Consider the following 56,473-nt stretch of genomic DNA (forward strand, 5'->3'; position numbering starts at 1 on the left):
GATCAATTTCTGTAATAAAGCAAAGAATATACATGAATTGCTGATTAAATGAGATTGCTGATTATGAATCTAAAAAGAAATTTCTTGCATTTCCGTCTTAAATATTGCAGTGAATAACTTGTTATAGGAGACTTGTTTATTTACTGTTATAAATTACGGCAACATTGCCAACTTAATATTTTGTCATTGTTGAATGCCGTACAGTTGTCTTTAATATCTTACATCCACTTTATTAAAACTTAGGTTGATAGATGTCATAATCTCATCTCCTTATTTTTACATCATAGAAAAAATCGTAACTGCTGTTCAATTTATTATCACAAAAAATATTGATACAACGGGAAATGTAAAAGACATACCAATAGTTACTTGTTTTTTTATATCTTACTTTAATAAAGGATATCTTACTATTATTATGTATTTATATTCTAAAAAGTACAAATTAAAAATGGTTAGTTCTTGCAATACAAAATCAATATCAAATTTAATTTCCAATGTGACCTACCTTTATTGCACGTCGAACCCTGGTACCCAACTCCACACGTACAAATAAAACCTGTTAACCTATTGTGACAGTAACCATGAATACATGGATTTGGATTACAATCTAAAAATAAACGAATGTGTCACCAATAATTGTTTCATGATAGGTACCTCTTATATTGTATAATACTATTTCTAAACGTTACTAGTACGCAACAAAGTTACGTATGTGTGAAGTTGTCGAACGTAGACGTATCAAAGTATCAGTTTGCTATGGAAAAAAAATCACAATGTCAAAACTCCAAAGGATACAAAGTTGGAAAAAACAAAAAATTCATCTGTTTTTGTTTTTATACATAATTGGCTTTCAAATATCTTCGGCTTTCAGTGTTTCTGATGAAGATTAATCTGGAAAAGCTATCAGGGTCGACGCATGACACGTGTTAGGATTTCTTTTTAAATGTTTCATTTATTATTGTATTAGGAAATATGTATGATATTCTAAAATACAGACTTCCCAAGTATTTTCAAAACACAGACAAAATTAAACGGTCAACTATATATATAAACACATGGACAAAAGTATTGCAACACCAAATTGAAATTGAAATTAAAAAAACATTCTTTATTTTTTTGTGATATAATTTGGTAAAATAGAACTAGTTAAACATCATTTAAGTATCACCTGAGTTTAATCAATAAATATCGACTCGATAAGTTTGTATCTGCGCATGCAGCTACTGTACCCGTAAACAGCAAAACAGATGTTTTTATCCTCATTGTTTTCAACACTTTAAATAACCTAGTTTTCAAAGTTATTTGATTAACACCTTGTAATGGGTCCTTGACAACTCTTAACTGCTGCAAGATGACAAATTATCAGCATAAGAGAAGCAGGGATGTCGCTTAACAACTGCACGTATTGTTGGTCATCACCATTCCACTATAAGTCGTTTTGAGAATAAAAATTAGTCAATAAACGCTGTAAAGACCTTCCGAGATAATGAAGACCCCCTATACCATTTGCTAGGGAAAATCAAGCATAATGAAGGTTGGTCAGAAGGAGACCCATTGCATACAAGACAATCCTAAAAGGAGAGTGGTGGCCATACAGGAGTCTTTTAACAAGAACTGTTCGAGATCGACTCATCGCTAATGGTTATCGTGCGATAAGACCATTTCAGAGACTTTTGCTAACGAGCAGACACACAGTTTTCCGTATCCAATGTAGTGCAGAACTCGCCAAAGTTGGAAATTAGCATCGTGGAGGAAGATCCAATGTTCAAATGGAATTCAGTTCATCTTCCTTGGCCCGATCGTAGCCGTGATTTGAACCATATCGAGCATATTTGGGACACTATTGGACGGAAAATGCGCGAAAGGACACCCCAGTTCAAACACATTATGAAATAAACAATGCCCTTCATCAGAAATGGTTGCTGCTTCCTTAGCAACAAATTAGTCGATTTATGGCAGGAATCAGAAGACGTTTAGATGCGGTTATCCATTTGAATGGAGGCTGCGCACAAAGTACTAATTCTTTGGCGTATAACGATCAACCATGATGTGAACAGTCATCTGAAGATTAATTTTGAAATGTCTGACATTGTAAAGTTCGACTACAGTAAAAGTTGTAAAATGCATTTTTTGTACAAAAAACACTTCATTTTGTTATTTAAATTGTGTTATATAAATCTTTTTTTTTTCAAACATGTTTTGTTCGTTTCAATGCCAATCTTATCATAAACTATGTTTCGATAATATTATACACATATTTTATTATATTTCATCCATAAAAAGAGGCTGATTTTTCAAGTTTTAAAAAATCAAGGTGTTGCAATACTTTTTTCCATGTGTATATATGAATATCAAACAACGGTAAGAGTGTAAACATATTTCTAAATTATTACCGAAAATTGTGGATTAAACCTAGTTTTGTAGCTAGCTTTACCTATTTCTAGTAAAATTTTTTATTGTAGTTCAGTTAAATCAAAAATAATTCGGGTTCAAATATTTTCTGTTGGTAATGTCGGTTATCAATAAACATCATGCATATTTAATAAAAGAGGGACGAAAGATACCAAAGGGACATTAAAAGTCATAAATCTAAAATAAACTGACAACGCCATGGCTAAAAATGAAAAGGACAAACAAACAAACAATAGTATACATGACACAACATAGAAAACTAAAGAATAAGATATACTTACGATCAATTGCTATAAAAATAAGTAAATTGTTAATGTAAATCGTCTGTGTTAATGTATACTCACAAATTCAGATTAAAAGGACTAAGAATGTATAGACCGATTTTGAATTATTTTATTATTTCTGGTTGAATGTATAGGTACAAAGAGTAATTATGAAGCAATATGCTATATATAGTTAATATACATTCAAAATAAGGATAAGGTGACATGGCTACTTTCCTAAATCATTGTCACTTACTTTGGCTGCATTTTGGTCCCTGGTATCCTGTTTCACATGTACAATGGAAGCGTGTTAACTTATTATGACAGTGACCATGTATACATGGATCTGGGCTACAATCTAAAAATAAAAAGAAACATGTATTCATTTTTTACAATAACCATATGATGTTTCACAGATAACTTATAAAAATAGCTTTTATAATATTTTCATAAATTGAAAATCCCAGTAGAAATCAGTATGTTGTATCAAAGTACATCTTAAAAATTGAAAAAAGGGAATCTCAAAACTTCATATGACAATTGAAAGCCTGAAAAGACAACGGGCATCAACAGCAAACAAGGATCAAAAGCAAAATCACAAAAACACATAACGCCGAGGAAAATTCAAAACGGACAGTACCTAACGAATAACAAAATTAAAAGCTGAAACACATCAACGTTGTCAATTAAAAATGCTTTAACTTTAAAATAAGAACATCAAATAACAAAAGGTCTTTAATAATTTACGCGACATTCATGAATATAAAAACAACTCATTCAGCTTGAAAGGAATACAAAGCGACGAAAAAACGTTTGTTTATGTTAACTTCAACTGTTTCTGTTTTGCACATCCTTGACTTTCAAACATCTGGTTTTCAGCTTTCCTGATAAAAAGTAAATACTCCTCATAAAGCGTTTCGAATGCATGAAATTTAGCTTGTTTCCTTTATGTATTTGTTCACTTTTTGTTTAAGTTGTTTTACACAAAGGTTAAATATCTAACTAGAGCAGTATACCATATATTAATGCAAACGTTACTTTTATACTTACGATTTATGGCTACAAAAGAAAATGAAAACGTTTTCAAGATTTGAGCAGAATAAGCATGTATTAATCCAACATTTTAAGCTATACGTCACTTTTTCCTCGAACAAGAGAACGTAGAAATGAATACAAAAGTATAAGAATCTCCGAGCTAGGTTTAGATCATTGATACGGCTGCATTTCTTATTTAACACAAAATATATTAATATGATAAACACAAAACGTGTAAAAGTATTAATTTGGTATTAATGACAATTATAAAATTAGGATGCTATAATGCTGACTGCTTATAGTTGATTCGCAGCAGTAAGTGAGCATTTAATACAAACATAATTATTCATCTTATACATTATATATGTTATGTTTTATAAAAAAGAAAAAGTGGTATGATTGCCAATGAGACAACTATCCACAAAAGACCAAAATGATACAGACATTAACAACTATAGGTCGCCGTACGGCCTTCAACAATGAGCAAAGCCCATACCGCATAGTCAGCTTTAAAAGGCCCTAATAAGACAATTTAAAACAATTCAAATGAGAAAACTAACGGTCTTATTTATGTAAAAAAAAAATGAACGAAAAACAAATGTGTAACACATAAACAAACGACAACCACTGAATTACAGGCTCCTGACTTGGGACAGGCACATACATAAATTATGTGGCGGGGTTAAACATGTTAGCGGGATCCCAGCCCTCCCCCTAACCTGGGACAGTGGTATAACAGTACAACATAAGAACGTACTATAAAAATCAGTTCAAAAAGGCTTAACTCATCAAATGTACAAAAATACAAGTGGACGTGGCTTGCATATTTTTGTTTGTATTTTCGTTACGTTATATTTTTTCCTTAGCATACATATTGTCAATAAAAACAAGATATGGTGTGGTTGCCAATGAGAAATTTTTTCACAAGATTACACATGACACAGAAATAAACTTCTATAGGTCACCGTACGGCCTTCAATAATGCAAATCCCATACCGCGTAGTCACCTATAAAAGTTTGTTTTCAACTTACATTTAAGTGTTAGAATGTCGCTATGGTAATGGTATCTTTTGCCTTTTTTTGATGATGTTTTTTAATTTATCATTTTGCATTACTATATATTATAAACACGCTCTTATCTTTTTTCTACATTATACAGATTGACCAATGTATCTTAGAAATATAATTTTTATATAATGAAAAGATATGTCTGTAAAATATTTAAATACAATGCAGTCTAACTAACCTTTTTGGCAGTTATAACCTGTATATCCAGCTTGGCAGGAACAGTTATAACCTCCATTGATCTTCGCACAGGTTCCATGGACACATGGATTTGAGCTACAATCTTTGTTAATAATTTAAATTTCTTTTGAATTTTCTTTTGATTGTTGTTATCATGTTCAATAAAAAATAAATACAAAACTGCAGAAACTACAGAAACTATCAGTAAGACAACCACGACATAAGTCGTGATGACATATGTTGTAAATCGAATGCAATTTTAATGTTTCAACTATAATCATTTGCATTATAAGTCAAAATCAATTAGATATGCATCATTGAAAGGAGGTTAAGGGGGGAATGAAATATCATCCCCACCACACAAAAGCAAAAAAACAAAAACATTGTGTTCGATTTGTGTAGAGCGAAGAGTTTGTAAACAAATTTAATAGACACACAAGAGATCTTCTGTGACGGTAAGCGAGGTAAAATTAAAAAAGAGGGACGAAAGATACCAAAGGGACAGTCAAACTCATGAATCTAAAACAAACTGACAACGCCATGGCTAAAATGAAAAAGACAAACAAACAATAGCACACATGACACAACATAGAAAACTAAAAAAAACAACACGAACCTCAACAAAAAATAGGGGTGATCTCAGGTGATCCGGAAGGGTAAGCAGATCCTGCTCCACATGTGGCACCCGTCTTGTTGCTTATGTGATACCAAATCCGGTAAATAGTCTAATTCGGTAGGTCACATTCATGAAAGCGAAGGTGATTGTAGTTACGATGCAAGGAACATATCCGATATCATTTGTGAAACTGTTATTCCATAACGGTCAACCAACTGGTGATGGCGTCCGTAAAATTTACGAAGGGATGATTTCAACTTCACCATATGGAACTCTTGGTTTAAAAGCTTCACTGTGAGCAGCAACCCTCTATCACGAAAATCATGATAGGAAATGCAAGCACGGGAATATCGTATCAATTGGGAGATATATACCCCTTATGCAGGTGCTGCTGGAATGTTGACACTTAGAAATGGAAATCATCTTTTTTGTCGTAAAGTTTTGTTTTCAACCGACCCTCATTGTCAATTTCTAGATGTTAGTCAAGTATATGAGGCCGACTTAACTGTATCTGTAGTATCCTTATCTATGTTGTTACCCCCGACACTATAAACATTAGCAATTGTCTTAAAACAGGTATAGCAAAGAAGGTATCATAAACTAAAACAAAAAACAAAGATGCTTTGAACTAAAGTCCTTCTAGATAATTAATATTGAATTATAAACAAATAAAGTATGTACGTAACAACTCATTAATCGACTAAAACAATGTATTTACTACAATTGAGTGAATCGAATGAAATCATAAAGAACCCAAACGGAATGAGACTGGATAAATCGAAAGGGTAGCCAAAGGTCGCTTGTAAGTTTGGACAAATAAATTTCGTATCGATCAACCAATACATGACGGTGACCGTAAACCCGTTCGTAAGTACTGTGTATGTAAATAGTTATTTCTACAATCTCTATTGTGACAGTCTTTTTGTGTTAGATGCATACACCAGCTAACGAAGTAAGTATAGTCAGTAAATGCATCACCATTACGTATCAATAAAGATATATATACTGCAGCAGTGTTACTTGCGCAGTCAAATTGCATTGACCGTATATTCATATCTGATATACAGTATATCGCTTTGTTTATGACGTTGATAATGCGTTTCCTTTTATATAAGGGACGACATCAAAAGATCGATGTAGGATAAAAAAAAAACTTAAATCAAATAGTTTGGGTAGGGGTTAAAATTCTGCAAGTTTTGTATATCTAAACTCGATTTTTACATACATCCCTATTGGTAAATCAATTGGGGGTGGAGGGTCCGTGAAAGCTATGTGAATTAAGTTTTTTTTTTCTCCTACACTAAACTTTTGATGTCGTCCCTAAGACGTCAATAAAACATACATGTTCGCAAAATTTAACGTCGTCCGCTGCAATTAAAAATATGATTTTACCCTAAATATTTCATTTTGGAACAGCTTAAGTATATAAAGAATAACCATACATTGTCTGGAAATATAAATGTTGTTTGTACTCGGTTATGAACAGGTAGAAATGCTCTGCACAGCTTCGCTTCTACTTGAGTTTAAGACTTGCACAAATAAATTTCATATTTCGAGACCATGGATTGTTATTCTGCATATAAAGACATTACGATAAAGCAGAAGATATGATACTTCTTAGAAATTGAAAGTTGACAGTTTGGAAATAAACATTTGTGATCAACGATTTTGTCATATTTTCTATTTTTGAAATTGTCAATCTTTGTCAATATCGTTGAAGAGATATCATCATATGTAGCTGTTAATTTTTGGTTATATCCTTAATTTGAAGGATGTTATTTGTTAGATTTATAATACTTTTGATTTTTGATTTCAAGTAGCAAAGAAATTGCAATACCATGCCTTCTTCTTTGTTTTTATGTATTGTAATCGTTTTTAAGTCCCAATTGTTAAAAACACGTATACATTGATTTATATCATATACAAAACATTAATAGAAATGAGTACTTACAGTTATGTGCTAAAAACAATGAAAAAGTATGAAAACATTATCATACATTATATATTATATAACCTAGTAGACATCTAATTTACTGGAAAAGAAGATTAATTTCCTCTGTTGCTTCGTCGACCACTGCGTAAACAGTTATTTACTCTATAAAGATTGGTACCTCTATTTTTTATTAGTAATTGTGCCATGATATAAACGTACAGATCGATAAAGTCCAGGAGCCCTTTTTACCATATACCGATTACAAGTACAAATCGTAAACATTTGTAGCATTATTTCAATAACACTTATTCACAGCGTTCCTTTTCTTCAAATGAAAACCAAAAATTGATTTTACAAATTAATCATATAAACCATTAAAAAGAAAAACCATCAAAACATACTCTTTAGCCTAAATAATAGTTTTGGACGTGTCCAAGAAAAACATTTAACTTTGTTAATCAATTATCTGAACATGACACTACACGCACATTAACTATAGTCTTAACACAAAAAAAAAAGTGATGAAATAATAAATGATTTCTTTCAATGATATACGCCAAATGTAGCATTTAATTTAGATTTAATTTATAATGCAGAGTGAATTTCCTAGTGAATATATTTTTCAGTATATACAAAATATTTTCTATCAAATAAACAAATATAAAAAAAAAGAAAATGTGGTTTGATTCCCAATGAGACAACCTTAGAGACCAATATAAACTGTGAACTATAGGTTTTCGTACGGTCATAAACAATGGAAGCGAATTCCATACCGGAGAGTCCGCTATAAAATGCCCCCGATCGTGCAAGGGCTGTATAGCCAGTCAATGTCGTTAAAAACTTCCATTTGTGATGTAAAAGAATTCAAACGTGACAACTAACGGCCTAATTCCTTTACAAAAAAACTATTATGTACATGTAACACTTAACAATTAATCGACAAACACTGAGTTACAGGGCTCCTGATGTGAAAGTACATTTACATTTTCCTTACTTCAAGTTCCCTCACAACATCAAAATCTGTCTGGTTTTTTAAACTTGATATATAATTATCACAGATTTTTAATTGATGTTTTTATTATCACAGCTCCTGTAAATATGTTTAACACAATTATGAGTATACGCGTGTTGTCATTTTACGGTAAACTATCCATTAAGTAGAGAGATAATAAGTTATATATTTGAGTGCGGATGTACCTGTTTCGGCTTTCAAACTTTTATATCTGGGCGTCACTAGTAAGTCTTGTGTGGACAAAATGCACTTCTGGCGTATAAAAAAAGTTTAAACTTGTTGACTTTTGTTAGCTATTATTCGTGTGTTTCTTTGTCAATTGTGTTCTCCTATTTATTTATATTGTAGTCTTGTAATATTATGTTGTCATTTTAATGTTATATGTCGCATGGCCATAAAAAAAGGAGGTTTGGCATGTCACAAAACCAGGTTCAACCCAGCATTTTTTCCTTAAAAAATGTCCTGTACCAAGTCAGGAATACGGCCATTGTTAAATTATAGTTCGTTTCTGTGTGTGTTACATTTTAACGCTGTGTTTCTGTTGTGTCGTTTGTTTTCTCTTATTTTTGAGTGTCAATTTACATTCCTATAAGACGTGTCACGGTATTTCTCTATCCCGAATTCATGTATTTGGTTTTGATGTTATATTTGTTATTCTCATATGATTTTTTCTAATGCTTAGTCCAGTTCTGTGTGTGTGTGTGTGTGTGTTAATTTTTAATGCTGTGTCGTTGTTCTCCTCTTATATTTAATGCGTTTTCCTCAGTTTAAGTTTGGTACCCCGATTTTGTTTTTTTGTCCATGGATTTGTGAGTTTTGAACAGTGGTATACTACTGTTGCCTTTATTTATGTCAGCAGTATACCATTTATCTAAAACTTCACTACTGATATAACAATCGTAGACGTTTGTTTACTAGCGAGAACATTAGATCATGTATCTCAAAATTCACTACAAACACGTACATAACACCAAAACTTAACCATTCAAGCTCCAAAAAGTATGACAAGCAGAAGACCACAATCAAGGATTAAAAAATATAGATGTTACAAATGTAGCGTTGAATTAATATACAGTCGCGTGATGTGGATCAACAACATAACGTTATTTTTTCCGGTGAAAAAGACTGATTATTAAAATGCCGTGTTAAAATACCTATTAAGTTTTTAAGTGTTTTTGTTACTTTTTTGTTGTGGTTGATAATTATAAAGGATAGTCATGAGCTATTATTACGTATTAGTTGTCAGAATTGTTCAACAATATATTTTACCTATATCACAAGTTTTTCCTTCGTATCCTGTCGGACATTGACACTGAAAGTCGACTGCCGGGTTGTTTACACATTTCCCTCGCACACAGGGATTTGAACCGCAATCTGAAAACATATGTTGATTATAATAAAGCAACAAAGTCTTAAAGTAAATATTGCACATGAACGATTAGTTTTTTTCATCGTATATGTATTGCAATAGTAAAGAAAATTTGAAATGTAAATGGCCATTTTATATGAACATGGTCAAACAAGTCTGTACTAAATAATATATGTCTTGTAATAGTTGTTTTTGTTTTAAAGTTTGAATGTAAATATAAAACCGTACAGCGTTTTAAACATTTCAGTCTTTTAAGGTAAAACTTGCATATTGTAAAAGCAAATGTAAATTACCGATGTCTAAATCAAAACAAATAGACCAAGAAGTGACACGTGTAGGACGCAAACAAACAAGCTTAACCTTCAACATGCTGTCTGTGACTGTCCTTTTGTCTTTGGTGATGTCTATATTTTGTTTTATATGTACTTTTAAAAATCTTCAAAATGTGTATAAAGATATAAGAACATGTCGTATATGGGATTCAATATAATGGAATGGTATGTGACTCAATATAATGCACTGTTATGCTACTGTAATACAGGTGATAGGTTTATCTAGCTTTAAAACCATGTTTATTCAACAAGTTTCTACATAAGGAAATGCATGTACCCAGTCCGGATATGACAACATGTTTGTTATCCGTTAGATGTGATTAGGTTTTTGATATTGCTGTTTTATAAATGAATATCCATTTTGAATTTCCCTTACCGTTCGATATTTGTTTTGTTTCTTTTACTTTATACTTTTTTAACTGTTATGCGAATTAAATTACTTACGGTCAATAACTGAAAGGCAAATCAAATATTGATCGTTTAAATATACAATGGTCAAACATATTTTCCTAGAACAAGCACATTGCTTATTTAACAAAGTTATAAAGACAGGTATTATAGAAGATACAGTAAAATTCATTATAATCGAAATAGTTACTCTTATCATATTACCATTATGTTGCCTACTGGAACTATTGTCAAAGTCATTATGTATGGTCTTAACGATATTTCCATTGCATGAAAAAGAGGATTATATAGTTTTTTTTGTACTTTCTGCTTGAGTTTTTTCGTTCATATTGCGGCCAGTAATAGATGTTTGTCATGAATAAGGGAGACACAGTTAAAATTGCGTCCATCAAATCATTTATCTTTAAAGATATTTGAAAAGTGAGTTTAGTTTATATTTACTTCTACCACACAATGTTCCTGTATATCCGCTATGGCAAGTACACCTGTAGGTTCTGCGATCATTTGTGCATCTCCCATGTGGACCACAAGGATTTTTACTACAGTCTGAATAAACATGATTTAAGTACCTATATGGTCGTTTAAACAATCTTCACGTCGATCACATTTGTTTCTTTTCTCACGGGAACAGTTCATTTTTGGAATAAATAACAGCATTGTATATGATGGTGCAAGCAAGGAACAAACTTTATATTTATTTTCAATGTTATGTTTAGCGTTTTTTATACATGTAGTATTCTTTGATACATGTTCATCATTGTGCCGTTATGAGTTAGTTAGAATATATATAGTTATGTATGAACTGTTTCTGTTCATGTCACCTCAGTACACGTACTGGTGTCAAACAATTTGATAAACTATATTTTGTTAGAAGTTTTTCTGCTTCGTAGCGATCTGAAGACTTAAACCGCTTTTCGACAGCTTTTAAAAATTTGTTCTTATGTTGTACAGAAACACCACTCCGAATAAAAAGTATCGAAGGTTGAGCGCTAGCAAACATATTTAAACTCACCACATTCTGTATGCACCTGTTGTGCAATAGTTGTTGTGTGTGCCTGTCTGTCATATTTATATATTTTTTAGATTGTTTTGTTATAGAATAGGCAATTAGTTCTTTCTCAAAATGTTTCATATTTGCTATATTTGGACCTGCTGTTACCAACTATATATTGTTTTTGTTCTTATTGTTGATGGCCGTATGGTGGTTTATAATTTATTAAATCCACATTATTTGAGCTTTTGGTGGATATTTATTACATTGACATTGATACCATATTTTCTTATTTTGTTTATTTATTACACATGCAAAGTACAAAGTCAATGCATTAATTGAATTAGGACCACAAAAGGAAAATTGTTATGCTCTTCAACTTTGTTTTGCAATTTAAATTTTTTTGGATTCGAGCGTTGCTGATGAGTCTTTTGTAAAAGAGACACGCGTCTAGCATAAATATAAAATTTAATCATGGTATTAAGGATGAGTTTATTTATCACATCGGGCATTAGCAAGCAATATTAGATGAGTGTAAGTGTACAAATTAAAATATATAACAAAAAATACCGAACTCCGAGGAAAATTCAAATCACAAAACTCCGTAATCAAATGGCAAATATCAAAAGCTCAAACACATATATATTAAGAACTGACTTGATTAAAGTAACGATACGATTATAAATGGAAAATAATGAATTACATAATGATGATCAAGCGAAACCAAATGTATGGTATTTTCTACAATGTCCCAAGTATCACGCGTAAAGACAATTATCGCTAGTTTGTGCATATTTCCTTTGATCTTCTTTTTGTGATAATTGTTCATATCATGCTTCTCGCTTGAGATGGAAAATTATCGCTAGAAACTAAGCAGGCACGTGGGGTTGCTAATGAAATTGACATGAAATTGACAACGTCGTCATATGTAAAATAGCGATAAACAGATAATCATTGGTCATCTCAACTCGATTGCCTTTCTCGTTTTCGCCGTCCCGGCTCAAGCGAGAAAATCAATCTCGTTGAGATGATCAACGATTATCCTTAATTATTTGTTATATCGCCCCATGACGTTTGGAGGGACAACAAATATACGATAAAAGTGTCGTCGTATAGTCTTATATTAGGCTTTGAGCGTTCCTAATAAGTATAAAATCAGGAAAAGTCCTATTGGTAATTTTCCCTTTTTGGAAGGTGATGTTCCTTCGGCACCATCTTATGGTGTTTATATTTCACACCTAGATCGCTAAGCCTGTGTTTGTTTGATTTTAACGAGCGTAATCTATAAATAAGTAGTAAATTATTAAGCCAGGAATTTCGTTACCACAAAATATGTAAAACCTTAACTAGATTCTTCCATTAATATAAAGATTTGGGTTTGAAGTTTGGTTGTAACTCAGTTTTACGGAAATTTTCTTTACCGTGCCCGGAAATTTAGAAACTATCCTGATAAACTTATCGATCCTTCATATTAACTTATTTTAAAAGGTTACCATTTCAACACTGTAATAAGTTAATTGAATATTGATTTTATTGGCATTAATATTGATTTTGTTAACAGTAAATTAAAAGCAAACTAAATATTATTATTGCTTACATATACACATTCTTGGATCTACAATCTGTCGATAACTGTTTTTTTTACATTTCACAAGGTCAAGTTTTTCTCTGACTGTTTATGACGTCTTCACACTAAATCCATTGGATGTTGGATGTGTACTAATTGATAAGTTAGTCTTAGACGCGAGACTTCTTTTATGAGTTATCAGTGGCTTTGAACTAGCTTTCAGTAACTGCGAGTACTCTCAGATATGTACGTAATGTCTGTTTGTTGTTGGGATATCCAACTACCTGGCCACGTCCACTTTGTGTAATATTTCTATTTGGACCCATCTGATGTGTCAAGCCTTTTTCAACTGATTTTTATAGTTTGTTCTTATGTTTTACATGTTAAGTGACACCACTGTCCCAGGTTAGGGGACGGGTTGGCATCCCTCTTACATGTTTAACTTTGCCACATTCTGTATGTAGTTTCCTATCACAAGTCAGTGTTTCAGTGGTTGTCGTTTGTTGATGTTTTACATATTTGTTTTTCGTTAATTTATTTTTACATGAATTAGGACGTTAGTTTTCTAGTTTTAATTGTTTTACATTTGTCGCCTTTTATAGCTTACTATGCGTTATGGGCTTTCCTCATTGCTGCAGGCCGTGCGGTAACCTATAGTTGTAAATTTATATGTCATTTGGTCTCTTGTAGAGAGTTGTCTCATTGGCAATTACAACACATCTTCTTTTTTATATTTTTAATTATAACGTGTTGTTTATATATTTTGTTTCTAAATAAATAATCGCAACTGTAGTAAGGAAAACATAAATAGTGTAGTAAACCATCACCAGTCACCAGAGGTCTTACACGAACTTTGTACTTACAGTCAACTGAAATATAAATGGTAAAACATAGCAAATAACTATTACTTTTACACATTATAGTTAAAATATATTAAGAGTATGATATTGTAAGTCAAAGTCATAATTTTAGTTTTTTTTTTAAAGACGTTGACATGTTTTCTCAATTTCAGTCAAAATTTATTTCTTTGTGAGTCTTTTAATATTTTAAGCAGGAAATACAAACAAATTAGATATAATGTAGCAGATGTACTAAATGAGTACTTATGAGTCTGTATTTCATTGCTGATGTTGTTATAGAAAATTATGACTACATTTACAGAAAGAGGCGAAATTTACCAAAGCAACATTCGGGTTATGTCTGAACTTCTGAATCTAGAATTATTGAATATTATTCTTGATGATGATATTGATGACAATCGGTAGTTTTCGGGAAACATTATTTATAATGTAACTAACCTTTCTCACAGTGGTGACCTGAGTGTCCCGGTTGACAGGTACATCTATAACCTGTGGTGGTATTCTGGCATTGTCCATTGTAACGGCATGGATTTGGGCTGCAATCTTAATAATTTTATCAACACCATAATAATGTGTTATTTACAACATTTGCTTGCTATTGTATATTTTTTTACCCTGTTATATTGTTCTTTTGACCCAGGTAAGTAATGGAAGCAATTATTTATTGATGTATATTTATTTCAAAAAATAGGTTTTATCCATCACGGTTTGTATCTATAGGAATTAAAATCGTATTCTAGTAATTGTACCGGAATGGTTTAACATGCTTAGATATAATTATATATTTTGGAATTTATACAAACACATATTTGGTCGACATTTTTCCAATGCGATGTATAATATCATTATTAAATCGAGCATTCTAAAATATAAACATATTGCCTCCTACAGTCATTACCTTTCTTTTTTTTTCGCGTTTTTAGAAATGCATTTTGTATGCTATTATGAAATGTGAACTCCCAAAAAGTAGAATGCGCATTTATTCTAAGTATATGAAAGACATGATCGTAAGAGAGCGACAAATCATAGCAAAAATACGGAAAACGACGATGAAATACTTTGAAAACTTAAGGACAAAGACTGACTTCACCAAAACCAGGATCTCCGGAAGATAAAAATATTATATTTAAGTGTGTAATGTAAAAATCGAAGAATGCTTCTTTTTTCAATTCTCGTACATGTTTGTAGAGTTTTCCTTTAAACGTGTATATCATGTTTAACATTTCCATTCAGTAGTAATTTATATGCATTACTTACGATCAACTACAAAAAAGAGAAAAATCATTAAAAGTAACCAATGAAAAATATTTTAAAGAATAAAAGACAGCAAACATTTGTACAGTGTTGTTCACTTACAATTATAGATGTTCTTTTGTACAGACTTTTCGAAAATATGAAGGAAGATTGACCTCAAATGAGCGTCACTCATGAAGCTTTTGCAGAAGAAACGGTCGTCTGGTGTATACAAATTTAGTCCTGGTATCTTTATTAAGTTTCTTTATAAAGATAACTTCATTATATTAAGTATTTGCCAAGAATGTTACTATAAATTTCAAAATAAATTGATTTTGCCATGATGTTTTAAGGATGGTTATTGAAGTAATTCAGTGATCAAAATTTACCTCTAAGGACAAATGTAAAAAAAAAGGGAAACAAAACTACGACACACACTTCTAGATAATGACAAAAGTATTACAAATATATTTCTTCCCATGTTTATTTTTTAACATTTTGCTTTATACCTTGACTTTTTTATATTTTAGATAAATATGGGTTTTTTTTAACATAGTTTCAAAGTTAATTTATATTGTGTTTGCTGTTTTACCTGTATCGCAAAGTAGTCCAGAATAACCATAGTTACAATTACAGACGGCTTTATTGTTGCGATAATCGTTATAACATCGGCCATGTCCACACTGCAGATGTATGCAACCTACACATAACAATGAAAAAAAAATATCCAATTCATTAACAAATAGCAAACATATAAGCAGACTAGTTTAGGAAGGAAATATAATATGAATTTCAAACAAAAATGTTTTTATTGTGCCTAATGATAAAAATAGATAATCGGGTTTTATACACAAAAAGTCATTAATATTGGAATATCAACTGCAAGTCACAGTGTGAACGTTTATGGTAAGCAGCTGTCAATTTTCGGTATTTATACGTAGCAATCTGTTAATCTTTTTGTCATGTTAGTACTGGACTGGTATTATGCTTCTCTCTTGGCGAAAGAAAGCATTATGTCGTCACCTCATGATCACGATCACTCATTATGAAGTCGTTGGTAATTCCTGCTTGAGTCTGATAGCAACGATACAAGAATTACGGAACGACTGTGCAGGGTTGTATAGGTGAAGTGAGGATTATAAATACAGATGAGTATTGAACCAACTTTTGACTGTGAAAGCTTTGTTAATAGTATTCAAAAACATTTTTCATTTATCTGAAAGCAGTGTACTGTGAAGTTTCAAAATAACGAACGATAAAAGAGTGTTATATCTTTTTTCAAATAAAATTTAAAGATACCATGCTTATAACTTATAACATGCGCAAAACAAACGTTTCATCTTCACATGATATATGAGAGGCGCACTAGTTATAACAGTCGGATGATCAAATCAATGACGAAGCCGAATTAGGCATTCCAGTAAGATCGCTAAATACTGTTTTTTATCGGACAACTTGTATCATTAAAGTCCGATGGATGGTTATGGTTAGCATGTTTGTCTTGGTTAAAATTATTCATATAACATTCGAAATTTGGAATTAGGTTATCATTTTGTGGCTACGAGTTCCCAGCACTTTTAGAATATTTCTTGCATAGTACAGATTAAGAGTGTCGAGTCCTGTCCGGCAATGTCACAGTTTGTACTTGTGTCGTGATGTTGAACTGGTTTGGGAAGATTGTGAATCAAAAACATATTGTGAATAATTGTGTGCACCTGTCTCGAACTACAAAACATCGTTATTTTTGTTAACACCACATTGTGACCTATAACTATTGCAATTCTTGTCTTTTTATTGTTGTGGATAGTTATTATAACGATGGCATTCTTACCATATTTTTATTTTTATACTTAGACATTCGAATAGTACAAAAGAGATAATATAGAAGGAATTTAGTCCAATGTTAAGTTTATTATACTTACGATCAACTGAAAGGAAATGAATGGAATATAGTTATTATGGCTTCTTTAAAAAAAAAACCAGGATGAATGTTTTGTAAGTTAAACTTACATATTGTTTAATGGCTGACTAGTATGTGTGTCTCCTTTTAATGTCTTGAAAAATGTCATTGCCGTAAATCAACTGTATGTTATTAGGTAGATTCGATATTCTTACATAAACCGACTAAGAGATTTTTACAAGGCTACTACAAATACATGTGTTGTTGAAATGTTTGAAAAATTCTTGTTATGTATAATTGCACTGATGAACGTATTTGTTTGAAGTCTTTTGCAAAAACTACACTTGTACCAAAAAAGTATTTTATAATTACACTTGAATATCTATCAATACTAATCTGTATGCTATTGTTGTTTGTAAAGGATGTTCGCTACTCTGTTTCAAAATAACAATCTTTTTTTAAACAGACTATTATAAATTGGCATAGTACATAAATAAATAAACTAAAAAAGCAGAAAACATTAAGGGTCCGTTTTCTTGTTTTCCAGATATAAGCCGTTGAAAATTGGCGGGAAAAAATCTCTCTGGATTTATTATCCACGTAATAAGTGCATTTGTTCTTTCATAAACGATGAAAAATTATGTGGATTGTATAAGACTTTCAAAATTAATAATGTAAACTATATGTAATGAGATAAAAGAAGGATTAGTGGGCAAAATATTTTAATGGCACAACATTGATATAACCGGAGATTCCGAATATCTGGCAAAAATTCAAAGGCTTATAATACTATTCCTTTGCAGTTATCTAACTTCCTGCTTAGTTTTTATAAATAAAATCATGCATATCTTTCTAGTAACAATTAATCAAATTTTAAATGAACGATTGATGATAATCATATGTGTAATAAACTTACTGGTTTGGCAATGTGTTCCCAGATAACCTGGATTACATGCACATGTAAAACTGCTCGTTGTATTTGTACAATGTCCGCCATAATAGCATGGATTAGGACTACAATCTAATAAAAACATGACAACATGACATCAAAAAAAATAGTCTGTTGATTACAGTTTTCTTATCCTACTCTTCTGTGTATCGTCTCACTTAATATACATATAGATATTGCTATATTGATTCAATTCTAGTGTTTAGGATAGTAGTGTTAACATATATTATTTGACATTTCTTTTTGTAATGGGTACTAAATGAGCGAAAAATATCATCCACATATTCATAGAAGATAATTGTGTCTTTCTCGTTTTTTAAATAAAAGAATATGTGATTTTATTATTTTGGTCTATTTTGATTTATAGATATAATTATAATGTCAAGAAAGAATTTATTGAAGCGAACTTGTAGTAAAATCGGATGCCTTTAATGGTTGTATTTTTATAATGTAGATGAGACATAATATGGTAACATGCTATTTTTTTTTCACTTTAAATTTCCATCTGAAAGATATTTGTAGAATTGAGGGGGGAAATGTAAAGAAAATAGTAATTGTGAATCCAATTACTTTGTGATAAATGTCTTTCGATAATGATTAAGTGAACCAAATCCTGTCAATTAGCTATGTCGAACATGACACAGAAAATTTAAAAAAAACAGAAATGAACGAGCAATAAAAAAAAACCAGCGGGGGTGATCTGAAGTGTTTCAAAAAGATGTGAATATTCTGCTTCATACGTGACGTATTGGTCAAGTCAAGTTAACATTTGCTAATAAATCGTATTTGGTGGCAAATTATACAAAAGCAGGTGTGACATTCTCATATTCGTGTCCTTCATTCTGATTAACTTACGACGTTTCAGCATTCTCAAGCTTAAAAAAACATTAAATTCCTGACACTTCTAATTATTATTTTACACTAGCACACATCCAGCACCAATATCACCATAACCAGCATTTCCTAAACCGATACCACCGTATAAAGCTAAATCAATAGAAAGATATTGTAATACACCAATTGTCATTTTCGATATATCTCATCGTTTCGGAACTCATCAATCGTTTGAGTTTCTTTTAATTCAACGCTATAACATGTTCAACTGATAAAGACATTTTCCTATGAACAAACGATTCATTCAAATATGTGCAAACCTTGTGGATACAGGATGACAAATTTTATAAGTTCATTATACAACTAACCTTCTTATATGTCAAACGCATCTATCTATGTGATTTAAAAACTTACGGTCAACTGAAAATGAAGAACAAAATATTCAATGTACCATTTTTAAACTTTAATTTATTCGAGCGTCAGTGATCAGTCTTTATATACGAAGCGCGCGTTTGGCGCAAATACAAAATTTAACCCTGGTATCTATGATGATTTTATTTCATTTCATTTTGATTTAAAAAAAATAATTTTGCAACAAAAAATTTGAAAGTTCAATGTCAAAGTGTATCACAAAATTACAAAAAAGTAATTCTACAGTCAAGAGATACTTTCTGTTATTGTCTGTTTAAAAACTCTATTAATTTTTTTCTGGCCAATAGTTGTTTAAACACAAAGACTAGAATACAAAGCAAATTTGAGTAATAATGATATCGTCAATCAGACATATTGAGACATAATTACGCAAACACCAATAAGCAGCTTCACCATAAGCCCATGATATGCTGTTTTGTGCATATTTAAATTGTTGAAAAACTGAAATGGGTTGTTATTACAACATTTATTAAATAACAACAGGTAGGAGAATACACGTATGTGTACATATAATGATTCCAATATGACTGCTTACATTACAATATCCGAACTAGAAAATGCAAAGCTAGTCTTTAAAAACTAATCCAAGCAAACATCCATCGTTAGTTGTTAATTAAACTGGCAATTTCGTTCTTCAATCCTCGTGCTTTTTAAAAGATCACGAGAATAAGTGAAAAATAATTTGAGTTATCGTACGCAGTATTGAAGCACAACGGAATACCGTATTGAAATGTGGTCAATGTGTACGTCATTACTTCACAATGAGCTGTTCAGATTGAAACCAGTTTATAGTTTACCTTCAATCTCAAACTATTGATTGACAGGCAACAATAATAGAGCTTATGTATTGCAATACTTGATAAGAAAGCAGAAATTCAGACGAATGATACGAAGTCGACGCCTGACCTATTATTATATCGGTTATTAGACAATATTATCAACTACATAACACATATGTTCTTATGTGTACAAGTTCTGTATCTTTTTTTAAGAATACATACCATTTGAAATTAGAAACTGTTACTTCTAAAATTCATTACATTCACACTTAAATCAGTATACGACGTATGCACTGGCTTACCTTGTTCACATTGTTTACCAGCATATCCATGTGGACAGTGACATTGGTATCCGCCTCTAAACGAAGGGCGACAGCTACCCCTGACACAAGGATTAGATTGACAATCTATATTCAAAATACATGCATAAATATATCAACATAATACTGTTTATGCCTTCATGTGTATGTATGTATGTATGTATGTATGTATGTATTTGTGCAACTACAATATAAATAGATGAAAACTATGTATTATGTTTTATGTTTTATTTATTATTTCTTTTTGTCTGGTTAATGACAGGCAACATTTACATTACCCCTTGTTATATTGGTTAACGGTATTCGTTGCCTCATTTGTATCGTTTAATAGATTTTACTAGTTTGCCTATTTTAAAAAATACTCCAAAAGATAATTCCATAATGAAGTTTTTAATAAATTGTATTTTCATCAGGTTTTTACCAACGCGATCGTAAAAATAACATATGGGACCAGATATCACATTGCTCTACTTGCACTATCACATAATAATGTTCAGTGAATATATTTCAGTCATAATTTGTAGCATTATGAACAACATGTATACATTGTTGATCATTGCTGTCAATACAACAAAATAGTAGACTTTAAAACAGAACATTTAATTTGACAAAGGACGGACATACGGACGACCGTACGGACCTAGATCGACGGACGAACATTATTCCCCTCTTCTATCGCAGGACATATACATTTATACAGAATCGTTTTATCGATTCATTCAAAAATATAGACTATTTAACAAAGGTTACCAACTTAACAATAACAATAACAAACTTTTGATAATATTCCTTGTCTGACATTTTGTACAAGCTACAAATATGATAGCGAATCTTTGTTTAGAAACAATCACTAATATAAGTTATTCAAAGCTAGCGGTTTTTAAATACTCCTCAACTCTGTACTTGATAAGGCCTACAAGCTGTTTGATTCGAGGTCGACTGGTGAGTCTTACGTAGACGAAACATGCGTCTGGCATACCAAGTTATAAGCCTGGTATTTTGTAGTGAGTTCTTATGCCATACATATAACTAATTTAGAATCTATTTTTTTAATGTTTATATTTCTCCAGCTGGTTACAACAAAGTGTATAAATAGAGTAAACAATTTGAGGAAAACATAACCAAATAGGTATACTTACAGTCAACTGAAATGTAAAATAAAGCAAACTGAGTATAAACAATATTAAGGTAATCATGTAATCAAAACAGAAAGCCGTAGCCCATGTCATATCGCCTTTTGAATTGCCATTGAAGAAGATGTTGTTTTGATGTTTTCACAGTCTAATACACAAACTAACTGATCACTGGGGGAAGCAAACGTTCCATTTTCAAATTGATCCTGACTTGAGTTACACATGAAATAAAGGAAGACGAAATAAATACTTATGTTTGAATATATAAGGCATACAAACTGGTAATGTTTTGGTAATTAACTCAGCTATATATGCTGAACAATTGTAATTTTCCTTTTTTTTATGAGCAGTGTAATGACAATCTGTGGAATGGTGGTATTTGTTTGTAACAAATAAGCAATCTGGATACGCATGCATGAAACACTATACATTTTTGAAAGGAGTAGGTCCAGTAAGACCCCTTTTTGGCTCCAAAATATAGCAGTTTTACAAAATTGTTAAAATGTGAGCTATTAGTTATTTATTGGAAATTGGAATGGTCTGCTACATAAATATGGGCTGTTTTTGACACTACAATGCATATGATTCGGGTACTAACATCATTAAATCATGCTAAATTACTGAAATCTTCACAAATTTGGCATTTTAGTTGAATTTTAGACGGTTTCCGTCTTCAATGAAAGTGACCGCATTTGAGTTCATTCTAAATATTGAAACGTAAGTCGTATTTGATGATAATGCATCACATATATAAAGGTTGAGATGAACTCGGATGCGGCCACTTTTATTTTTGACAAAAACCATCAGAAAAGTGACATTTTTTGGCATATTTGATAGATTTTTCATATTTAAGCTTGAATCGGAGCGTTTTTAATGACTAAATCAGTTAAAATATTTCACATAAACTAATTGAATCAACTGCAATAGACACTTAAGTGTTTAAAAAGTGTCCAAAAGTTTTCGTCAGATGAACTTGAAATTTGAGGCCAAAATCGGCCCTTACCGGACCTACCGGAGTGATATGAAGATTTGTTTAGATAAGAAAATGTATACATATTCAACATAACAATAAATGACTCTTCTTTACTCTGAATCTAATAAACAGTTGAACGTAACAGAACTTGATGCTAACCTTGTTGACATGTCGAACCTATATATCCATTAGTACAGCTGCATGATGCCCTATATGTTGTACTTTTGCATGCTCCTCCGTGCAAACACGGATTTGGACTGCAATCTGTGATGAAATCGTTTATATTTTTTTTTAATCATTGGAATTTGCAAAGGCCTTATACCTGAATTAATTCGGTTTTATTCCGTTACGATTTTTAAGTACTAATAAGTCAATTCGTATTGATGATTTTATTCAAAGTTGTTGATGTCAATATCATAATGGGTACAGTTGTCACTTGTGTATGTAATTTAAGTCCGGTTGGCAAATCATTTTTGTATCCTGTGTTAAATGATTCATAGTTCTCATGACCTTATGACGATTTAGAGCCTTATATAATATGGTTTTGACACCTTTTTCTGGTTTTCTAAGATCATTGTATTATGCACGGCTCAATGATTTGTCTGCTTTATTGTTTTACAGTTTCTGTTTAATGACATTGACAAACATCTATTTCTTTTACATTTACCCAGAACTTTGACATGTAACTATATACAATCATTGGTGCATGCATTTTAACAATATTGATCGAGAATGTTAGTCTTTTTAGTGTTTTTAGTAAATATGTTTACTGTGTTATATTAAAACTACTGTATTCTGCATGTTTTATTGTGCTTTCATTTAAAGATACAGGAATAGTTACTTAATATTAAATAGTTATATTCCAAAACTTTTAAAAGATTTATTCAACAAAATTATATACTTACAATCTTTTGCTGAAATGCAGAAAAACACATTCTTTTATCTTCAACTTCTAACTTAGATGCCCAAGATGTAAAGTCTTTCGAGTGATTGTTACCTTATCTTCCTAATCGACTTATGAGACATGAACATAAAAAACTACTGTTACTGTTACTTTTATTTGATTACATGGTACCTGTAACGTGATATTTTCTTTGTAAATATTTAATATCTAAATCATGCAACGTGAAACGTTTGTTTTGAGTATGTGAAAAAATGTTTATGAAATGTGTTTTCATAAACAGAGTGCAGAGGATTTGAACAACAAATTACTCTTTACCAGGTTGCAAAAACACCATAAGAATTTCTAAGATAGACAGCATATTGTTATTCATGTACTTTATGTTGAAATAGAAACTGAAATACAGAAAAATATTTATGTTGATCTTTTAAAAAGAAGTAGTAAGCGGTAGGAAATGGAGATCGTACATTTATCACTATTGTGTGCATTTTTTTCTTTGATCGTTTTTTTGTGATAACTTTTCATATCATGCTTCTCGTTTGAGATGGAAAACTATCGTTAGAAACTAAAGAGGCACAAGGCGTTGCTAATACAATTGACAACGTCGTCATAGGTAAAATAGCAATAAACAGATTATCATTGATCATCTCAAGTCGATTGCCTTTCTCGCTTTCGCCGAACCAGCTCAGGCGAGAAAAATCAATCTCGTTGAGATGATCAACGATAATCTATAAATATCACTATTATGTTTTTAATGTTATGCATGTAATTCCTTTTTTTAATGAAATATTCAATTCTAAACTTGACATATATATGACAACGTATCACTTTCCATCAAATACTGTCTTTCGGGCATGCGTACTTACTCTATGTTTGGTTTCCTTTCCAACCTGTTTCTTATTGTGAACAATATATAATATAAAAAAGAAGATGTGGTATGATTGCCAATGAGACAACTGTCCACAAGAGACCAAAATGACAAGGACATTAACAACTATAGGTCACCGTACGACCTTTAACAATGAGCAAAGCCCATACCGCATAGTCAGCTATAAAAGGCCCCGATAAGACAATGTAAAACAATTCAAACGAGAAAACTAACGGCCTTGTTTATTTAAGGAATGACTGTAATATTTTTTCTGTCTATGAAGAAATAACATAAAAAATTTGGTGCACACTGAATAACGCGCGTCAACAGAAAATTGTAATTTCAACTGTTCGGAAAGATACAAACCAACATCAATTAGAACAGACGTGTCTTTAAAACCAACCTGTGTTACAGTTTTGACCTGTGTAACCACGGGAACAAGTACAAATAGGTTCATTTGTTTGGTAGTTCTGATGACATACACCGTGCTCACAGCAGTTTTGACCACAAGCTGAAATGTATAAAAAGCAAAATAATAAACATACAAAATTCAAAGGAAAATTCAAACCGGAAAAGTCTTTTACAAATTTAGATTGCAAAATCAAAAGAAAAAAGAAAAAAATGCCTATCAATAAAGTATTTGCCAAAGATGTATATTTACTTTTTTTTCGATCGCGGAAGTGTTTCTCCTATTTCACAACAAACGTGGTAAGGCAGTTTTAATATACATTTAGTGGAAGCAAATCATTTCGTACCTTGACCCTTTCGTACCTCTGCCATGTCGTACCCAACCATGTCATTTCGTACCTAACATTTACCATTTCGTACCCACGATTATATCAATTTCGTACTCTTTGGTCCTAATTCATCTACCATTTTGTACTTTATGGACTTAATACATGTTAACTATTTTGTATCATATTTTTGTAAAGTTTTTTATGATTTTTTTTTTTTTTTTAATATAACATATTAAATAAATTGATGCATCTAGACGTAACACTTTTATATAGACCGATGATTAGTTGATTAAGCAGCACTTAGATACTTCAATAGTTCAAATAACACTTTTTTTGTCTTGCAGGATTTGATTTTAATCAATTGTTAAACTCTAAAAGTATGAGGTTAATTAACCAACAAAGAAATAATTATCTTCAATTGTTTTTGGCTTTATAAGATTATTTTTATTAGTGCTTTCTGTTTTTATTGCTTTTTATACTTATGTAAAGAACACACAATAAGACAGACCGTTAATATCTGAGTCAGATTTTCTTAAATTTTTGAAAAGACGTATATTTGATTATATATATCTTTCTAAAGACATAGTCATTTGTCGAAAGATGGGGGGTTATTTTTTAGAATTTTTTTTTAGTATGGTTATATATTTATTGTATTCTAAAGTATTCTTATCATAAACGAGTCATGTGTCGACAGATTAGGGGTGGGGAGTATTCACATCAACATGTTGATTTTTTACTAAGTCTTATTCGCATAATATCAAAAGTATAACAACGCCGTCAATGACATGTCATTCACTTATATCTTGTAAATAACATTATTAGGTCAATGATAGGAAATATAAACTTTTATATGAGGCTGAGAAACTGGGGAAGGGCGAGGTTCTAAACTATCTGTTTAAAAACCTTTGACCCATAACTCTAATAAAAAAACGCACCATTTTGTCTCCACCAGATGCGTATATCGACAATTAATGTCTCTTCAGTGATTTTCCAAAATATTACAAAATTCAAAGCTTATTTAAAGAATGAAGAGATATTAACCAAAAAGAAAAAAAAGTATGCCAAAGCCGGGTATGGAACCAGAATTTTGTATGAGGGGGATACATTCCTTAATTTTAAATAATTTTAAAAATTTCCATCATAGGGCCGTTTTTTGTTTTTTGTTTTTTGTCTTTAAACTGTTTCTTTTACTTTTATTTATACATTTGACTTTTTTGTTCAAAAACATAAAGAAAAGATTGTTTAGCATGTTCTTTAATTACGCCTTAAGATATGTTGATATCACTTAAAAACCCACAGTTTAGTGAACTTTGACATTTTGTTTATCTTAGTGAACTTGATTTACCTGAAACACGAAGTTTTAGTGATGATAAAACAAAAACAAGCCACGATAAACCGAGGGTCCCTGATATTGTGATTATCTATTTAGCCGCTTCATAAATTAAAGAGTGACTTACGTGTGCAAACATTAAGAAAGGAGTCAACTGTCCCTATAAAAGTCAGTAAAATAAACACACAAACAGAAAATCCTATCATTTTTCTTTTCATTGTCTTTGTAGAGAGATAAGCCCTGTGTCGACACGAAAGGTCAATTTATCTTAGTTAACCCACATACCTGCACTAAATATAAATATTATACCTAGAGATTTTCGGAGTAGATATACCTAACAGTATTGTTTGAGAATGTAAAAGTTTATGAATAAGATCTATTTTAATTATTGTATATGTAAACGTAGAATGTTTATAAAATTGATAACTATCAATGCCTAAATGATACTGAGCTTTAGCTGAATGGCAGTATCATAAATTTGTTGTTGTTCATCATATTTTGACCGACAGTTTTTTCTTAGACAATATTTTTTGCACCAGTGCAAATAAGATAACTCTCCATCCAAGTCATAATTTGTAAAAATAAACCTTTATAGGTCAAAGTACGGTTTTAAAAACGGAGCCTTGGCTATCAGCTACTTGTTTCTGTCTTGATGTCAAAATGGAATTCACTGGAATATATAAATACTCGATTCAAGATAATAAAAAAAACAAATACAGAAACGAGAAACATTTATGAATCAGACAAACAAACAACAGCCACTCAACATCAGGTTCTTGACTTTGAATAGGAGCAAACACATACAGCTGGTTTAAACGTTAAATGTACCAAATGCAACTTCCAGCCTTACCTGGAACAAAAGTGAAACATCACAACATAGAAAGACACACTATAAAATATCGAATGAAATTAGGCTTATTTGTGGAATAATCTTAAATGCAACTTGTAATTGTCTTAAATGAATCATAACTTGGCCTTTGTGTTTTGCAATATATTAGTATGATATTGTTCTATTTTATGTCAATAATATATAATTCTATTATGAATTACAAAATACGCTGAACCACAAACGTCAAAATCATTCAATCGCGTAGTGGAATTAACTATTTGTGGATTCCTCTAAATTCTATATAACTTTTGGACTATTTTAAATCTCGGTATATTTCTGAAATTATTTCTTACAAACTTTTGATTGTTTAACCCTGTATGCTAATATTGTCTTTGTGAAATTTTGAAGTTGTTTGTATATACATTAAACGACAATTATACTGCAATCAGCTATTTTAATATACAGATAAAGCTATACGTATAAACGTTAGCTTTATACGTCAATGACCTCAACTCACCTATAAGCCCCGCCTACTTACAACGTCACGTCACAACCATGACAACGTGTAGTAACAATGGTCAAACTTTTATGAATTTAAACCTGTTATGTCTTCAAATTGGTAATTTATATACCATGTTTATCAAATGTTATTAATTAAATTCATTTTCCCTTTCCAATTCCTTAAATTGTCAATGCTTACCATCTAGACTACGTTCATAGGGAAATACCCCAAAATGGTACCCCAAGGGGAAATTCCAAACACTTATTTTTAATAATATTTGTTTCATATTTTTATTATTTTTTAATTTTTTTATCGATTTCAGTATAAAAACAATATACGTATAGTGTCTTGAAATATGAAATTTATTTGTATTCGGCACGAAACGGGAAAATGCTTGGTAGAACCTCGCATTTTCCCGCTTCTAAGCCTCATATAAATAAATTTCATATTTCAAGACACTACACGTATATTGTCTCTTTGAAAATATGACGGACGTATCATGCGCTCATGGCGCAGCTGTTTAGTAGATAATGCTATTAATGGTGATCTCGGCATGGAGTTCTGTTCCTTGGCCCAACCCCACATCAATAATTTCAGGAAAAATATTTTTTACCACGTTCATACAGTTGAAGATTTGATATAGTGTCTCTTTCTGGCAGAACATTTTCTCTTGTCATCAGGTTCACAGCAAGTACTACTCGACCCAACCTCTTCTTTTAATTGTCTACATGTTGGTGTGTTCCAATTTCGCTCAACACCAGGCACATATTTTACCTTTTCCTTTCTCCATTAAATGGCATTTTGCATGAGCAATTGTTGTGAATGTGTAGCTGTTAAACCAAGAGTTCCAAATGGTGAAGTTGAAATCATCCCTTCGTAAATTTTACGGAAGCCATCACGAGTTGGTTGACCGTTATGGAATAACCGTTTCACAAATGATATCGTATATGTTTCTTACGTCGTAACTACAATCCCCTTCCCTTTCATGAATGTGACCTACCGAATTAGACTATTTACCGGATTTGTAATCACATAAGCAACACGACGGGTGCCACATGTGGAGCAGGATCTGCTTACCCTTCCGGAGCACCTGAGATCACCCCTAGTTTTTGGTGGGGTTCGTGTTGTTTATTCTTTAGTTTTCTATGTTGTGTCATGTGTGCTATTGTTTTTCTGTTTGTCTTTTTCATTTTGAGCCATGGCGTTGTAAGTTTGTTTTAGATTTATGAGTTTGACTTTCCCTTTGGTATCTTTCGTCCCTCTTTTAAATATTACAAAAAAAATCATTTGTAAAATTTCAACTTAAATAATTTATTACAATGACCAATTGATGGAATAACTTCATTTTCACAAGTTCAGTAGAGCACTGGGGATGTTTTCAACAGTATTATTTATGGTTATACCTCGAGCGGTAAACAAAACACATTCTATTGTGTTTATAGTACTTTGAAATACATTTGTCATGGAATTGTTTTCTGTAGATAAATACAACCGTTTGTGTCTTCTTGTTTGAAGAGTAATTCAGGGAAAGCTACTCCTGCTACACAGGGGTAACTAAAATGGGCTTTAAATTGAGATTTTAGAGTTCATCAGTTGTTATTTTTAATTTTGATAACATTTATTTTTTCTGAGATCAAGATTTAGTATTTGCAGACAAATAAAGCATTCTTGTCAATTTCAATGTTTTTTTTGTATCAATACCAAAAACAGTAATTTCGAAAAACCATGTTTTAGAAAAATTTTGCAAAATTGTCAAATATACCCTTCCCAATTTTTTGTATTTTGATTTAGCAATGGTTAAACTATTTAAAAATTATTTTAGCCATATTGGGAAAATCTGGGTTGAAAATTTTCAAAGCCTTCAAAACAGCATAAAATTGGTTTTGTAATACACATGGAATTTGACCCTTTTTGGAGCTAGGTTCTTGATATAACTGCTATATAATATATTTTTTTTAATGCAATTTTTAAGTATGTCGTAACCATACTTATTCATAATAACAAACACAATTTTCTTTTTTATTCTCATAATGGCTGTATTCATCTAACTGAAATTGCACATTTTTTCCCTTTTTTCCTTACCAAAATTGACCAAAAAGTGTTTAAGTCGTTACCATAGCAACCACATAGTTTTACATGAAACTGGTTGTATTTTTCAGTATATCTCAACTGTTAGAACATTTTTACAAATTTTGAACCAATTCTGTGACATGTCATTTCCACATGATTTTGATGCTTACAGAGAATGACTCTTAAATTGCCTTTAAAACCTTGCATTGTACAAGAAACACGTATGTGTTACAAATACAGAAACAATAGTTTTCAATAGTATTTTTAATCGTTTTCTGTATTTTAATGTAATCATTATGTAATTGTTTGCGCTAAATATACTATAATATATTTTGTAACTTAAACTATTATATATGAGTATAACGTTGACTTGTCACTATATTGTTTTTGTTATGTAACTTAATTTGTTAATGTTGTCAATGTAAAAAAAAACACACCATCAACATTTCCTGTTGTTAGAAGTAATCATGTTCATATAAAGTTAAATTGTGTTTGATAATGATAAGAAATATGAATAAGATCCATTTCCATTATTGTGTATGTGAACGTTGAATGAAATTGATAGAAGTAATAAATTTCAAATAAAATTATAATTTTGTTTGAGAATGAAAATTTTATAACTATTTTGAGACGAGCGTCACTGATGAGTCTTATGTAGACGAAACGCGCGTCTGGCGTATTAAATTATAATCCTGGTACCTTTGATAGCTGATTATAAATTAGATCCATATCCATTATTTTGTATGTAACGTAGAATGTTAATGAAATTGATAACTGTCATCCCTTAATCTTTCCTTTGCCAACAAAGGTATCGATGGCGTCAACTTAGGCAATATCCTTCATCATAAATTAGTTCAATCGAAAATACCTCCTTATTTCAAAGACCAGTCTGTACCGATCATTTCTTATACCTATACCAAACCTATTGCAACTAAAATTTTCAATTACAAACACGTTTTGCAGGATCTCGATATTGACGACTTCAAGTTTAAACCTCCTGATTGCACTTGTGATAGTTCCCAATTCACATATAATCCTGCTGGCCACGTTATTACCGGTGACCTCAACATTGTTAATAACACTTCTCTACGAAATGTGTTATCGAAAGGTCCGAAATATCGTGAGCCTAAATCCATCAATTGGAAATACTACTTTAAAATTTTGATGAATTCAGTTGCGGATTATGCCAGGCAATGGGCTAGGCGCGAGAAGGAAGACGTAGACACTCTTTCCGAATGGATTAAGGCAGTGAGGTCGTTGATACAAATCAGACTTAAGAAACTGAATGGGTCTATCAATGCCCATGCTACGTCAATCTTTAAAGACCCAAATGTTGCAAAACACCTATCCTACCTCCATGATAAATATGTTGTTGTACCTGCAGATAAAGCCCCAAACAACATCGTTTTTGTGTGTAAAACTCATTACATTAACTGCTTGATAAACGAATTAGGTATTGACAATTCACTTGGAAACTCAACATATACCCTCACGACACTTACCAAAGAGGAAATCCTGGATAATCATAGGTCTGTTCTGTGTTCCTTTGGAATTTCAACCAAAGATGAAGAACTGGATCTGCCATCACTGTATTGGATACCTAAACCACATAAGTGTCCTTACAAACAACGGTATATTGCTGGGTCTTCCAAGTACTCCACGAAACCTCTTTCTAAATTATAAACATCTATTTTATCAGCAATCAAAGACGGGCTTCAAAGTTATTGTGAAATTGCCTATTCTAGAGGGGACGTTTATCAGATGTGGATACTTAAAAATTCCAAAGATCTTTTAGAGTACATACAATCTAACTCTCTTTCATCTTGTAACTGTATTAAAACATTCGACTTTTCTACTCTTTACACTAGTATTCAACATTCCAAACTAAAAGACAAATTGAAAGAGTTGGTATTACTTTGCTTCGTAAAGAAGAATTGCCAAAGTAGATACAAGTATCTTGTCTTAGGGAGGGATAAATCCTACTTTGTAAAGGATCACTCTGATTCGAACAAAAAATTCTCTGAAACTGATATTATCAAGATTCTTGATTTCTTGATTGATAACATATTTGTTACGTTCGGAGGACGTGTTTTTCAACAGACTGTCGGCATTCCAATGGGAACAAACTGTGCCCCTCTTCTTGCCGACTTGTTTCGTTATTATTATGAGGCTGACTTCATGCAGGAATTTCTAAGGAAGAAAGATAAGAAGTTAGCAATATCCTTTAACTCTATTTTTCACTACATAGATGATGTTCTTTCACTAAATACTTCAAAATTTGGTGACTATGTGGAACGCATCTATCCAATCGAGCTAGAGATAAAGTATACTGCAGATACAGTTAAGTCGGCCTCATATCTTGACTTACATCTAGATATTGACAATGAGGGTCGGTTGAAAACAAAACTTTACGACAAAAGAGATGATTTCAGCTTTCCAATTGTGAACTTTCCATTTCTAAGTAGCAACATTCCAGCAGCACCTGCATACGGGGTATATATCTCCCAATTGATACAATATTCTCGTGCTTGCATTTCCTATCATGATTTTCTTGATAGAGGGTTGCTGCTCACAAAGAAGCTATTACACCAAGAGTTCCAAATGGTGAAGTTGAAATCATCCCTTCGTAAATTTTACGGACGCCATCACGAGTTGGTTGACCGTTATGGAATAACCGTTTCTCAAATGATATCGGATATGTTCCTTACGTCGTAACTACAATCACCTTCCCTTTCATGAAAGTGACCTACCGAATTAGACTATTTACCGGATTTGTTATCACATAAGCAACATGACGGGTGCCACATGTGGAGCAGGATCTGCTTACCCTTCCGGAGCACATGCGATCACCCCTAGTGTTTTGGTGGGGTTAGTGTTGTTTATTCTTTAGTTTTCTATGTTGTGTCATGTGTGCTGTTTTTTGTTTGTCTTTTTCATATTTAGCCATGGCGTTGTCAGTTTGTTTTAGATTTATGAGTTTGACTGTCCCTTTGGTATCTTTCGTCCCTCTTTTAAATGATATTGAGCTTTAGCTGAATAGCAGTATAATCTATAATTTTCTTTTCTGTTGGTAGGTTGATAATATGCATTAAGCGTAAATGTTTTTTTCTGAAACAATCCAATTTGCGCTTGTTCCTTTTTGTGGAATAAACTTAAATTCAACTTGTAGTTGTCTCTAATTATTCATTCTTTTCACCATTTTCTACATTTGAAAATTCATGTACAAATCAGGAATATCACAATTGTTGTGCATTCCTTTGATGCTTTTTATCATTTGATTTTGAAAATTGATTAGGAACTTTCCGTTTTGAATTTTCCTTGTAGTTCAGTACTTGTGTGATTTTACATTTTGCTTTTGTGTTGAGCAACCTATGAGCTAAAGTTCATAAAAAAGAATAAGTACTGACTAAAATATTACATTGAAATATAACACAATATGTCAAACCAACTCTTCAAGGATTGCAAAATTCACATTCCGAATAACAAAACAATCCTCTGTCACCGTTCCTTGTCTCTATTTCAGTTGCTATGTTGATCTTATAATTTCCTATTGAAGGTCAGTAGTTCACTCCTCGCACTCCGGTGTACTATGCCCATAACAGTTTGACTAATAAGAAAATCGCAATAGCGTAAAACATGGCGTTAAACACCAACCATTAAATCAATATTCACCTTCCATTTCTTCCCCACACTTCGATTCCTTTCCTCCTTAATGTTCACTTTAGGTATGTATGGGGGATGGATCGATATACCGTTATTTTTACATCAAAGTGTGCTGGTTAACTGAACTTTAAGTACAATAAAACTGGTTCTTCATATCTTGGGAAGCCGCCAATATATATTCCCTTAATTTTAAATTGCATTCATACATGTTTGTATTATTTACACATGTTACAATAACAGTCAAAATCTGTTCTACAAGGATCACCAGCTCTTCACCTTTCATTTGATACTCATAACACTCAACTATACATTTTTTCTAAATATTTCTAAGTTTTATTGTGGATTTAGCATTTCTTTCAATAAATTACAGAAAACCGGAAAGCATGCAGGGCAAGGACAGTCCAACTAGAAGGATCTGGTAGGGGTGATCCAAATCACAACACCCCTGGTAGAACAAAGGAACTGGGATGTAATATTTTAAATAGGTACAACAAAACAATAAATCGGTAATAATCATTATATGTGTGAGTGTGTTTTATTCGAAGTGTCATGGTTTCATACTTTAAACAGATCAGAGGCGAATACCAAATTCATGTATTTGGTTTTGATGTTATATTGGTTATTCTCATCGGATTTTGTCTAATGCTTAGTCCGTTGCTGTGTGTGTTACATCTTAATGTTGTGTCGTTGTTCTCCTCTTATATTTAATGCGGTTTTTTGTCAATAGATTTATGAGTTTTGAACAGCGGTATACTACTGTTGCCTTTATATATACGACGTAGTTCAATTATTGTATTACTGCACAACAAATATGTTAAAATTGATATGAGCTAGAAATCCAACTTTTATAGATTCAGAACTACAAACTCTCCTGGACGTAGTGGAAAAGTGTCGAAAAAAGTAAATTTTTAAGGGAATTCTCAAATGTTTCAATCAATTGTGCTACGAAACGACCATTTAACTCATATAAAAATAAGGGGGAAGGAGGTTATGTTTTCTGATCCCCATTGAAAAGGGGAGGGAAATATTGTGGTCATGAAGTTGACAAAATCATTTCTATTTCTAAATAGATCTGTTTGGCTTTTATTTTCTATTCCATTTTAAGCATACATGTAAATCTTTTGATTCGGTTTTTATACATCATTTTCTTTCAGTTATTCTGTTTTGAGCTCTATCGATGAAGGCAAATCTAGATTAATAAGTGCTTTGAATGCATGACATTGATTTATAAAGTTGTTGGTTTTTTTTTCTTTCTTTCTCATGTAATAGATACTTTCAAAATCATGTGATAATGTATATGTCAAAAAGGTTTACTATGCTCTGTTTATGTTATTTGACCAGCCTCTTTTTTCAATGCCATTTACATAGTTTGTCGGTGATAAGAGCTATTTTCAATTGTATTAAAAACGTAAATATTACTGCTTGATATTCCTATGATACTAAATAATATGACTGAATTATATCTTAATGTTTGGTGGAGTTCGTGCTTGTTTTTGTTTTTTTATATCTGGTATTTTTCATTATTTTGTATCGTTTTTCTGTTATTGTCACGATGTTTTCAGTTTGTTATTGACGGATAAGTTTAGGTATCACTATAGTATATTTTGCGTTTGTTTTGTTGAATTCATTTTCTTAAATTTTAATTTCAATCACTGCAAGATGATAATGTTTTTATGCTTTAGTCGTCTTTTCCTTTCATTTAACTTGTTGGTGGTAATGTCAGGTTATTAAAAGAATATGAGAAGAGACATCTTTACAGAAGAAAAGATATGATTATAATTGAAATACCATATAATAGATCAAAATGTGTTAAATTTAAGCAATAGTTTTTATCATTTATTATGATTTTTTAGGCAAACGTATCTAGCAGATCATTTCCCAATTATATGTATCCATGCAGCAGTTGGTTTGGTTCCTGGAAAAAAGATTATTGGTTATTTTTATAGTAGTATCATAGTTCCTGACGAACTACATGTAAAAGATCCGTTTTATTCTTAATGTAAAGGCAAATGACACAGTTTGACACTTTACTACAGTAACAACAGTATGAATAACATATAAAGATAATGCAAAGATTAATTTATAAAATTTTCTATATAAATTATAATTCATCAAGTAAAATAGCTGTAATGTCTTAGTATGATTTAATTTACCATTCATGTTTCGATACTACATATTAACACTGGGAGGGATTAAATGTTGTTCTTTATTTCTTTTAGTTTTGATGTGTATTTTGAAATCGTATCGCTTGTCCTAGATCATAATTTATCAATTGAAGGTTTAGAATTTGCAAATCGGCTGAGCCAAAGCATCATTATAATTATTTGTCAAAATACTGATTATTTTCCTCACTTTAAGAACCGCTAATTATAATACACTTATTCTATGATTTATGTACACATTGTGTGCGTCTTAATTGTTAATGCACATTTTAATTCCACTTTTTCTGTACTGAAACTTTCATTAACAGGTACGACTTAATAATATTAATGTCGTAATCTTTTTTTGTGATTCTACTTTTTATAAGTTGATACATTCAATACAAAACATATATTATTTTAGATTATTTGTATACTTTTAATTTGTAGAGCAATCATTCGCAGAAAATGGTATATTTCAGAAAAGGATATCTTCTATATAGAAATCAATGAAATAACACCAACTTCAGATTACTTTATAATAAATATGTACAATGTTATAGTCAGAATAACTAATGTCATTGTTATAGTAAACAACTAAGAGTAAAGTCAAAGTAAACGTTCTTGTCAAAACAAAAAGCATTGTTCACCTACTTACCACATAATCCACAAGATAAAGGACACCTGATTCTTAGGATGACATCAGCACATACATGTTGCTCAGTACATTTGACATATTGATTGTCAGCACATGTTGTTCCGGAGTTTGGAGAAATGGTACTTGTTGTAGTACTTGAAACTTGTGGTTCTGTTAAGCAAGTAAAATTACTTAATTTTGAGTAGATACCTTTTTTAATAAAAATATGTCTGGTGAAATAAACATCTTTCTATGTTATGATGTTTTACTATTATTACAGATACGGGTAAAGTTTTACTATCAATAAAATGTTTAAACCCGCTGCTATTGTTTGTACCTGTCCTAAGACAGGAATCTGATGTTCAGTAGTTGTCGTTTGTTGATGCGGTTCATAATTGTTTCTCGTTGCTTTTTTTCTTATTATATATCTTAGACCGATGGTTTTCTTGTTTGAATGGATTAACACTCGTAATTTGTTTTGTGGCCATTTATAGCTTGGTGTTTAGTTTGAGCCAAGGCTCCGTGTTGAAGACCTTACCTTGACTTATAATGGTTTACCTTTATAAAATTGTGACTTGGATGAAGAGTTATCTCATTGAACTCATACCACATCTTTCTATATTTATGTTATCATCAGTGTGCAATCTATCTCAGTCATAAACCCCAGTATAGAACTCAAACTTAGGAAGTTATAGTTTCTATAAGTTAAAAGACACAATCTATGTCAATCATGTTTCAGCATTAAGCCAACGTCCTATAGAAATGTATTCTTTAATACACTATGATTATTTTTCATTATCATTGTTCTATTATCATTCTTTACTAGTCAAAACAAACAACTTTTTGTAAACATATTTCTTTAACTTTAATATGCAAAAGATATGCGACACAAGTTAATCATACTGATGAAGTATTAAATATGCTTAGTAAAAACAAAACACGAATAAGGACATGGTATCAAATAAGTTATTCTGGTTGATTAGTTCAAGATTCTAGAAGATTGAGATGTTCATTTGACGGCTGCAAGTACTCCGTGTTGGAGACCGTACCTTGCCCTATAATGGTTTACTTTAATGAATCGTTACTTGGATGGAGAGTTGTCTTATTTGCACCCGTACTACATCTTCCTATTTTATTTTTTTTTTTAAACGATTGATGTCATATTAATTTAAATCCAATATTTCCTTTTTTTACCCTTTTTCATATAATTTCATAGGAGAACATTAGTCTTACACAAAGCAATATTTATATCTTATACATATCTGACATCTTTCCCGCTAGATAATAGTCGTTCATGTTTCGGAATACCAAATGTATCTAACCTACCTGTATCACAATTTACACCTGTGAAACCACGGTAGCACGCACATTTGTGTTTCAATGTATGGATATCCTGGTAACAAACCCCATGTAAACAGCAGAGTGAGCGACACACTGAAATGTACATATTGACATAACTTACGTTAAAATACAATAATAAGTTGTAAGCAAGGTATAGAAGGAGGTCACCGTTTTCCTCAATAATTAAATTATTACACGTGTCTAAACCAATCTAAGGAGTAATCAAGCATTTCTATAATGTCTTTGTTTTTTGAAAGACATTTTGCAGTTTTATGATCATTATAATTTGTAATGAGAGCTTAATTTTGACACTCATAGTTTGTTCCCAAGAGTATTGGTGTCATATGATTATTTAAGTATTCTTTCTATTGTGTCGGATTAACTGTTTTATTGTTTTTATTCCGCATGTTGTTTCTGATATCAATTTAGATCACAACCGGACCTAGGCCGTACATCCTCATCAGGTTCTCTGGTCAATATTTAGATTATTCATTTGATCTATAAATATGCTTGTATTTTACATCGGATGCGATTATCTTAAAGAGCAAAAAGGCTTAACTCTGTGGAAAATTAAATCGGAATGTCCCTAATCACATGGCAAAATCAAATGACAAAACACATCAAAAAAGAAAGGACAACAACTGTCATATTCCTGACTTTCAGGTATTTTCAAATGTAGAAAATGGTAGATTGAACCTGGTTTTATAGCTCTAGACCTCTCACTTTGTACAAAAGTCTCATCATTTCCGTTATATGTACAACGATGCGTAAACTAAACAGACATATTAAAAAAAATAGTCAAAATATGGGTACATCTGTCATCACCGTGTTACAAAAGAGATGAAAGATATCGAACAGACTGAAAAAATTAATTTGCACAAATATCAGTGCAAAAAAACATAAAACAAACCAGGAAAATATTCAAGTATGAAGTTTAAGTGTTTTACAATACAAATAAAATATTTCTCAACATAAGAAAGTAATATAAGGACAAGATATATTACCTTCATTTTCACGTCCATGGAGAGATGAGACATGTTATGCGTCGGAAGGTCGAATTGATAGAACAATAATATTACGTAAAAAAGATATAATTGTTGTTCATTACACTTCTTTTAAATAACAAAAATTATATGAAATAGTTTTTTTTATAAATTGAAAAAAATACCAATGAATAAATAATACAGTGTTGTATTTTTTGGACATTATTACTACTGTAGGTATTTATTTATATGAACAGTGTGAATAAACTATACAAAACCCGTGTTAATCTTGAAGAAGAAATTAAAAGACCGTTTAGAATCAACACCGTCATCTACGCTTAATATTGAACGCATTTTATAAGGAAAAAATGAATTCACATGTTGTACCGTTATTGCGGATGATGATCTCCACTAGATTTATCTTGTATAAAAACAAAAGCACATACCAAACTTAATACTAAGTTTTTTCGTTTGATTGATTTATATCGGGACCTTTAAAACGTGCTTTGGATACTTCCACGATATTTTACTAACCTACTTCAATCAATCTTATGTCTGGTAGGGGTTATTATTCCTTAAGTTATCGATTTAATAGTAAAATTTGGATTTTATGTTTAAATCTTAATTACATACTCGGAAGGGCTTTAGTTTGATAAATGGTGTCTGACATCACCCGGATAGTGTTCCATAACGAACTAGAGATAGAAAAGAGCTTTGAATAAAAGTTGCCCTACAATTATTTTAGAAGTACTTTCGTCTAATGTTATAGTTATGAGTATTGCAAGATCATATAGGCTGATACTGCTTAAGTGTTTCAGTGTTGAAATGATGAACGAGATTAATATAAATGGGAATTGTGTCAATTGGATACAGATGATGTCTCACTTGCCTGTTATATAACGCTATAAAGGGACATAACTTAAGAACAGTGAAAGTGACGTTTCACAAATTTGTTATTGATCAGAGTTTTGTAATAATAAGTAGTATACGTACGTTTCGTTATAACTAGTTGCCGCTACCTTAAGTTAGAGAAAAGAAACGAAAACGAAAGTTGTTTATTTGAAAAGGGGCATATTTCTAGAACGGTTGAAGGGCACAACTAAATTCAAATCTGTAGTTTGCGGTAATACGCATCGTGTATACGTTTCATAACATTTGATTGAGGCTAACTTAAGTTAGAGAACGCAAACGAAAAGTTCAGCATTTTTTTTCATTTATAAATGAGCATAACTCTAGAACGGTTATATTGACACCACCAACATTCAAACTTGATGTTTAATTTAGAAATAGGCATTGTGTATAAGTGTCATTGCATTTGGTTGAGGAAAACGAAAGTTAGAGAACGGAAGCAAACTTTAGGGCGTATGGACGGACGAACGGACGTACAGGCGGACCAGATGAAAACTGTATGACCCGTCTGCTACGTTAGGTCATAAAAATGAGGTTTTTTTTCCATTTGTAAAGGGGTGTAACTCTAGAACAGATCAATGACGCCACCAAAATTCTGCAAGTTTTTTTTTTCATTTGTTAAAGACATAACTCTGAAACGGTTTAAGTGACTACATCAACATTCAAACATGATCTGTATTTTGTGGTTGTTAGCATTGTGCATAAGTTTCATAATACTTGGTTCTTTCATAACACCTTTTAAGGCAAACCAAAGTACGAGAACGGACAAAAATAGCAATTTGTAAAGGGGCATAACTCCAGAAGAGTAAAAGTGACGCCACCGAAATTCCAACGTGATCTGTCTTTTGTGGTAATAAATGGTGTAAAATTATCATAACGTTTGGTTGAGGCAAACTTAAGGTTGGAGAACGGAAACCAATTTGGTGGCTAGATGTACATACGCACGGACGGACGAACTTACGGACGTACAAAAGGACAAGGGTAAAACTTAATGCCCTTTTCGCTACAACGGGGTCAAAAAATTATAATTTATGTTTTCTTTATATTTCATGTAACAACTCGTTTTGGAGTAAACAAATACTAGTGCTAATCGTACTTATGTGTACATCTTTTCTTGTTGATTAGTTATTTTTGCTATTTATAGTTTGTATCTCTCTATTAAGGATATTTGCTACTTTTTTTCAAAACAACAAGCTTTTTAAAAGACTGTTATAAATTGATAGTTTATAAATAACAAAACTACAAAAGATTCTTGACTTTGTTTTAAAATAAAAACCATTGAAAATTCAACTATAAATGATACTCTTTACATTTTTCATCTAAAGAGTTATTGGTACATGTTTTCTTTCAAAAACTATAAAAAGTATCAAAAGTTTTATTAGTTTTTCAAACATGACTTTTGAAACTATGCTTTATAAAATTATGAAAAGAAATGAAACGGTTGCAAAGCAAACTTTTTATTGACAATACAAGTTTTCAAGATGCAACGAATTTGAGAAAAAAATTGTCATTATGGGAAATTACTTCAAAAAGGTTGTCCTTGATGATTTACTCATTTGTAGATCTTATTGTAATTTTTGTCATTCTATGAGGTTTCTTTTTCTTGTCATGAATTTTTCTAACTGATTTTTTTTTATAATATCAGAAACTTGTTTCACTGCTTTTTCATAACCAACAACAATAATTTCACAAGCAGGTGGTTTCTGCACTCTTATGATTACATCTTCCGGATCTGATATGTGAATTTGCTGTAGTTTTTGCATGACACAACTCCAAGCTTCCTGTTTTATAGTATTTTTCTTTGTAACCAAGACATCTACATGTGTACTTAATTGCTGTCTGATATCGTCTTCCCAGGACTTAGCAAGTTTTCTACAGTCTTCTGTTTCTTTGGTTAAGGTGCACTCTATAACAATCTTAGAATCACTCATGGATGACGGCCAAGTTATTTTAGCATGACTTAGCTTAAGCTGTTGTTCAAGCTTTGCTTTATATTGTGAAGAATTGGCCAAGAAATGAAATTTATCTATGTCAATGTCTGATAGAATTAAAGGTGGCAATGATTTGAACTTTTGTAATCCACTATCTTCTTTACATCTGCCAATGATATGGGACCTTTGACAAGCCAGTAATGCATCTACAATAACAAAGAAAAAATGTACGTACGTTTCTTGTAACTTAAAGAAGAATATAGAAATAATTCAAGTTCTAAATGTTTAATGTTATATTTATAATTCTCATCGGACTTTGTCAAATGTGTTGACGTCTTTTCTATTATATTTATGTGTTATAGAAAGAAAAATTAATCACCGCCTTCATTTATTAGATTTAATTTTGTTCAACGTAATCTGTACGATAATTTACGTTTGAAGTTGGATTCATAACAAACTGGACATATATATATTATAGTTAATTGCTATTAATAAGTATTGCAATATGCATTGTGTTTAAATGCAATATCAGTATTTAGTTCTATTATAATCTTAAATCAATCCTAATTCTATCTTACTTTTGAGATATAGTTTTTCATATGTGACGTCATTTTTCTGCTGTTTCAGAAATTTCATAAATTCAAATGTGACGTAATTTTTGTGCCTTTTCACCATCGTATGTGACGTCATTTTTATGATTTACTGCTTTGAGGCCTGGACTGAGTCGGGTGTGTCTATTCTGTGTTGGTCTTAACATTATGTATTCGTGTTTGTTTTCTGTAATTAGTTAATACTTCAGTTTCATAATGTATATCTTTTATATTCATTTGATAAAATTTACTGTTTGCAATAGCATTAATTGTTCTAAATATTAAGGATGTTCTTATCCCAAGCATAAAAACATAGCCGTATTTGACACAACCTTTTTCAACTTTTGATCTTCAGTGCTGTAAAACTTTGTACTTTTTTTCAATTTCGATCTTTTATATCTGGGCGTCACTGGTGAGTCTTGTGTTGACGAGGCGCGTTTTTTTGGCGTATTGAATTTTAAACCTGATGCTTTTTGTCATCCATTAATCATGTGTTTCTTTGTCTAATACGTTCTCCTATTTATTTGTATTGTAGTCCTGTATTATTATGTTGTCATTTCAATGTTATATTTAACATTGCCATTAAAGCGCGAGGTTTGGCATGCCACAAAACCAGGTTCAACCCACCATTTTTTCTTTAAAAATGTCCTGTACCAAGTCAGGAATATGGCCATTGTTATATTATTATTCGTTTCTGTGTGTGTTACATTTTAACGTTGCGTCCTTTGTTTTCTCTTATTTTTGAGTGTAATTTCACATTGCGATAAGACGTGTCACAGTACTTGTCTATCCCAAATTCATGTATTTGGTTTTGATGTTATATTTGTTATTCTCGTGGGATTTTGTCTGATGCTTGGTCCGTTTCTGTGTGTGTTACATTTTAGTGTTGTGAAGTTGTTCTCCTCTTATATTTAATGCGTTTCCCTCGGTTTTAGTTTGTTACCCCGATTTTTTTTTGGTCCATGGATTTATGAGTTTTGAACAGCGGTATACTACTGTTGCCTTTATCTATAAATGTTGAACAAAAAATATTTCTGAATATCTTTTCAGATATTATTTATTTCTAGCATTAAGGACTTTTATTTGTATGGTTTTATACAATTATTGTTCCTAATAGTATCAACCGATCATTCATGCAAATAACTAATTAGACTAAGTGCTTTATATATATACAGTTCTATCTTGCTTCTTTCAATAAGATGTAGGTTTGTTTTGTTTTTTGTTTTTTGTTTTGTTAATATCAACATAAAAAGGTGTTGTTTGGTATTATAGTCTAGCACATTCGTACAGCCAAACATTTCAAGACCTGAACATGAAAATGTCTAACATGGTACAGCGCAACATCGTACGGTTCCTTATAAGTTATCATGCCATTCTCTAATGCAAACACTGAGTATTATGAAATAAAACTGTCTTGTTTAGTGCATGGGATCACATAGAATCTCAAACTTTCGTCAAATAGGAGGTAACAGATTCCTGAATTAGTTAAGCCAATTTTATCCAATAATAAAAATATAGATTACATCTTTTCTTAAAAGGCCATTGGCTACGATTTAAATAAATAAATAAGATTGCTTTGTGTTGGTTTAAAACATTTACACATCAAGGCAATTTTAATTTATCGATATATTCGAATTCTAACCTCACAAATCGAAATATAAAAATTGAAAGTAACAAATTCAGCTGCGCGAATCGTATTGAATCAAAAAAGTATAAATACCGGTACCGTCTCCTGCTATGCAATGAAATTGACACTAATGCACCAATCAGTAATAGAACACAATCCAACAAATTATTGGTTATTCATTTTTTTCTGAAGTTTTTACAGTTCAAAAACCTGTCGTTTGTGAGTTGAGACATAGAAATATCGTTCAGTCAGCCAATTCTTGGTTAGGTTGTATTAATGTCAGGGGCGTAGCTACCCGGAGGCACGACAGCACGTGCATCCACGTCGTTTTCACACACAAAAAAAAGCAGAAGAGAGAGAGACCGACTGTCAATCGGAATCGGAGACTTTTGGTGTCTTTTCCGTCTATCCCGGACATTAGTTTGACAACCTAGTTACAAGTGTTGATAAAGCTGTTTATTAGAAAAAGATCGTAGCTCCGAAATTGCGTGCATATTGATTCGGCATGCAAAAATAGAAATGGCAAAATAAAAATTTATAAATTGAATGTTAAAAGAAACAACTATGTTTAATTGATGAAATATCATTAAATAACGACATTTGGTTTCAAAATAATTGGGTTTTTTTTTTTTGGAGATTGACAAAATCGGAAGGTTACTTGTATCTTTTACAAGATTTTTACTTTTGAATTTGTAATACTCAGTCTAAGATATGTAGTTTTGGAGCACATTTTACATTGTACAGTTCATCAGTTTGGAATGAGATGTACCAATCGGCATTAGAATTATCAGATCCCTTCGATATCGTTGAAAATATGCCGAGGCGATGTGGTTGACAGACTTCCGGAGCCAATCACCCTGCAACCACGCCAAAACAGTATTGGAAAGTCTCATTATTATTTGCGTTCATAGACCATATGATAAGGCAACTGGAGAGTGGGGTCGCGTCAAGTTATCAGAAAATCGCTTCTTTGTGCTGTATCTGCTTCATCGTGTTGTAGGAAATATCACAAACGAACAAATCTCAATATTGTCTGAAACATACGAAACTGACCTAGCATGTAATTCTGACGAATTCAATTGGGAGGTCGCTCGATGCCGAACACGTACGCTGGTTTATAACATCTCGCGAGTGCTACCATGCCATGATGGCCCTGAGATCTATCAGTCACGGTACTACGTATGTAATTGAAAACAAATGTACGATCAGCAATGAACAACGAAAGTTACATAGCATTACTGCATATTCATCGGGATTTCAGTTTGAATGTTGACAAAGTAATAGAGAAGTTTGTTTCTGCCAAGACCCGAAGAGCAGATTTTGGACAATTTTGAGTAAATTATGTATCACAAATATGTGTTGTTTATGTATTACTATGTTCAGAAGATTTATTAATAGTTTTACATTCATAAATTTTTATCTACACATAGCTCCTCTTTTAACCGTCCTATGACCGAAAACCGGAAGAAAAAAAAATTTGCTGCATAATAGGGTCCCAAAATTTTTTTCGCCAAGCTCCGCTCGGCAGTACTTGCTTCCACATCGTTTCTTTCTAGCTACGACCCTGAATGTCAGCCATTGTCCATGGACCAATCTTTATGTAAGGAGAATACCTCTGCTAATGAAGTCCATGCAATTTCAAACTGCACATGCGCTAAGTATCAATTTAATACTGTAAACACCGTACACATTGTTTTGTAAAACTAAGCCAAAACACTTATATATTAATGGTTTGGAAGACAGTATTTTGATCCTGCCCTGCATTTTGTTTTTTTTTAGTTAATAGTAAACAATTGTCTTGTGCACGCGATCAGAATACTCAATGTATTACCATAACATAATGCCAATATTGAGGATGTAAACAGACGAAATACTAGAAAGAATCAATTGAAATCGGCCCATAAAGTATCATTCGTAAAAATGTAAAACATTTTTTTAGATATGTGTTAATCTATGACATTAATTAAAATAACTTAGATATATCTTCAATATATTATCGTACATAATTGTCTGTTCAATTATTTTTATGTTTATGTTGATAACGAATCAAATGATCAGCTGCAAATTTTTAGGTACATGTAATCTTGATGATTAATAACATGGCGTCCATGCTTGAATAACGCTATAGTCATAAATCGATTAAGCGAAAAGAAATTTGGGTTACAAACAAAACCCGAGGGGTAACCCACCAACTTTAAGAGGAAACAATGGAACAACAGAAACACTAAACTGCAACAAAAACAAACGACAAGAAACAAGTTTTTAAATATACTTTCATTTTTTAAAGTGGACTACTTATACATGTATAGGTATATTTGTTGATATTGTATTTCCTTTTAAAATTTCACTCTTACCACTAAATTGGCTGTCTTATACAAAGATAGTTATCATAGAAAATTTGCAAATAATTTAATTTCTAAATGAAAAAAAGGATGACTTATAGATATAAGAAGATGTGGTATGAGTGCCAATGAGACAACTCTCCACCCAAGTCACAATTTGTAAAAGAAAAACCATTGGATGTCAAAGTACGGTCTTCATGCATTTTTGCATTATAATAAAACAATATCACATAGTTACAAGGTCATAGTTTGAAATATGTTGTAAATTATAAATTTGTTAAAAGAAATAAAAATGCACTAACGTACATATCTTGCTTTCACACATTTTCAATTAAGAACTGTAACCCCACTAGTCAGCTGTTGACCAACTATTATAGGCATATTGAAAAAAAATAGATCTTGTCTTGCTGAAAATTTTTAATCTTTAATGATTTTTTTATTGTTTTGTTTTTTTTTATCTATTATATACAGTTGTTTTCAAGAAAATAAGCAACAACTAGTGAAGTTTTCAATATAATTTGCATCATCGGAAAAATTGGGAAAATCGTCATTGATTAAAGGACAGTTACTAATTTAAGGTTCTAACATGTTGACTGTTTTGTACATATAGTCTTGCTTATAATGCTTGCTATATGAGATTTCTATTCATCCCTAATCATAGTATACAAGATCATGTTTTCTTATTTACGAAACTTGACTTGCTTACTATGCATGCTTTTTTTAGTTGCTTTTATATCTATGACTGTGAAGATCATAGTAAAAATTGAATAAAATAGGTAAAATCTTCATTTTAGGGCAATAACTGATATATGAAGTTTGATTTTTTTATTGTAAATTGACAATACACAGGTCACGAAGGTCTGTCCCGTTTTAAGTATGATATGCAAAGCTTTATTTTACATTGTGCTCCTTTTTTAATCATGAATAGGCACCCATTTATTTAACGACATAACCCAGCTGTGATTCATGTATGGGTCTTTGTGGTCCAGTAGTTTCAGAAGAGATGATTCCTCTTTAAATAGTATTCTGTGTTTAGATAGTTCGGATTGTAATATATATGTGATGCGACTGTCATACAAGTGAGAGGTTTAGCGCTATAAAACCAGGTTCAATCCACCTTTTTTTAAATAAGAAAATGCCTGTACCAAGTCGAAACTATGACAGTTGTTTTCCATTCGTGTGATGGCTTTTGCCATTTGATTAGGGATTTTCCATTTTGAGTTTTCCTTGGAGTTCATTATGTTTGTGATTTGAATTTTACTTGTTTTTTTTTTTCATTATAAGATTTAATAAAAAAAAAAAAACGGGGGCGAAATATTCCAGAGGGACAGTCACACTCATAGATCTAAGATAAATTGACAACGCCATGGCTAACAAAGAAAAAGACAAACAGACCAATAATTGTACACAAGACTCAACACAGAAAACTAGAGACTACGCAACACGAATCCGACCAAAAACTGGGGTGATCTCATGTGCTCCAGATGGGTAAGCAGATCATACTTCATATGTTGCACCCGTCGTTTGCTAATGTTATTACAAAATCGGTAAATAGTCTAATTCGGTAGCTCATATTCGTGAAAAAGGGAAAGGGATTGCAATTACGACATAAGGAACATATCTGATATCATCTGTGAAACAACTCGTGATGGTGTCTGTAAAATTAACGAAGGGATGATTTCAACTTCACCATTTGGAACTCTAGATTTAATAGCTTCCTTGTGGGCAGCGACCCTCAAACAAAGAAATCATGACAGGAAATACAATCCCGGGAATATCGTATCAATTGGGAGATATAAACTCCGTGTGCTACGCGACGCTGGAATTATGCTACATAGAAATGGAAGGTTCACAATTGGGAAGCTGAAATCATCTCATTTGTCGTAAAGTTTTGTTTGCATACCTCATTGTCAATTTCCAGATGTAAGTCAAGATATGAGGTAAACAACTGTATCCATCTGTTGAATCCTTTATCTCTAGTTCGATGGGAGAGATGCGTTCAACATATTCAAAAAATTTTGATTTATTTAATGAAAGAATCATAGATTTTTTTACCATACCTGACATTGAGTTATTTTTTGTGTATTTGATACAATAAATTTAGACTTTGTTGGTATCACCCTTTTTGTTGACGCCTAATTACATGCATCGGTACAAAAAATAAATATCGCCCATCGTTATACAACTGAGCAAAATCATTTTGATAATGTTCTATTGAGGTCCTGTTTACTGATGCAATAATCTTATACGCCTTAAATTCTTCATTTAATACAAGTGTGAGCTATCTATAAAATCAAACATAAATAAGGCCGTACGTTTTCTCGTTTGAATTGTTTTACATTGTCTTATCGGGGCCTTTTATAGCTGACTATGCGGTATGGGCTTTGCTCATTGTTGAAGGCCGTACGGTGACCTATAGTTGTTAATGTCTGTGTCATTTTGGTCTTTTGTGGATAGTTGTCTCATTGGCAATCATACCACATCTTCTTTTTTATATGAATCCACCATTCTCTATATAAGAAAATGTCTTACCAATAGTTATCAAAGGTACCAGGATTATAATTTAGAACGCCAGACGCGCGTTTCGTCTACATAAGACTCATCAGTGACGCTCATATCAAAATATTTATAAAGCCAAACAAGTACAAAGTTGAAGAGCATTGACGATCCAAAATTCCAAAAAGTTGTGCTAAATACGGCTATGGTAATCTATGCCTGGGATAAAAAAAAAAATGCTTAGTTTTTCGAAAAATATAAAGTTTGGTAAACAGGAAATTTATAAAAATGACTACATTATTGATATTTGTGTCAACACCGAAGTGTTGACTACTGGGTTGGTAATACCCTCGGGGACGAAACGTCCACCAGCAGTGGCATCGACCCAGTGGTGTTAATAGTTATCAAAGGTACCAGGGTTATAATTTAGAACGCCAGAAGCGCGTAGCGTCTACATAAGACTCATCAGTGACCCTCATATCAAAATATTTATAAAGCCAAACAAGTAAAAAGTTGAAGAGTGTTGACTACTGGACTGATGATACCCTCGGGGACGAAACATCCACCAGCAGTGGCATTGATCAAGTGGTGTTAATAGTTACCAAGTCAGAAAAACACAACTGTTATCAGTATTTTTGTTATTTTACTTTCTACATCGTGATAAAGGTCCTAATATTACGTTGTTACCTGCTTTGTGTATTACCACGCTCCCTATCATTTGGGTCAATGCTATCTCATTCAACGATCCGTCTTCGAAAGTTAAAGAAGGAAATTCCATGTCTGACATTACGATGTTCAGCATAGATTGTATGGCCTCGTGTAGTGCTTGGCGTGAATTTAATAGCATCGTGTCTCCCTGCTTTTCAACAGCATTGCTTAATTTTAAAAGAACACTTTCTCCTCTGTCTTGTGCATCTTTCAGAAAACGTTCTCTGTCGGTTTTCTTTTGTAGATTGACTTGCTCTTCGGTTTTCACATCAGCAACTTTGTCACACACAATTTTGTCAATAGCGTTCTTTAATTCATTCCCTTTCTCATTCATTTCTTGTACTAAATTCTGGTTCATTATCAAATACTTTTTAGTTTTCTCGTCAAGATTTGCTCTCTGTTGCGCAATTGATCGGACTACATTCTTCATCTGTTCTATATCGTCCTTAAGATCTGTTTTAAATTTGAATGCTTCCTCGCTTGTTAAGGAAAAATCATGCTTATTATGCCTTTTCGGAAGGCAAATCTTACACACAAGCATAGAACAGGTAGTGCAATAATAAGTCATATTCTTGTTGTGTTCTTTGCATGTTAATTTTTTTTCTTCCGGGTTTATTTGTCCTAAATCTTGAAAAACATGATCTCTGCATGATTTTGACTTCAGATGAAACTCTTCACAGGTCTTACAGAAATTCTGTTCACAGTCTATACAATATCGTCTTCCATCATTAATTTCACAAATTTCACACTTTTGTAAAGGGACTTGTGCCATGCTGGTCGCCATTATAGATATGCATGTAGTTATGACGTGTTTACCATGTTTACATTGCCTATCGATTATTTATTCAGTAAAAGTATATATTGACCTGGAAAGAGTACTAGTATATATAATACTGAGAAGGGATGTATGAGTGTAGATATGATAACCTAGTATAACGTCTATTGATAGATGGTTAAAATTGACAACTACATTTCCTGGTTTCTTTAAAAGTTTAGTTGAAATAATATATGTTCAATGTGAAAGTGAAAAAAATCTAAAATAAACATCAAATGATCATGATAAAATGTGATAAATATATTATGTTCTGTTATTTGAAGATAAAATAGGAGATGATTCATGTTTTGTTAATTAGACGGAAGCACTTCAGCACTTAATGCAATATTGGTGTAACTTTTATTATGTTACTTATACATTTCAGACCATACAGTTATAGGTGATTTAAATACGTTGCTAACGGAAAATCTGGAAATCTGTAAAAGATACATTTTTCAAATTTAACTTGTAAACCAGTTCATGGACCTCTCTGTAAAACAGTCTTAAAATGACAGGATTACGTGTGCAGATTATAGGTAACAATCCTAATGTAAAAGTCAGCGAGGAAGTTTATTTAAATAAGATAAATAAGATCTAAGATCGTGAAACGTTAATTTATTTAAAAAATAAAAAAACAACAACATACAAATCTTATGTAAAAAGATTTTCAAATGTTTTTTTACAAAAATCCGCTCGTGTTAATCTTTTAAGCAAACATGTTAGGTATGTTTATCGAAAGTTTGAGTAAATGTGTAATATTTCAACTCTATCTTTGTGCTATAATACTATGGTAAATTTGCGTAATCTTGTCTTTAATATTTGCTAATATGCAAGGTCTATATGCCATTTTGTGCGTATGTGTTACATATTTTTACTTTTTTAGTGATTAACATTATAACACACTTTTGACTGCTGTATATTTAACATTTTTACATGTCTGTTTGTAATGCATCGTTGTCAATATTATGGAATTTGATGCGGCTGTCATACAAGTGAGCGGTTTAGCTAGCTATAAAACCAGGTTCAATCCACAATTTAATTTCTACATAAGAAAATGCCTATACCAAGTCAGGATGATGAGTTTGGGCTGTTGATTTTGCCATTTGATTAGGGACTTTCCTTTTTGAATTTTCCTCAGAGTTCAGTATTTTTGTGATTTTACTTTTCAAAGTAGCAAAAAGGTATATTTTTTATTACATATTTGAATTGACTCAGTGAAAAATTGCTGGTATATATGAAAGTTCTCAAAAACCCACACAGGGATAAAATATATATTGAATACCCTATTCATCGGTACATGTTTCCTCCGATAGAGTTTTTATACTTAAAAAATGTATTTGTGATCTTGTTTTCTCGCTACAAATGACAATAAAGGAAATTTCTTACCCAAACTATTTGAGTTATCTCCCCTTAGTAAATGATAAAGATGAAAGTTTCACATGTTTGTGACAAACTGAACAAACAAAAAAACCTAACCTACACTAATACATACATGTATAATGTATATGTATCAAATGTTGCAAATATATAATATAGTGACAAATCAAAATACACATTACAACATATCAATATACCACAAAACTTTTAACCATCGATAAATCAAGAGTCCCCTGTCCTTAGTTTCATTCACTGTTTTAAAAAAGAACCTAAACTTTGTACCTGTTGATAATTTGATTTGATTGAGTATATCCTGTAGTTTATTTTGTTAGTTCATAAAGTCAGGATTTTGAGAAGAAACTTCAGATAGATAATTATTTCTTAAACTTATTTTTATTTCGCAATGAAAGAAGGAGTGAAATACATAATCTATATGTAGATGTAGACGAATGAGGGACGAAAGATACCAGAGAGACAGTCAAACTCATAAATCGAAAATAAACTGACAACGCAATGGCTAAAAATGAAAAGAACAAACAGACAAACAATAGTATTCATGACACAACATAGAAAACTAAGGAATAAACAACACGAACCCCACCAAAAACTAGGGGTGATGTTCCGGAAGGGTAAGTAGATCCTGCTCCACATGTGGTTCCCGTCGTGTTGCTTATATTACAAATCCGGTAAATAGTCTAATTCGGTAGGTCACATTTATGAATGGGAAGGGGATTGTAGTTACGACGTAAGGAACATATCTGATATCATTTGTTTATTCGGAACTCTTGGTTTAATAGTGTCCTTGTGAGCAACAATCCTATATCATGCAAATCAATGCAAGCACGGGAATATCGTATCAATTGGGAGATATATACCCCGTATGCAGGTGCTGCTGGAATGTTGCTACTTAGAAATGGAATGTTGCTACTTAGAAATGGAAAGTTCACAATTGGAAAGCTGAAATTATCTCTTTTGTTGTAAAATTTTGTTTTCAACCGACCCTCGTTGTCAATTTCTAAATGTAAGTCAAGATATGAGGCCGACTGAACTGTATCTGTTGTATCATTTATGTCTAGTTCGATGGGATATGTCCGTGCAACATAGTCACCAAATTTTGAAATATTTAGTGAAAGAACATCATCTATATAGCGGAAAGAAAAGTTATAGGATATTGCTAACTTCTTATCTTCTTCCTAATTATATCAGACGTTACTGTATGAAGTCAGCCTCATAATAATAAAGAAACAAGTCGGCAAGGAGAGGGGCACAATTGGTTACAATTGGAATGCCGACAGTCTGTTGAGAAACACGTCATCTGAACGTAACAAATATGTTGTCAATCAAAAAATCAAAATACTATTGCAAGACAGAGAGTTAGATTGTATGTACTCTAAAAGATCTTTGGATTTTTTAAGTATCCACATCTGATTCACGCCACCTCTAGAATAGGCAGTTTCACAATGACTTTGAAGCCTGTCTTTGATTGCTGATAAAATAGAGGTTAATAATTTAGAAAGAGGTTTCGTGGAGCACTTGGAAGACCCAGCAACATACCATTGTTTTAAAGGACACTTATGTAGTTTAGGTATCCAATACAGTGATGGAAGATCCAGTTCTTCATCTTTGTTTGAAATTCCAAAGGAACATAGAACAAACCTATGATTATCCAGCATTCCTCTTTAGTAAGTGTCGTGAGGGCATATGTTGAGTTTCCAAGTGAAATGTCAATACCTAACTCGTTTATCAAGCAGTTAATGTAATGAGTTTTACACATAAAAACGGTGTTGTTAGGGGCATTTGGTTTGATAACGTATGAAGATTCTTATACTTATTCTAATAAAATAGTCAATTAAAGTTGAATTGTTTTAATTTAATGAATATACATAAAAACAAGAATGTGTCCTCAGTACACGAATGCCCCACTCGCACTATCATTTTCTATGTTCAGTGGACCGTGAAATTCGGGTAAAATCTCTAATTTGGCATTAAAATTAAAAAGATCATATCATAGGGAACATGTGTACCAAGTTTGAAGTCAATTGGACTTCAACTTCATCAAAAACTACCTTGACCAAAAACTTTAACCCGAAGCGGGACAGACGGACGAATAGACAGACAGACGGACGGACGGACGAACGGACGCACAGACCAGAAAACATAATGCCCCTCTACTATCGTAGGTGGTGCATAAAAATCAGTGTTTTACTAAAATCCTGAAATTTTGTTAAAATCAACTATTTCCAAAAAATTGTTATAAATATTGAGAGCATATTTATGTGATTTACAGAATGTTTTATTCAAAACTCCGCTTGTATTAATCTGTTAAAATAAAATAAAAAGTACAAATGTAAGATGTGTCTATCCCTAAGGTAGAAATGACAAAAATTTGGAGTAAATGTCTAAAATTATGACCCCTTTTCTCTGTTAAAGGAGCACATGAAGGTGAAAAATAGCTTGTATGCTAATTGTGGTAAAAATAAATCATCGTTGTAACCCAAACTGTATCGTATGCCCTGAAAACAATCTAATGTTTGGTACATTCTAAAACAGTCTAAATCATTCCATAAATAGTTTAAATTTGGTTTATTCAAATAAATATTCACACATTAATTTATAATGCCTCAACATTTGCAGATTTTAAAGGATATAAATATTCCGATCTGATTTTTAATATTTTATTTTATTTTCTAAATTTACTGTAAACAAAAGTATGAATTATTCTAAATACAAAGTGTTTTCTTGTCCCAGGCATAGATAACCTTAGCCGTTTTTGGCACATTTTTTTGAATTTTGGGCCATCAATGCTCTTTAAATTTATACTTGTTTGGCTTTCTAACTATATTGATATGAGCGTTACTGGTGAGTATTATGTAGATTAAACGTGCTTCTGGTGTATTAAATTATAAGCCTGGTACCTTGATAACTATTAGCATGTCGAAATGTATTATTGTATTGTTTATTTGTGTATTTCTCTGTCCTGGATGTTCTAACATTTATTCGTACTGAAGTCCTGTCATGTAATGATGTCCTGTTAGTGTTATATTTAACATTGGCATATCAGCACAAGGTTTTGCTAGCCACAAAACTAGTTTCAACCCATCAGTTTTTCTTAAAATGTCCTGTACCAAGTCAGGAACATGGCAGTTGGTATCTTATAGCTCGTTTCTATGGTTGTTACATTGTCGTTTGGATTTTTGTTGCACTTTATGGCTTCTGTTGTTTCGTTGTTTTCCTAGCTCTTATAGTTGATGTGTTTCGTTCGGTTTTAGTTTGTAGCCCAGATTTGTTTTCTCGCAATGAATTTATGAACAGCGGTATACTACAGTTGCCTTTATTTGATTACATTTTATATAAAATTATGTCAGCTATAATTCATAGAATGTTTGCAATCAATTGAAGACGCTTTGTATATTAAAATATATCTTTTCACCAATTTAATGGAGAAGGTATGATTTGGGGACAAATTAGCACCAACATTATTAATTAAAGAGGGACGAAAGATACCAAAGGGACAGTCAAACTCATAAATCTAAAACAAACTGACAACGCCATGGCTAAAAATGAAAAAGACAAACAGAAAAAAATAGTACACACGACACAACATAGAAAACTAAAGAATAAACAACACGAACCCCACCAAAAACTAGGGGTGATCTCAGGTGCTCCGGAAGGGTAAGCAGATCCTGCTCCACATGTGGCACCCGTCGTGTTGCTTATGTAATTACAAATCCGGTAAATAGTCTAATTCGGTAGGTCATATTCATGAAAGGGAAGGGGATTGTAGTTACGACGTAAGGAACATATCCGATATCATTTGTGAAACGGTTATTCCATAACGGTCAACCAACTCGTGATGGCGTCCGTAAAATCTACGAAGGGATGATTTCAACTTCACCATTTGGAACTCTTGGTTTAATAGCTTCCTTGTGAGCAGCAAACCTATATCAAGAAAATCATGATAGGAAATGCAAGCACGGGAATGTCGTAATAATTGGGAGATATATACCCCGTATCAGGTGCTGCTGGAATGTTGCTACTTAGAAATGGAAAGTTCACAATTGGAAAGCTGAAATCATCTCTGTTGTCGTAAAGTTTTGTTTTCAACCGACCTTCATTGTCAATTTCTAGATGTAAGTCAAGATATGAAGCCGACTTAACTGTATCTGTAGTATCCTTTATCTCTAGTTCGATTGGATAGATGCGTTCCACATAGTCACCAAATTTTGAATTGTTTAGTGAAAGAACATCATCTATATAGCGGAAAGTAGAGTTAAAGGATATTGCTAACTTCTTATCTTTCTTCCTAAGAAGTTCCTGCATGAAGTCAGCCTCATAATAATAAAGAAACAAGTCGGCGAGTAGAGGGGCACAGTTTGTTCCCATTGGAATGCCGACAGTCTGTTGAAAAACACGTCCTCCGAACGTAACAAATATGTTGTCAATCAAGAAATCAAGCATCTTGATAATATCAGTTTCAGAGAATTTTTTGTTTGAATCAGAGTGATTCTTTACAAAGTAGGATTTATCCCTCCCTAAGACAAGATACTTGTATCTACGTTGGCCATTCTTTTTTATGAAGCAAAGTAATACTAACTCTTTCAATTTGTCTTTTAGTTTGGAATGTGGAATACTAGTGTACAGAGTAGAAAAGTCAAATGTTTTAATACTGTTACAAGATGAAAGAGAGTTAGATTGTATGTACTCTAAAAGATCTTTTGATTTTTTAAGTATCCACATCTGATTCACGCCACCTCTAGAATAGGCAGTTTCACAATAACTTTGAAGCCCGTCTTTGATTGCTGATAAAATAGATGTTAATAATTTAGAAAGAGGTTTCGTGGAGCACTTGGAAGACCCAGCAATATACCGTTGTTTGTAAGGACACTTATGTAGTTTAGGTATCCAATACAGTGATGGAAGATCCAGTTCTTAATCTTTGGTTGAAATTCCAAAGGAACATATAACAGACCTATGATTATCCAGGATTTTCTCTTTGGTAAGTGTCGTGAGGGTATATGTTGAGTTTCCAAGTGAATTGTCAATACCTAATTCGTTTATCAAGCAGTTGATGTAGTGACTTTTAC

At 32.0% G+C, this 56,473-nt stretch overlaps 3 long non-coding RNA genes across 3 annotated transcripts; all 3 read right to left on the reverse strand.

The window, feature by feature from the left end:
- Window positions 1–505: 505 nt before the first annotated feature.
- Window positions 506–26,693, reverse strand: LOC143048463 (uncharacterized). Its single transcript, XR_012969847.1, has 12 exons — window positions 26,560–26,693; window positions 24,765–24,876; window positions 22,752–22,860; window positions 20,465–20,577; window positions 18,093–18,197; window positions 15,869–15,976; window positions 14,478–14,586; window positions 11,067–11,171; window positions 9,774–9,890; window positions 4,940–5,058; window positions 2,928–3,033; window positions 506–607 (listed from the first exon to the last, which is right to left on the reverse strand). It is a non-coding gene; the product is annotated as an uncharacterized LOC143048463 (long non-coding RNA).
- Window positions 26,694–35,305: 8,612 nt separating this feature from the next.
- Window positions 35,306–36,846, reverse strand: LOC143049359 (uncharacterized). The gene is made up of 2 exons (XR_012970195.1): window positions 36,293–36,846; window positions 35,306–35,411 (listed from the first exon to the last, which is right to left on the reverse strand). It is a non-coding gene; the product is annotated as an uncharacterized LOC143049359 (long non-coding RNA).
- A 4,099-nt stretch (window positions 36,847–40,945) lies between these two features.
- LOC143049360 (uncharacterized) lies at window positions 40,946–50,007 on the reverse strand. The gene is made up of 2 exons (XR_012970196.1): window positions 49,178–50,007; window positions 40,946–41,641 (listed from the first exon to the last, which is right to left on the reverse strand). It is a non-coding gene; the product is annotated as an uncharacterized LOC143049360 (long non-coding RNA).
- Window positions 50,008–56,473: the final 6,466 nt, after the last annotated feature.

Source organism: Mytilus galloprovincialis, chromosome 10 (genome assembly GCF_965363235.1).
Source record: "Mytilus galloprovincialis chromosome 10, xbMytGall1.hap1.1, whole genome shotgun sequence".
Classification (NCBI taxonomy): Eukaryota; Metazoa; Mollusca; class Bivalvia; order Mytilida; family Mytilidae; genus Mytilus; species Mytilus galloprovincialis.